Raw genomic sequence first — 72,089 nt, 5'->3', positions numbered from 1 at the left:
ATGATGTCAAGAAAAAAGTATGGAGAAGGCGTGGAACAGCTCATTATCCAAAGCATACCACATCATCTGTAAAACACGGTGGAGGCAGTGTGATGGCTTGGGCGTGCATGGCTGCCAGTGGCACTGGGACACTAGTGTTTATTGATGGTGACACACAGGACAGAAGCAGCCGAATGAATTCTGAGGTGTTCAGAGACATACTGTCTGCTCAAACCCAGCTAAATGCAGTCAAATTGATTGTCCATCTGTATCATGAAATGCCGCCCAATGACCCAAAACATACAGCCAAAGCAACCCAGGAGTTTATTAAATCAAAGAAGTGGAAAATTCTTGAATGGCCAAGTCAGTCACCTGATCTTAACCCAATTGAGCATGCATTTCACTTGTTGAAGACTAAACTTCGGACAGAAAGGCCCACAAACAAACAGTAACTGAAAGCCGCTGCAGTAAAGGCCTGGCAAAGCATTAAAAAGGAGGAAACCCAGCATCTGGTGATGTCCATGAGTTCAAGACTTCAGGCTGTCATTGCCAGCAAAGGGTTTTCAACCAAGTATTAGAAATTAACATTTTATTTCCAGTTATTTAATTTGTCCAATTACTTTTGAGCCCCTGAAATGAAGGGATTGTGTTAAAAAAAAAATGCTTTAGTTGCCTCACATTTTTATGCAATCGTTTTGTTCATCCCTCTGAATTAAAGCTGAAAGTCTGCACTTCAACTGCATCTGAGTTGTTTCATTTAAAATTCATTGTGGTAATGTACAGAACCAAAATTAGAAAAAAGTTGTCTCTGTCCAAATATCTATGGACCTAACTGTATATGCTACCCCTGGGTCACATCATCAGCAGGCATAGAGTTTCATTCCACAGCTCTACGTGAGACTGGATTCGACTTCTCTTACACCTCCATCAACCCATTCCTCCCGCTTGTATGAGATTGAGGCCTGGATGTCTAAGAACTTCCTTAAGCTGAACAGCACCAAAACTGAAGCTCTTTTAAGTGGTACCCCCCATCAACTTCGTTCCTCTGTAAATTGTATTTCCTTTTCTGACCGTACCATTACCCTCTCCCCTTCTGTTACAAATCTGGGTGTCAAGTTAGACTCCCATCTGTCATTTGATACACACGTCCATCACCTTTGCAAAATTGCATTCCTTCATCTCTGAAACATAGCCAAACTCCGTCCTTGCCTCTCCCTTTGTGATGCTGAAAAGCTGGTTCATGCCTTTGTCTCCTCCAGGCTGGACTATTGTAATGCACTCCTCATTGGGATACCCAACAAGAGCATTCAAAAGCTCCAACAAATTCAAAATAGTGCTGCTTCAAGGATCCTGATGAGGGTGCGGAAATAAACATATTTCACCAATCCTTTGGTCACTTCTTTGGCTCCCTATTCACCTATGTATTGAATACAAACTCTGTTTGCTCACTCATCAGTGTATTCATGGAAATGCTCCACCATATCTTAAGGAACTCCTTATATTACAATCCACTACAAGAAACCTCCATTTTGCAAATACCTACCGCCTTCGCCCCCCTATGACCAAACTTCATACAATGGGTGACTGAGCTTTGCAGTCTCTGCTCCACGGCTCTTGAATGCCCTACCAGAGAACCTGAGAACTCAGCAGAATGTTGGCTGTTTTAAAAAAACAGCTGAAGACTTTTCTATTTAGGAAAGCATATTAACTAGAATGCCACTAATTATTGTTTTATCTCTGTTTTTATCTTGTTTTGTCTTTGTTAATTTTTATGTAGCACTTTGAGATTTACTACAAATGTAAAGTGCCTTATAAATAAAATTAATTATTATTAAATATAAATAACTAACTATCTTTAAATTCTGCAAGAGTAAATACAGAAAGACATGAAAGAAGTTATCTGTTTTTCTGATCTTCTACATAATTTAGTAGACAGTTTTATTTGGTTTATTTTTATTATGCTACATGATTATAAAGAATACACTAAAATAATGTAAATGTTGAAACATAGAAATGCTAGATCCAAAGAGAAAAGAAAAATCACATGAAACCAATTTCATGCTTCTTGATTAAACATTAAAATTATAAAGATCTAAATTTTATGACAAAAATTAACTCTCGTTAACTTCCTCACGTGAACTAAGAAGAAAACAAACGTTTACATCCACCATCTCATGAGATTGTAACTTTTTTTTTAAATAAGCTAAATAAATGTTTTAAGGTCATTCCTGTTTTGTGGTTTGTCTGATACTTTCAAATTCTGTCACATATTACGTAAAAAAAATTAAAACTTACAACATGTACTAAAGAATAGCTTTGAAACAATGACAGTTACTTCAAATGATTTGTCTTAGCCCTTCCACTACCTTATATTGTAGTTACTTGCTCTACCTGTGTGCACAATGGATTTTTCTTCAGGTACCTCCTCCAATATTTCAATGAACCAAAAAGTATGGAAGTTCACTGATAAACTATGAGCATGTTGTGTTGTGTCAATGAGTAGACATAGCAATGGACTGGCATCAGGCCTAACTCCTATTCTGTATCCAATACAGACAAGTGGAATTAGATTAAGTAACTTCAGAAAATGGATGGATGTTCCCTAACACAGGGCACATGAAAAGGGGAGTAAAATACAGTATTGACAAGACCTATTAATGTAATGTTTATAGAAACTAGGGGGCTCTGCCCCCTGCTCACTTCGCTTGCCCACCCCCGGGTTTGGTTTACTGGATATACAATTTAAAGAGATTGTTAGTTTCATGGGAATTGTTACATATGCATTATTTTCACTTTTACTTTAAAACTTTAAAACAATACTTGTCCTTTATTTCCAGCCTCGGGTGTGGTTACATATCTTACTCGCAGGACATATATAACGCTGCTCGTGTTGTGAAGGGGGTGTGGCTGAACACATGCTAAGGAGGTGCCGTCGGATCATCTGCTGTCTATTCTGCTGCTGTTGTGCTGCCCGTCGATCATTTTAAAGCCTGTACAGCAGCTGTCCTATTGACACTTCGCATCTCTGCTGCTTGCGTTGTGAAGGGGGTGGGGGGGTTAGGGTGGCTGAACGCACGCAAGGAGAAGTGGTCGGATCATTTGCTGGGTTTCTGCTGCTGCGAGTTGCATGTTTTGCTTGTCGTTGTTTTAAGAGCTGGGAGCAAGTTAAAGTGTCTCTCGCGGGACTTCAAATTGTCTTCCAAGAAGATCACGTCTAGTCTCCCTCCCAAAGATTTTTTTTTTTTTTTAAATAGAGATAGTTTAACTATACTTAATGGCCTCATGACAAAGGGAGTGTTGTCCACAAGTTTAAAAATTAGTATAAGAATCTAACACAAAGATTGCAGGCATATACAAAGCTTCATACAGAGCATTCATCCTTATATTTTATAATTTTATACATATAAAGGTTTAAGAAAAATGGCAGCATATACCTTTATTACGAAAAACACCGTAAAGCAGCACAAATTTTAAAAAGTGGACAATTTACCTTGCCAATTTTACGATGATCCCGTTTTTTTGCCTCCTCTTGCTCATTTTCATAGTCTTTCAGTTGCCTAACACTTGGGAATGAAATTCCATACACACGGTGAAGGGTTTCCTTTTTAGAATTTCCTTGCCAGTACACAGAGGAGTTCTGAACAAAAGGGTAAAAAAATGGTGCTGGAACCTGAAATTTTATTTGAGCATTTCACAGTTTTACACATCAATGACAGATCTTACCTTAACCAATTTGAACGCCTTTAATTTGCCCGTATGAGGAATGTGCGGGCCATGACAAAGATCTACAAGAGTTCCACACCTTTTAATAAATAAAATTTTAAAAAATAAATAAAAAAAAACATCAAAAACATTCTATAATAATTTTCTTTCATGCTATAGATGTTGATATAGGTATTACCAATTTCAAAAATCTGTTACTTGTTAGACGGCACAGTGGCGCAGTGGTAGCGCTGCTGCCTCACAGTTAGGAGACCTGGGTTCGCTTCCCGGGTCCTCCCTGCGTGGAGTTTGCATGTTCTCCCCGTGTCTGCGTGGGTTTCCTCCCACAGTCCAAAGACATGCAGGTTAGGTGGATTGGCGATTCTAAATTGGCCCTAGTGTGTGCTTGGTGTGTGGGTGTGTTTGTGTGTGTCCTGTGGTGGGTTGGCACCCTGCCCGGGATTGGTTCCTGCCTTGTGCCCTGTGTTGGCTGGGACTGGCTCCAGCAGACCCCTGTGACCCTGTGTTTGGATTTAGCGGGTTGGAAAATGGATGGATGTTACTTGTTAGTACTACAAGCTCAAGCATAGTCTAATAAATACCTGTTTAATTAACAGTAATTAATACTGCAAAGATGATCTCTGATTTTCATATTAAAGGAAAAATGCAACAGATTTCAACCAAAATTGCAGATACTACCGCTCTAATCTGAAGACCAGCGACAGTGATACATAACAGTGCAGTACAAAGCTTCAGTTCATGATCTTACCTGTACACTGTGGCAGATGGCTCTCTAATCTTCTCCTCGATATAATGCAACTTAAATCTGTTATGCTGAAGAAGTAAAAACATTTGATATAATTAAAATAGTGCTAGCAGCAGGCTTTGATTTAAAACATTTTTCGCTCAGTAGCTGACACTAACTATACGCTGCTCACCTTTTTCAGAACATGTTTCTGAATGAATAGCATTTTTTCAAAAATGAAACGTTATAAATTCTACTTGTCTTGCATTGTAGATTATGAACTGGAGTAAAATATTTAAAATCAGGGAGTAACTCAACTGCTTCATTCAGACCAAAAGAGATATAATCCCTCCACCTGGGTCTTAAAAAGAACAGAAGAAAGTTGCAGAATGTAGGGTGGTCTGGGCAGTCAAGCTTAATATGCTGTAAAGACTATCCTCACCAAAGTAAAAATGAAATGAATCGATATAGACAAATGTTAAATATGCCATCAGACAGGTAAACACTTATAAAATCAAAGTATTTTAATGGACATTGAAAATTCTTTACAAGTTAGTTTCTGCCAACAAAAAGTGAACCTGATGCTGAGCTGCCAGTCCTCCAGCATTTTTCAGGCAAATAAATATGAAATATTTAATGAATATGAACTGATGAGAAGATACAAAATCTAGTAAATTTACTGTCTACAGCTCCAAAAACTAAACCATTGATTTATAAACATCTGCTCTCTTCCTGAACACACTTAAACCAATTGCAACTCATGAGAAGTAGAAATCTATACTAAGGGTAGGAATCAATAAAAAAAACATTAAAATATGTAATCATATAAGTACTTAAATCATGAATATACAAATCAAAAAATAATGTAGAATGAACACAAAGAAATTTAAAAAAAAAATGTAATGGCATAGCATAAAAAATTACCTTAAACCTGAATGTTTAACAAAATTCTACTTGAGAAAGTACAACCTGAATTTGAATGCCTTCCTAAAAGGGCAAGTTGAAAAGCAGGCAATAAGAAAACAAGGCCAATGTATTATAAGCACCTACAAAAATAATCTTGTGTTAATTATCAGATGTGTCAAAGTAAATCAAAATGATTAAAACAACTGCAGATTTTGAATGAACTGATAAGGACTGATTTAACTGAAAGTATAAGCATTTCCTAAATGGGCATACATTAAAATTGTGTTAAAACTGAGTAAATACCATCCTTAATTGTTCATCGTCAATGACTTGATAATTATATTCTACACAACGTTTTTCAACAGCTGTGCTTTTAAAATAACAGTGTAGTGCTACTGACATAAAAGCAGTTCCGCAATTACCGTTTTGCAGAAACAGTACTTAGAGTGCATTGTAACAGCCAGGAGATAGGTTGATTGTCCAGCTGCCTGAGTGCGTGTTTGCCAGCGACTCTCGCAGAGCTGAGGGACAGTGGGCATACGAATGCTGACTAAGTGCTATGTCTGCGAGCATCAATCTTCAAACCGATTTTTTCATGCCATCTCTGGCAGTCATGAGTCTTTAGACAGTTTAGCATGTTTATGACATTTGTTTGTAATTGGTAGAATCATGGTGTGGCTTTGGATGTTCTGGATTACAAAAGGTGTACCACCACAGAAAAAAGGGATTGGAAAACACTACTGTACATCTTTGCATCTGGCATGCAAAATGCTATCTCGCCTAAAATGAACACTAGTATGAGGCGATCACCTTGTTGCCTACCCTGGATGCAACAATATTTTTTAACGCGTTAAACTGGCCACATTAATCAGAAAAATTAATGCCTAATACGGCCTAATAATTATAATAAAAATGCATCTGAAAATTTGTACCTATAGTATCTAACTTTCTCTAACAGTGTTAATACCTAAGCTTAATTTTCACAAAAGAGAGTCACTTACCAAATGCAAATATTCTGATTGAATTTGAACACATACTTGTATAATATTGTGCTTCGCAATTATTACATTTAGCATTTTACTTGCATCCTGGAAATGTACTTGACACAATAAAAACATCTATACTGATCATGAACAACATCAATTCAGAATTCAAAGATGATACTGAATAAACACTACCTTAAACAGCTCACAAAGTTCCTCCCGAGGGACTTGCACTCTTTCAAAAAAGTGTTTCCTATTAATAATCTGAAGACATAACTCCTCCAAAGAATGAAGATCACTGCTGCATACTGAACTGTTTTATTAAAAGAGACAGTACAGAAAGAACTTTTAACATATAACACATACATTTCAAAACAAAAAGAACAAAGTAACTACATTTTGAAGAAACCATATAAATGTTTGAGATACACTGCACTGATGCTTCATTTACAAGTATAACATGGGTTTGGGAAGGCCATTTTTGTAAGTTACTGTTGAATTTATAGAAATACTCTTTAGTACTGCAGAAGATCAAATGTGGCCTTCAATAACTGACTGGTGACACTTCCAAACCTGTGATCACCATTTTTTCCACTACGCTTCTCCTGAAAATGACTTGCAGGAGAAACATGCTGGCTAAGCTAACCAGGCCATTCGTTTCTCTGGAACTTCAAATACTTTCTGGGAAATTTCCAGCTACTCCAAGGTCAGCAAAAAGTTACAGTAATTCTTCCTGCTTGTCCTGGACCTACTCCTGGGTCGCCTCTTAGTACGTTGTACCTTGTTTGGTTTTCATGGGCAGGGCATTCTAGGAAAATGCCTAAACCATCTTAACTGGCACTTGTCAATCTAGAGAAGCAGCAGTTCTACTCCAAAGTTCCACATCCCATCAAGGAGACATGGAGAGAATCCTGTTTAAGAACCTTGCTTCTAGCACATGTACTCTCAATTTCATTCATGCACTACACAGAACACATGACCATAGATGAAGCTGGGAATGCTGACTGACTAGTGAATCGAAAGATTAGTCTGAGATTTCTTCTCCCAACTCACTAGAAGTACACTAGTACATGATCACAAAAAGAAAAGATGAAATCCTTAAGTTTCCAAAATTGCTACCCTTCAGAGTTTTTCTGCACTGTAACAGAAATTATATGCCGCCTTTATGTGGTCAGACATCCACCCTGAATACACTCCGTTTAATACCAGGCATGCAACCACGACTTTAACTTCACAAATACCAAGACCAAATGATATAGAGCAGCTTCCTCAAAATTAAATATTCTTGAAGAATATTGAATATATTTGTATACATTCACATACAGTACTGACTGTAACTTTCCATGACCCCTGAAATCGCTATACAAGTAAAAAGAGATGGTCCACTGTCAGTTCAACTATCTGACAAACTCTCCACTCCATTATCCCAGTGCAGTCTTTCCCAGAAAGGAGGAAGAGTATGAGTCATCAAGAACTGGAAAACATTCTCATCCCTCTTTAATGATAACCACCTGGACGATGCCCTGTACTCCCCCCTAAGTCATCAAATAGTTGCAAGTACTGTACCTCTGACACTGCCCAAATGTAATTTTCCACCACCTCCATTCATACACTGGCTTCCTGTTTGGTTACTACTGTGGCTGATGCCTTTCAGGCTTGTCATTTAGTCAGGGGTCGCCAACTCTGGTCCTGGAAGACCACTATGGGTGCAAATTTTCATTCTAACCCTTTTTCTTAATGAGTGACCTTTTTTTACTGCTAATTCACTTCGTTTTAATTCATTTTAATTTACTTGCTCTTGAAGACTCACACCCCTTAATTGTTTCTTTTTCCTTAATTAGCAGCCAAATAATAATGAGATACAAAATGAGCCAAAACAACTGGTGTCCATAAAAATAAAGAAAGATGAATGTCTCAGGAATGCTGATCTGCTCAGGTCCACAAAACATTTGAACAGAAAAGAGAAAATCAGCAATTACAGAAATGTTTGCTATTGCACCACGAGAGCAGAAACAAGCCACGGAATTAAAGAACGGGTTTAATTAATAACAAGAATCAGCGGCAAATTAAGAAACTGGTTAGGATGTAATTGGTTGGAGTTTGAGGTCCTGACTTATTTTGCCTTCTGCTGGCTCACTCACTTCACATTTCATTTCTGTTTGGGTGCCACTTAAGGAAAGCAATGAAGCAACTCAGAGGAAAGATGAAGAAATTCAGGGGAACAAATCTTAAAAAAGCAATTCAATTAAAATGAATTCACAAGAAGTTAATTAGAAAAACAAACAGGGCACTCATTAAAAAGGGTTAGAATGAAAACCTGTAGCCATGGTGGTCCTCCAGGACCGGAGTTGGTGACCCCTGATTTAAATCAAACCTGTAGATGTACCTGCTAAAACTGTATAAAAGGCCTATTTCTTATATTTAGACCATATCTCCTTATACCTATCTCTATTACTTAGGTCTTGAATACAGTCCATTTAGACTCAATGTCATTGACCTTTTATGATAGGCAGTAGAAACTCTTCTGGAGGTAAGAGTTGAACTAATTCTGAACAGAGTCATTCACTAATCCTTAAAACCATTGAACTCACAGCCAAAGGAGTTTTGTGATCGGCAAAATTCACATCGACACAGGAAGTATTCCGTTTCTTCCACATACTCGTATTACCCCTAAAATTCCCACCCCATTAATCAATTTATATAGTTACAGATCTTTCAATAAAGTGTCAGCAAGGAATATCTCTCATCATTCAGTGCTTATCCCACCAGCTTTATTGCCTGTGGCCCTGCATAGGATTACTTTGTTCCATACTTTTAGGAAACTTAATTCTAAGAAAAGTAATACATTGTCACACTTAAAACAAATTCAGTTTGCAATATTCTGTAAATGTATTAAGAGATGCATATACAAGTATTTTATAGTTTCCAAAAAATCAATTATCTTATGATAACTGCAAAGAAATGACACACAGTTGTCCCAACTTGTAACTTCATCATGAAGAGGTCAGAGAAGACTGAACAGTCTACTATATACTACTGAGTAAAGAAAATTAACTGGGCGACATTTCACATTGGGGAAAGTATCAAAAACAAAAACATGTTTTGGTGCTGAGATTTGATCAATAACATATCAAAACAACACAAGCTAGAAACAGCATGACAAAAGGCTGTTATGAGATTTTGACAATTGACAGTTCTGCCATGTACAAAAGGGGTGAGAAAACTTTTTTGGTAATGTGTCAAAATGTCAACATAACTCATGCAGTGGGCCATACACAATCTAAGTGTACATCTATGAACCCAGGCAACCTACTAGGGCTGGGCCAACAATTAAGTCTTTAAATGTCATTAATTGTAAGAGAAATATCTGTAATTTTGATAATATCAAGTTAAAAAAAGACTTTGTCAACACACAATTATTACATTAAGAATGCATTTATGCTATTTCCAACTCTTATTTACATAAAATATGTGTGTGTGTGTATATATATATATATATATAAATTATTACAAAAAAAAAAGTGTGGTATTTCATGCTTTACACATAGACAGCTTGCTGATAAAACATGTTCGTTTATATCCTCGCTAATGGTCGCTTTATCATATATTATAAGCCCACTGAATCTAGAAAAAGTCCTTTAAATCTGGCCAGATGTGGCCCACTGACCATAGTTTGTCCACCCCTCTTAGTTGAAAAGCACAAAAACACAAAGGTACATTTTAAAAGTAAAAGCAAGTTTGTGCTCACCCCTTATCCAAATACATGTCATAAAAAAACCCATTTTCAGTGTTTGGACCATGGCAGAGTGATCCTCCATAGAACTGCTCCATGGCACAACCAAGAACATGTGCACTGGAGTGCCACAACACCTGTGAGAAAAGGACTTGTGTCAAATGGCTCTGATTATCAGGAAACCTTATTAATTCTTATTAACTTGGGTTTAGGTTTGTCAGTTCTTGAATTTTGGCCAAAATAACTCTTGCTGATTAAGTTGAAAGCAAAGCACTAAAGTATGCATTTAACTATAATACTACTACTACTACTTAATACATTTTAACACTGTGATCTTAAATTACCAACACAAATGAATTCTTATTCATTATGGGATAACCAGCTCACCAGTTACTTAACTGTGAAATCCACAGGCATTTTCAAAGAGTTTTAATCATGTTCTTTGACTCATGATAGACATGGGGTGCTTGGGAACAAACACCGTACCCAGAACAATCACCAGGTGGGACCAGACATCCAAATAGAAGAGTTTCATTAAAGTTTTATATTTTTCAAGTGACAGTTATTTTTACCACAGTCATGGTGAAACAGGAAACTAAGTTCTTAATTTAAGCATTTTTGTTTAAAGTGGGGCATATTGGGCATAGACACAAATATGACATAAAAGACCTTAAACTTACCTGATACACCAATTTTCAAGCCAAAAATGTTTGAATTCTGATCCATTCACTTTCCCTATAGTGACAAGTACTATCTACCTGTCTGCCTTCCTTCCTTCAGATGCATGCACAGTGTAAAACAGTGCATTCATTGTTGTTTTTCAGGGGAAAAAAATTAAAAGAAGTCAAGTTGTATTCTTCATCACCTTACCCATGTCCCTCCGAAGCAACCTTTCACCACTGTGGCGTGTTTTCCCATAGCTTGTTTCGTTAGTGTTGAAATTGTCATTTCTGCTGTTAGCAGAGAACTTAATTGAAAATTCTCCTTAACCCATGGGGCTGGAGTTCCAAAAACCAGTGATAAAATTCATTACTTGTAATTTCCTCAACATACCTCAAAAACCCAGATGGCATGTTTTCTGAAATTGAAAACTTTACTCCTTCAATGTGGACATATTCAGTAGGTTTCAAGGCTTATCTCCCTGCAACACCTACTGTCTGCTTTGCTGCTCCGTAGACCCCAATTCTACTGTTTTAGGTTTTATAAAAAAAAAATTGTCTCAAATAAGAACAGAATCTACCATAGCAAATTAATGTATACCATGATCATGAAAAATAACTTTGACTTGAAAAATATCTAACATATCCTTTGAAGTAAAGAGTTGCACCATATATTATTAGCAAGAAGTCTAACAAAAAAAGGAACACAACAAGATACAAAAAAATGTATGCCCCTTGGGCCTAACTCCACCCCAAGGTACCGTAAAGTGGATCTTATAATTCACCTTCTCTTTTATCTGTCATCTGTATATACCACGAGGTCAACCTTGTCTCACATTTCCAACTGACTCCAAGCTCCCCCATGAGTGTTCAGAAGCTCTCTTTGAAAGTTGGACCCAGGAGAATTCCCACTGCCAGTTATGCATCTGAGAACCACTTCAAGGTCACCTTGAACTTCACAAAAATAATGAGGTCCTTCCCCGGAGATCCCACAGATGACACCAAATATTGCTGCCAACAGGGTTCCCTATAGGGAACTACAATTCCGAGACAAGCTTGCAGGAGTCTATTATAGCAACGCAAAAATGTGGTTCCCCCTCTAATAAGATAGGCAATGACTTAGAACATAACTTGTCATTTTTTATTTTTTTTAATTTTATTCTCCTGTATAGTGGCTCTTAGACATGCCACCAGGCTGCAACACCCCTCCCATTTAACTCTGCAAACCCCATGTCTTCCACACAGCACAGATTATTAATTCCCTTTAGTCCTTAAAAACACTTTCATATAGGTTTATCGTTTTTTTGTACATTTTGTTACATCACAGAAAGAGGTTTCAAATCCATGATTTTGGTAAGATAAAGATCCACCAAAAAAAAAAAAAAGTGTTACTCGTAAAATGTTCATAGTACACTATATCAAAAACACCTACCGCTTTCCCCTCTGTACTGTCAAAACCAAACACCTGCAATTCTCCATTCTCTTCTAGAGGTCTTGTCAAGTCCCAAAATTCTCCATTTACTCTGGCAACCAAAGCAGTTTTTGCAAGGCTAGGTCTGCAAATAGAATATAACGAAGCAAACGTGACAAAAGATGGCCAAAAAATTTGAACTTTTCAAACAAGTCAGTGCCCAAAATCTTCAACCAATAGAGAGATACAAAAAGATTTGTCAGCTTCATTAAACACTACAGGTAATTAAAAAAAAAAAAAAATCAGTTAAATGCAAAAAAAAAAAAAAAAAAAAGTATTAAATACAAATCAGACCTACAGAAAGCATTTATTTTCTGGACTCCTTATATTACAGTGTACAAAAAAATAAATACTTAAATTACTGGTGGTAATCAATCATACTTTAGGTAACAAAAATCTTTCTATATATGCAACAATAAAGTACCTGAACTGAGTCACCAAATCTAAGGGACTTGTCTTCCATGACATTCCCTCCACTTTCTTTCCATCAGGAAGGGAGATCCAAATGGGACGACAATTGAACTCTCCTCTTTCCAACAGTTGTCTGCAATACTTTTCTTTGAGCTGTTCAAAACGTTCTAATCTCTCAGTGTGAAATGATGAGGTCACTGCCTACACAAGCATTGAGAAATGTTAATTTGTATAAAAGACAACCAAGATTAAAAAAAAAAAAAAAAACTACTATACAGGTTGGGAAACATCTCACGTATTGTGTGTTAGTAATATGTTCACTTTTACTAGACACATGAATAGTTCACCAATAAACAGGAAGATTTTTTTTTTTTTCCAACAAATCTAAAACTTGGTATTTTTTATATAAAAGCAACCTAATTCACAGTGATTTTTATATACTTATTGAAGTAAGCTTCAGAAACATAAAAATTAAACAAAATCATGCAGTGAAGTGCAGTCTAATGTGTGGCCTTCCAGTTTGGAATCAGCAAGACTTTCATAAGATTCTTTTTGACAGCTCAAACCCTGCGGTAAAAACGAGGTGAACATTGCACCAATCAACTTAAGTGCTAAGTAATTGAAGAAAATGGACAGCCTCATTTCTTCAGAATCATGATTGATGTTCAAGTTTGTCATGTACATAGCACACAATATGTGCTCACTGGTCCCCTTAAGACATGCCAAATTTTAAATTATATCACATGGACTGTAATAGAATGCTTATACAAACAAAATAAATGCTGGTTGGACATAATCAGAAATAATATCAGATATTAGCAGCCTCCTGAAGCATTTTAAAATAATAATGCCAATGCCCTAATGGAAATTAAGTTAACAAAACTGATGAAAAGCATTCAGCTACTTGGTCCTAAAACAGCATACCAAAACTGATTCGGGCAAAACATCGTATACCTGAATGGGAAACATATGAGCGCATGAAGTATTAAAACAGAAAACGACAATTTATTGAAATGGATAGTGTAACCGGTCGATTTTCTCCAAGGTAGGTAATGCTGTAACAACACACATAATAAAGCAACTGTTTACTTCAAGTTTATCGTGGTTTACTACTGAAAACACACTATTATTTCTGTTGATGTAATGCGAACAAATAAATGTCTTAAGATGAAAAGGTAGTAAACATTGTAGCAGTTCTAAATATTGACGTCGGAACTGATTATCAATTTTGTTTTGTGATGGGATGCTCTTAACTAAATTAAAAATGCCTACTTTTTACTGTTTCTAGAGCTATTCACTGTGGCAAAGTAAGCACAAACGGTACAAACTGCACGAACATTTTTAAAATAGGTGATGTCTCGAGCTACTGTGGAACGTGTGTAACAATGTAACAATATTCTTTCTAAAAAAGCGAAAAATACGTTCAGGTCCACTTTTATACAGATTTGAACTCTTAACATAATTTCAAAACTACTGTGAAACCGCCAACATGAAACACACCTTGCAATACGGTCGGATACAGGGACCACCGATCGCCCGTAATCTCTTTAACGCTGCCCACCACATGCTGCAGAGCCTCATTTAAACATGTCACAAACAGGACACCAAAGATCGCCCAGCACCTACAGGGCGGCCATGACACCGGAAATAAGCAACGCAAACTCTATAGCTGATAGGCAACACAGCAGTCAGAGGCGGGCTTTCACGTCAGATTATCGGGCTGCGTCCCTGCACCAAACCAGCAGGTGGTGCGCTGAAGACACACAGTACTCGAGGGACCAAATCGCATGAGAAGCAAGAACCAGCGCTTGCAAGGCAGTAGCATCAGCTCATTGCTTAACCTTTCAAGACTCCTTACAATCCTTCATTACATTTAAAGGCAAAATAATAATTCTGAGTACACACTTTATTTTTTCTAAAATCCTAATTCAACGTTTCCTGGTAATTCGTCAGTTTAATATTAAATATGACGTGATTCATGTAAGTAAACCTTTTGGCGCAGCAGGATCACCATTTTATCATTCATATTAAAATCAGCAACATATACTGCAGTTATTTCAAAACTTGTGCAAAAGTTCTTAAAAACACACTAAAACATGTACAGATTAAAATTATCCAACCACACAGGTAAAAGCAATGACACTCAAAATTTTAATACTTGAATGGATTTAATGGTCAATACTAAAGCCATACTCATGCATGAAAATAGTTTATATTGTTTACAAATAAACGTAATGCTCCTATGTTATATAGAACGCACACTAAACTGAATTTTGCCATATTGCTCATTTCTTTTACCAGTATTTTTCACCTTCATAAGTGTTTCTCACATTACTGTGCATAAAACATCGTTTTTACATAGTGAGTTAATGTTATGTGGACTTGGAAGTAAAACGTATCTTTCTCTAATTTAGAAATGGTATATCTATATGTTTAGAAGCATGCAAGTGCTAAGCACGTCATTTTTTTTTCTGTAGGATACCCATCAAGGTGCTGGGCAGCTGGAACCAGTCCTTAATGTAAAGACAATCTGTCTGAAACGAGAAGCCGGTATAATTCTGAGACATGAGTCAATTTTGACAGCATAAACTATGACAGTTTCAAAATGATGCAGGATAAAACACAACTTAAATTACAAGCAGTCATCCCAAAGAAGGGGTTCATCAATCTTTACCACATGCAAATCTATGAGATGACTAAGACCTTCTAATGGTAGTCTTTGGCTGGGCCAAAGCCTCACTACCAACTCTTGAACATTCATATAGTTTTAAGGCACATTTTCTATGCAACGCCCTATCAATTAAAAACGACAACATCAAAAGTCCAGACCTACTCTCTTGATTTGCAGAATTTTCCTGCATTAACATTAAGTGGATTCTACAGTTTGCTTTTGTTTGATCTGTTTTGACAATGTTGTTTTTTGGGGTCAGGTATTCTCCATCCTGTTCTAGTAAACATGAAAATGATATTGTAATCTTTAATATGTACCATGTCTTGTGATGACGCTTGATTGTTACAATATATAAAGGACTAACTGGCAACCATGTAGTCCAAATTGACCATTGAAACCAAACAAGCAGGAAAACTTTAAATATAAAGCGCCTCTGCTGGTCATTTAAATGAGGCTCAAGTCATGTGAAAAAGTGGAAGTATTACACCCTTCCAACTACTATGTTCAATTATCTTTAGTACGGAAATCTAACAATGCTCAGTTAAATGATTTAAAATTTTTAAACACTATGGAAAAGGTTAATTTATTTTCATAGCCCATTGCAAACCAATTATGTCAATTAAGTAAAATCTCACCCACTCTTTTTTAGAATGACAGGATTTTGTTTTTCTCACCAGATCATCAGTATTCTGTGGAAATTAAATGCTCTACATACGTTTGCTGGAAATATTAAGATCATCTAAATAAAAAATGTATTGGGATTGATACAATGAACTTCAGGGGCTGCACATTGCCTAATTATTGGATACATTTTTGAAGAATGGATGGTATAATTGAAATAAAAAGAATGACACATGCTCCATAAGCAACACAGCACATAAATGACTATATGTCTATATGCACAGTATACATTAGCAGACAAAGATCAGAAACTATAAATTATTATACAAAATGCCAAGTTTGGGTATTCTTAATTTGGTCACTTTTATAAATCTTACAGTAAGTAAATCTGTTGATCAAGAACTTGAACTGACACATTATCCAAAATATTTAAGTGAAACCTTTTTTTACACAGAGGAAAGATTTTAAAAGGTGCACCTAGAATTGAAAATGAGTAAGTAGTCAAGTTGTTGTTTTCTTTAAGATATTTCTTCAAGTAAGACGTCCTCCATTCTGTAGCAAAAAAATATATGAAGCAATGCACAGGTTTCTTAAAACCGACAACAGCAGACATTAACTAATGAGTTTTAAAACTAATCAACTTCAAAATAGTCTACACCTCTTCACAAAATAGAACTGAAAAATTAAAAAAGCAAGTATTTCTTCCTATTATTCTTCAAAGCTGCCACAAACAACATTTTTCAAGTATTTATTTTAATGTGCATGCCAATTAACTAATGCAGGGTGAATTCTAATCTTATCTGTTGTCAATGTAGACTTTTTATCTTCTCTATAATCAAACTATTCAGTATTTAATACAATGGTTAATAGATGGATTGCAATTTTCTAAACAGCTTATATCTGTATAAAATTGTAAAATCAACAAACTGGAATAGGTTAATCAATTTAGAGAGAAAATGACCATTTGTATCATTTAAGTGATTATCAGTTAACAGATGAGACACCTATATAATAAGTGTCTTTTTCTTAAAATAGCAAAAAAAAAAAAAAGCAATGAAATAAAATGCCTAGATAATTATTTTTACTGGCAAAAACACCACTTCAATTGAACTTGAATACCTAATAAACCTGAATAATGGTTAAGTTGAAAAAAGTACAGATACGGTTATTATTTTTTAAAACTTTGAATGAATTACAGAAGATTTTAATATAAAATCTCATTTAATAACTATTTTATTCATACTATTAAAATTACCAAGTACTTTGTTTCACATTTTAATATTTAATTTGCCTACATGCTAAAAATGTATAATTAAGCAATATCTTTGGTAAAAAAAAAAGTAGACTCCAAGTGTACAATGCATTTTTATTACTGATTTTGATGCTTCAGTTAACTAAGCTAACTTTCATTCACAACATTTATTTATTGCCTTACCAGTTTAGAACTGGGAGATGAATCACACACCTTTAAGAACTGTATAAAGTACAACCGATGTCATACAGCCAATTGTTTTCTTTTTAGACGCAGTAAAATTAAAAACCTTGTACAATCTCATCATTCTGAAAATTGGTTTATCCCCATGCAGTATGTAGTGAACATTGATTGGGGACTCACAATTTTAAAATGGCTTGTTTATTTTATTGTGCTAGTATCTGTTGATTTCCAAAATATGGATGATGGTCTAGAGTCCTGTGTGTGTTTGGGGGTTGTGTGTGCTTTTCATTTGTCTTCATTTCCACTGATATCCCATAGTGAATAATGCTGGTAAGATTAGCAGCAGTAATGGCTTTCCGTATAATGCATAAAAACCTATTAACTTAACCCAAAGATTCTGAATCTTTCAAACACTACCACTACTACACATATGGGCCTCCATCCACCTGGAAAGACATAATCATGGAATCATCAATGAAACATGTAGGACTAATTGAGTAACATTAATTTAACAACCTGGATAAGGCCAATATACTACAGAAAAAGTGACTTTCAAATATTTGCATAAGAGCTAGGTGCTAGCATTCTTTAGTTCTTCGTATATAGCTTCATATTTGGATGGCTTCCTTTCTTTTACACTGATACGGAAATCATCTCTTGGTTGTCCCCTTCTTTTTTTCTATTTAATCTGACTCTCTTCAAAAAATTTTCACAACACAGACCTTTTGCTGTTGGAACATTTTTTAAGGAAATCAAGTGATGAGCCAATGTCCTCCTTTAAATGCTTATCAATCCCTTGTTTCCCATGTTTTCAAAATATATTTCTCACTTGAATCATGCAATGCTCCACACTGTTTTACAATTTTTGTTTTCTTCTCAAGTTCAACATACTTTTTGTTCACTGCCATTTTTTAATCATCTTCAAAAACTAGTATAAAATGAGCATGATTAAAGTTACAAAAACTTTTCATTTTGTCATCTTTATTTTTAACTCCTCTCTTTCCCCCTTTTTTTAATGACCCTGTCAAGCTCCAATCGTTTGGATAACAAAGATTGTGGTGTATCTTTCCCGGAGGCTAATGCTCTCCTCACTGTTTTAGTTCACAAAAAGTTAAATTTGTAAACCCTGTCCTTCACCCACTCTGCTGCTAAACTGCCATAACATCAATGACCATTATTTTTTGAGAGGTATCAAAAATAATGAGTCAGGGGTATATCAGCATTTTCCAAAAAAATACATAATAGTGAGGAACTTTGCGTCTCTTCAGTCCCCTGTATTTTCTTCATTATTAGCTTGTTTTTATTTAATCACTTAATCTGTTCCGTTTTTCTTTTTTGTTTTTGTTATAGTCGAAATGCATACAAAATGTTCCCACAAAACCTATGTATTGAAACAAGCATTAATTAATGATGGTTTAGCTCATTATCAAAATGCATATTTTTCCATTGTGGGATTGCAGTGGCATTTGGATCTATCTGGGGTGCAACAGGTCCCAACTCTGGATAAGACATCAGTCTACTATAGAGAACACTCTTTTCTGGCAAAATGTATACTAATAATTAACCTAAATAGCACTTCTATAGGGTTTTAGATAAAGAATCCATAGAAAAAACCCATTTAAGCACAGGGAGAATGTGGAAACTACACAGATGTGGTGAATAGTTTGGGGACTGAACCAAATATTTTAAATCTGCTATTTCCAATCATTGAATCATTTTGATAAACTAAATTAATATACATTACAATTACCTTCCATGCACACTCTAGGGTGAAACAATGGTATTAACAGGTTTAAAACCTCAAGTAATGGGGTTATTTTATTAGGACACTCCCAAACACATTTTTAGTTTACAAATGTTCTACTACATACTTATGGATTTGTGTGTCTTACAAAGCAGGATGAAAGACTACTCATTTGAACGACGAGTTAAAATTTTAAAATACTGCACTATTTTAAGTATGTTCAACAAAAATACATTTTTGTTGATAGCAGAATAAACACATGAAATATTGTTTCTGAAGATTGTGTAGTTCTGTTTTCGGAAGCCACTTTATCAAAGATTACTGGAGCCTACTGCAACAGCATGAGGCATAAATTTGTAAGCATTCCTTGAAGGTATACTTAATCCAATACAGATCGCATATAAACCCATACAATTATTCAGGGTTTCTGCATCACACGACAATAAATTTCATCATCATTTAAATATTGTTTACATCGTGAGTGGACTTTTCCTGCGATTATTCCAAACACAGGAAGGCAGAGATAAAGGACATGACATGTTTTTCTATCATGAATAAATTTAGTCAATCGCCTAAACCGACACTGTTTCTAAGTTCTTAGTTATAATGGAAAACAATTGCATATCTCTGAAAGGAACTGTCACAAATCTGTTAGTATGAAAGCAGTCTTGGATCTGTTTTAAAACAAAAGATGCAACACACAATTCCCCCAACACAATTAGAGACAGAGTCCTGAAAACAAAAAGAAATGTAGCCTCCTTCAAAATCACAACAGCCAAGAAATTAAAATGTAATTATTTGAAAATTTTACATTAGGTGAGCAGCATGCTGGAGCTGCTGCCCGTTCCAGTTGACATGCCAACATGGATTCAAATCCACATTGTCACATTCTACTGATGCATATGAAGCATTTCTCTCTGAACAGCAGGTTCTTCCTTTAGTTAAACGAAGGGGCCAGCTTGATTGAAGAATCTGAATGGCCTTATTACTTTGGATGGATTTATATTAGCTTTTCAACAGATAAGCATGTTGGTTAGGGAAAGTTCCAGCCTTGTTCCTCTTCCTAGGACTTCTCCACAAGGTATGGGAAATGGATGCACAAAGTTAATGCCACACAGATTTGATAATGTCTTACAGCAAAGCTGAATCAATTAAGCCTTTACAGTACAGAAATTTAAGAAGTAGTACTTTTGTTTTACATACAATTTATTAAGGCCATGTTTTTTGTTAAAACTGCTACACAAGTTTAACTTAACAACAGTTTGACCTGTGGAGGATTTTTTGTTTCCCCAAAAGGTAAGACTTATGATGTGAACAATGAATACAATTTATTTCATATCTGTGCCTAAGCAGCATTATTACACACTTAAATAAGTGAAAGAAAATTATTAAGGACTAATTTTCACTTATCTGGCATACTGTTACATATAACAATACTTCCTTTATCTGTTGCCATTTAGTATACATAAGAGTTATACACTTTAAAGAAAAACTGAAGTATTAATGTTCCAAGTAGATGTAATACAACTACTTGAGATGCTGCAAAGTGTATGATCACTATGCATTTAAAAAATAACCTACACAACTGAGAACAGTTTACTGATCAATGTAACTTGTCAGCATCATAAATACCTCTTTAAAATATCAATTTCCTCCCTAAATATTGTTATTTAAGGAAACTTTTTTTTTTTTTTTTAAATAGGCTATTTGGATTTGAGAAGAAATAATGAATTTACAGGTAAAGAAAAAGTACAAAATTTCACCTTTAATTTTTGCCATTGGGGAAAAAAAAAAACAAAAAAACATTGTTAAATATTTTAAAGTATTACATGGTATGTTCTATGCTTATATTTCAAGTAAGGACAGCGGATGTTAAAATGATTATCATTTCCATATTATAACTGCTTCAATTAAGTGATTATGTCTTTGATACATTATCAATCATATTCTCTTAAAAGACATTTTGAAAAACATTTGCTGACCAACATTTTCAGTTGCCATTTGATTTGGGAGGCTGACTGCAGGATCCTTTTAAACAAGGGAATGATGATGGTGACACAAGCAAAGATGCCACAACTCCAGTGTCCTTGTTACAAATACTTGCTTGGTTACAAAGTAGAACATATATATTTTTCTAATTTTTCTGTAGGCACTTTCTTTTACTACATACATCACAAAGACATGCATGTAAGGTTAACTAGTAATTCTAAGCTGGCCATGTTTAAATGAGTATGAGTGCCCTTTAAAGGGCTGACATCCACATTAAGGCTTGGCTTCTGCTTATGTCCATAATATTTAGCATCAGAACTTTATTGGGTCACTGATGTATCTGGAAAACTCTTAACTGGTGTCTCACTAAATCTGGTGTTGATGAGAGTATTACACTTTGTGGTGAAGCCTCCTTGGATTAGTATATTGTGATAATTTTATCTCTGTCAATACAAAACACATAAGTGGCATTGCAAAACATACCATAAATGAAAGGTGTCACTTTATACTTCTCATATAATCTTTCTCAAATCCAAATTTTCATAATAAACTGCAAAATTAGCAACTATTGAAGGTATTTGTGTTATTTTTCAGGGCTTCTTTCCAATCTCACTGTTTTTCTAAAACATACTGGCCTAGTATTTCTAGAATAAGCAGATTTTATTAACTGAAAGGAGTTAACTCTAAATATTAAAGAGCTAAAGAAATTTAGTTTTGAGCCGTTTCGCTCTTCCTGGAATACTTCAACAAAATGACATTTCCAAGCCTATTGAAAACTAAATGTACAATATAAATGTATGATTAATATAATCATATGCAACTGGAATATATTCTGCATACACAGAATACACAATGGTCTTGAAACTACATACACCTTTGATAAAACCTTAACAAAACTTTTGTAATGCAAAGGAAGGAAGTGTACTGCACTCTTTGCGCATACATAAACAGGTAATCCTACCAACACTTCAAAGAGCAAAAAGAGTGCATTATTTATTTACATCTTAGCAGCATTTTCCTCCCGTTACTTTGTTTTAAAGCAGCATTCTTTGCCAGTTAAAATTTTCATTTTGCTTTTCTTTTTCAAAGATTTATACTTAACTCTCAGAAATTATTAGATTTTTAAAGCTTATGACAATTTCTTTAGTACTAGGGTGTTGTACCGTGTTAGCCATTATGAATGTAGAGAAAAGCCAAGCAAAATGACACCTTTTATTGGCTAACTAGAAAGATTACAATATGCAAGCTTTCGAGGCAACTCAGGCCCCTTCTTCAGGCTTGCCTGAAGAAGGGGCCTGAGTTGCCTCGAAAGCTTGCATATTGTAATCTTTCTAGTTAGCCAATAAAAGGTGACAATTTCTTTGAAAGCTTTGCATGAGATTTGTCACATATTCATACCAGATGTCAATATCTGACCATACCTAAACTCAGTAGGATAACTAATTACCAAAACGTAATTCCATACCTTCATCTATCCATTAGTACAACCACTAGCACAAAGAATTAAAATGGCAAAAAGAGGGGAAAAAAATCTAATGACAGATTGGCACTGTGACACAGACCTCCAGCATGGTAGTTTGAATCCAAAGACCATTTTGTGTGTGGGTCTGTGTATCTTCTCCCCAAGTCTGCATGACTTTTCCTACCACATTCCCAGAGATGTGCTTGTCAGATTGATTAGGGACTCCAAAATACCTCTAGGTGAGTGTGTGTGTGTGGTGCCCTATAAATGAATTTCTCCTGCTTTATATTCTTCAATTTGCCATGATCATGAAATGGATTAAATGGGTTAAGGAATTTTAATGTTAACAAAAGCTTTTCGTTTAAATGCTGCTACTCAATGTCCTTTTGGGTTTAACCTGTCCACCATATGCTTACAACTACAGTTAATGAACTCTGTTTTGTGTTTAGCTGAAAAGATACTGAGAATACCTTTAGCATCTAATAGAAAGTTTCACAAATATCTAAAATATGGGAGTTTTACTTCAAGATTCATAATATCTGTTGCCCTTCACTGCACATCTCCACTCCCCCCAATCAGCTTTTTGTCACATGTTCAGTTATTTCAGATTTAAATGTCTCGAATTTTATTTGAAAAAATGTCTCGAATTTTATTTGAAAAAATGTCTCGAATTTTATTTGAAAAAATGTCTCGAATTTTATTTGAAAGATATACTAAGCCAGTGAAGGTTACTGAACCCTTTTAGCACTTACTCAAAAGATTTCTAAATTTACCTAACAACGGCATGTTTATAATGGACTGCCTCCAAACATGACCTTTTATGACTACGTTAACTAACCAGTTACCAGAAAATTCCAACGGAAAATCCAACTACCATCTAACCATTCAAATTACCAGAGTTTTAATCTGTGATGCACAAAGAATGACCATTAGCCAAAACATACTATTGCTCAGTTTCATGATGGTAGAACTATACCTATATTTTAAAAACAGATTCACACTTGCACATTGTTAAATCAACTTTTATTCACAGCTTATGTGTCTGAAAAGATATGGAAACTAATGTATACAGTATATACACTCTGGATGTTAGATACAAAATTAACCTGTTGAACGCATCTACTGTGTTTTGAAAAGATGTATAAATTAAGATGTTTTTCCTTATAATGAAGGATTAAACACTTATATTTTAAAGGTCATATATTAATATGAAAAATATCTATTATAAAACTTCAAAACAGACTATGCTATTTGAAGAATTATTGTATTACTAGTTTATGATGACAATATGCTTTAGTTAAGACTTAAAACAGTGCACATACTGTATCCAGCAACAAAGTCTAACACATTAAAGAATATATAAGAAAATCACTACATGATGTATCTGAAAATCATAAGCTTGTGTTGTTTAAAGCATTCTATTGATTCACATTTTTAATTCTAACCGATGAATTTTTTTTGTTTAGTATGCCTATACATTAACTAATAATAATAATAATGCAATCACCAAAATATCAAAACTGGCCACGGTAAGCAGGCTTGATTGCTGAACAAAAACACTTAGGCAGATGTAATATTGCACACAATAACTGTCATATAAAAAACAAAACTGCAAGCTAGCTGTTAGGGAGCACTGTTTTCTAATGCATGTGGTGTCAGAGTGCAAATATACACACACATTGCGACTTTGCTGTAAGCACTGGCAAGATCAGATGCCAAGAAGATGCCACTAGCTTTGACATAAAGAGTACACTTTAAAATTAAAAAAAAATGCACATAGTTTATGAAAACTTGTTACCAAGCAGAAATATGTTTTTGAATAGTATTCGTCTATATTAAAAAGATAGCATTCGGTTTGAAGATAAAACTATGCAAAGGGTCTTGTACTATTACTAAACTAAGACCACTACCACCTAGTTGTATTAGTATACAAACAGGCAATATACAAATACTAGTGGTGTACACAAAATTAAGCTTGAATTTTAAATGCTGTATTCATTGTTGTGGAAGGGCGACATATTTTTGACCAAATATTTATGACCAGAATGCATACTGCTGTTGAATTATGCATCAAGTGTGTAAACAGAAATGTAGTAAATAAACGAAAATGGGTCAATTTTTAAAAGATTTTCCACGCCATAAATTAATAGGTTACTAAAGCATTAAGAAATAGCACTCAACACAATAAACTAATCTGTATGTGAATGGGACAAACTAACAAACCCTGTACCTGGTTCTAATGGCAAGACAGTAAATATTTGATTAATCATCAGAAGAAAAAAAAAAATTAAGATGTTTTGGTAGTAGCAAAGTCTGATCACAAGCACATTCCTGTCCTTTTGTCTGTATTTGAAGACTGAGACGGAAAGAGTCCTCTTCTTCAAGGAAAGAAAAAAAAAGTTTATTTTACAGGTACAAAGAAACTCACAAGGAAAACTGGTTCAGCAAATTCCTTATTTTTGAAATGTATCAAAAAAATTGCTTCTTGGTTTCCATCTCTTATTTTATTAAAGTAAATACAGGTGCAACTTTCAAAGAATGCTATGTAGTATTTTGTTGAACTGTAAAGTATACCTTGTTTCATTTCACATTAAACTTTTCTAGTAGCTATGTAACCAAAACATTTGTCTTGAACTTTCCAAGCATTTGACATATTTACAATAACCTGACAACCCCCCACCCAAAAAAGTCTTTTCTTCATATAAACTGATTTACAATAATGTTCAAGGCAAATCTTCTACTTTAGAACAGAAGAATCTTTGACATTTCAATTTTTGTCAACAACATTTTACTTTTGACTTTCTTGCTTAATAAGATTTATTTAAAGGCTTATTTAAAAATAAAAAAAAGTTTCTGGTGAGCAAATGTATCTGTGTTTTACATCTTGAAATCCATTCTGAAACAAGATTAAAAAGCTTCACATTATTCAAAATAACCTAAACAAATTACACACACATACATCACTTTTGGGCAAAAGAGCAAGAACAGTGCCATAATACCTCTTCAAAGTAATGGCTTTATAGTTACAAAAGACCCTCTAGACCATCACATTTCACAAATTGAACTTGACTTGTTAAAGATCCCATTCTCCTCCAAAGCTGGTGATTTTAAAAATGTGAAATCTGTGGCACTGCAGCCATACATTTTTCTCATGTTATCTGGGCCAGAAGCATATGGTTTACAGTATATGCTCTATGGAGAGCAAAATGCGTAAGGTAAAATTAGGTGAGATTTAGACTGCAGGTACAAGCCATGTTATGTCTGCGTAAATGAAAAGGAATACTAGTACAACAAATATGGAAACTGAAGTGATGACTTCACTTAACTGAAAACAGTATTACTGAATGTCTAATTTGCATGAATTATACCAAGTGTCAAGGAAACAAACACAACAGCTATGACCTAATTAATGAATGCATCAGAAATGTGTCTGTGTAGTACGAAACACCACCCCCTAGCTGCATCTTAAGAGGGACACTTTCATTCACCTTTACTCTCTATTCAAAAGCATTTGGAAGTTGATCATATTAAGTATAAGCAGCACAAATACTAAGCAATACTGGGATAAATGAAGGATTTATTCAGACCCTGGCATTCAGGGTTTGCATTCAGAATTATTCAACCTGCCAAGAATAACTACTTCCCATGGAACTATTTTAAAGTTTTCAGGATAAAATAATCATCAAATAATTACTTTTTGTGTTTACATGGAAATAATCTAACCTAAATCTAAAGGTTTTTCAAAAATAAATGCATTCTTCCAGCAGTGGATAATTCTATATAACTATTTTATAAGAAATACCCAAATTAAAAATATGTTTTCAAAAGAGAAGGCCATTCTATTTAAAAGCTAATATTGAGTATTAGTAAATTAATTATTTTAAGCAAACCGACAGACAAAACTAAGTAGCAGATGCAAGGGGTTGCCACATAGCATCATGCAAAGTTAATGAACTGTCATAGGTATGGGGTTCCGAGTTGTGAAAAATGCTGATGTGCTGCTAATAATGCTATTTAAAAATGCTTACCTTCCAACAACAGATTCTTCATGCACCATGCTTAATTCTGAATGTAACTATTACATTATCAGAGGCAAATGTTGTCAACTTCATACAATGGCTAAAAAGCCAGTAGTATATAAGTCAACTGTCAAGGCTCTTACACACTGACACAAAGTAAAGCTGAAATGCATTTCGGGTCAAACATTCTTTTTAAGTAAACCCCCCAAACCCCCCAATCAAGTGATTAAACTATGGAGTTTTATTTGACAAATAGTTTACATAACCAGACTTAGATAATCATTTGATTCAATGGCAATATGTCAAGTTTATTTTTATTGACAGATTTTAAAATAAGTGTAGAAAAAAAAAAGAAAAAATTATGATCACCTTTTTCCTCCAGATTCTTTTATATTCTTCTCTGCGTTGACATTGCTGCAAACTCTAAGTAAGTATGTATGCACAATCCCACAGGGAAGTAGCTAGTTAGTCTTTAACAATCAGCATGTGGAACATGAAACATTGTCAACTGAAGCACACACTTGTTTAGTAATCTAATTTTGCAGCACCATCACGGAGCCAAGAGGTAATTGTAGGGAGTCTTTTTCATGAACACACTATATTTAGCCTGGATGCGTACTTGTGTGTGTGTGTCTTTTTGTGTATCACATGTAACTTATTGTCAAGATTTGCGAAAATTAATACCGGGGAGGGAAAAAAGGGCGTCTGGGAGCAAAAAAAGGGTTTCCTCCTCCACCTCTGTCACCACTGCCATAAGACATTCGGGGCCTCTTTGCCCCACGAAAGGACTCTCGTGCATTAAAATGGTGCTCCCTGGGTCTGAAGTCTGGACGGGGAGGTCGGAAAAAGGGTCCCATTGGCATCTGTGGAGGATGAGGACTAGGGTACAGAGGAGCCATAGGTTTATGTGGTAAAGGTGGTAGCAAAGGCCGGATGCCATGATCTTGTTGCAACTGTGAAGGTGGAGGAGGAATTGGGTGTTGTCCAGGGCCCTGTGGTGGTGGTGGAAGATTGTGTGCAACACCATGGAGATCATGGCATAAAGATGTGGCATTTGATGTCTGCTTTTGAGAAGATGCAGAAACAGAATTAGAAGCAGGAGGTGAAAGAGGATTACTTAATGATGGCGGTCCTCCTCCACTAAGATTTTTTTGCACATGTCCTTGAATTGGTGTTGGGCCTCCACTTTGATGATGATGTGGTGGAAGGTCCTTATTAGGAGGGCCACTGCCTCCTGCAACAAGATCCCGAGCATCAGGTGGAGGGGGCAAGCCTGAAAGAGGTCCAAAATGTTCTTTTACTGTCCCAGGCTGGGGTGCCGGACCACAGTGGTCTTTGAAAGGAGGTAGGGTTGCAGATAATGGTCCATGATCTCCTAATAAAGGAGGCAACGACGGATTAAGTAGAGGAGGGGGAGGAAGAGAAGTAGGAGGCGGTAAACCATCCTGTGCTGCAGTGAGAGGAGGGGGAAATGAATTTGGTGAGGGTGGAACAACATTCACACCACCAATAGTAGCGGTGTTCCCACCAAGGGTCATAATTGGGTCCCTGGGAGGAAAAGACAAACTATGATCCACAATCCCCATTATTCCTCCAGGCCCTTTTGAATTAGGATTTCCTTGCTTTGAGACGACAAAATCTAAAGAGGAAGGAGGTGGTGGAGGCTGAGGAATGGGAGGTGGGGGGTGTGTTTTAGAAAAAAATGAAGGTACTGATGCTTCTGGGAAGGGAGGTGGCTGTAATGTTAAAGATCGACGGTCATCGTACTGGTTCCCAAAATTAGAGAGTGAGAGCGGTTGATTAGATGAGTGGGGCGCAGAAGGAAGTGAAGTGGCTGCAGATGAAAGAGGAGTAGGAGGAGCTGCTGGACTACCTAGACCAATAGTAGAGCCAGGCAGGTCTGAAGATATCCCAGATGTAAGAGAAGCTCCAGTGCCATCGTGATAATGATCTCCACCCTCAAACCAACCAGCTGTTCCTCGTGGTGGCGCTAATGCATCTCTACTGTGCCCACGAACTCCTTTACCAATCACACGAATTGATTCAACTGTCTGTATCCTCTCTCCTGACATTCGACGATTACTATAGCCCAGTGTTTCAATAGGAGCTCCTTTACCTACTGTACTATCAGGGAGATGGTCAGAAGATGATGAAGAAACCAAAGTCTCAATTCTATAATGTTCTTCTTCTATCTGCTGCTGATCAGAATTAAAGCCTGCACCAACATCTCCTTCAGTTACTGTAGTGCTGTTTCGATTCTCACGGTCTCTGTCAGGGGCTCCTAAATGATGGTGCCCTGGAAAATCTCCATCTGAAGATTTCCGAGAACTGGATGCATTCTTTAGCATGTTTTTGAATTCAATGGTTGATGTAGCAGATACAGGAGCACTCAAAGTTATTTGTTGTGTAAGATCAGTACGCGATGAGCTTGACCCAACTCCAACTCCTGACACCATATGACTTCCAGATGCCGAAAGAGGAGAAGAATCCACATATTGTTGTAATTTAGAGGCACTTCCAAAATGTTTGTTGTGATTAGCACTAGAAGTAAAGAAATTGCTCTCACCAGGTTTAGGAGATGGGGTTTCCTCAGATGCCACAACTTCACTGCTACGGCCAAAGCCATGACTGTGCACTACCCTTGGGGGACTGGGACGACTGTTCATAGTATTACTATTGTAATTCCCTAGTTCCTGATGCTGACTAAACTTTCCTTCTGTGTCTCTGTTAAAGTTATCACCGACCAATGCAGGCGGTGGCTTCTTTGTATAATCTTTAACTTCAGAAAATGTCTGCTGTGTCTTGTTTGACAATTTCAAAATCGATTTGGATGGTTTTTTGTCCAAATTGAATAAAGCTGAAGGAGGAGGGCCTCCGTATGCATAGCCACTAGTGTGATAGTCATCATCATCTTGAAAAGATGTATCTGGATAAAACTTCTCTGATGGTGAACTGTCAGGGTTTGTTAGGGATGAAGGCTTTTCCCAGCCATCTGACTGACCTCGGTAAGAGGTTGGTGAAAGTTCACCCTGTTTAAAGGGTCTGTAAGAAGACGCAGTGGTGGTAGTGCTGGCAGCAGATGAGGAATTCTGCTTCATATCTGCAAGGTAAGAAGATTCTCGACCTTGGAGTGGGGAGCGTGTGCTGCTTGGTGTAGATGATGATCCTGGGCTTAAGATTTTTGACAAAAGAGACATAGGATCTACCATACTTCCAGAAGCAGATGGTTTGTCCATGATCTCATCTTGAGTGGGAGTACTTCCCCTCTCATCACGAACTGGGGTGCCATCAACATTGTCTACAGATGTACTGGTAGGGATACGATGTTGGCTATGGTGATAGTCTGAATTAGAGGACTGTGACTCTGACACTGGGTTATTTATAGAACTTCCAAGAATAGGGATATTAAGGTTGAGAGCATTGAAACTAGGGTTCACCTGGAGAAATTTATGAATTTTCAACTCTAAGCTGGTTGGAGAAGATGCCGAAGACAATGAAGATTCCTGCTCTTGCTCCGCAGGCTGCTCCTTTCCCTCCTTACCAAGGTAAGAACTGCTGCAGTTTGCTTGCTGAGTATGTTTGGAACCAGACCCAGACACTCCAAGGCTTTGTGCTGCAGGGAGTTTATTGGCGGAGGTTGAAGAGACTTCAGAAGCTGGAGAGTTGGAATGGAAACCTTCTAGATTCCTGGATGCAGTCAAAGACTGGGCTGGGCCCAGAGCTGAAGTTGAGGGAACACAGCTTTCTTTTGTACTGCTAGGAGTCACAGTGTGAGTGTTAGACTGAAAGCTGCTATTTCCGGCAACACTCTGAAGAAGAGAAGACAGGCCTACAAAAAATAAAATGTTAAATTACTTTTGGCATTAACTTGAATCATTCACTTTATGCAATATACCTGTATTACTGAATATTAGAAAAAACAACATTCAAGACATCACATGTCTCTTAAGAAGTTAATTATTAACCATGTTTTCACACTGGGAACAACTTGGAAGATACTGTAGCAAAAATGTTAGAATTGAGGAACATACAGTGATCCCTCGCTATATCGCACTTCGCCTTTCGCGGCTTCACTCCATCGCGGATTTTATATGTAAGCATATTTAAATATATATCGCGGATTTTTTGCTGGTTCGCGGATTTCTGCGGACAATGGGTCTTTTAATTTCTGGTACATGCTTCCTCAGTTGGTTTGCCCAGTTGATTTCATACAAGGGACGCTATTGGCAGATGGCTGAGAAGCTAGATTGCTTACTTTTCTCTCTCTTTTGCGCTGACTTTCTCTGATCCTGACGTATGGGGATTGAGCAGGGGGGCTGTTCGCACACCTAGACGATACTATCTTCACGTTGCTATCTTTTGTGCAGCTGCTTCCTGAAACGACATGCTGCACGGTGCTTCGCATACTTAAAAGCTCGAAGGGCACGTATTGATTTTTGACTGAAAAACAAACTGTCTCTCTCTATCTCTCTCTCTCTCTCCCTGCTCCTGACAGAGGGGGTGTGAGCTGCCGCCTTCAACAGCTTTGTGCCTCCGGTGCTTCGCATACTTAAAAGCCAAACAGCCCTATTGATTTGTTTGCTAGAGATTGTTTTCTCTATCTATGTGACATTCTGTGCCCCTGACACGCACTCCTTTGAAGAGGAAGATATGTTTGCATTCTTTTAATTGTAAGACAGAACTGTCATCTCTGTCTTGTCATGGAGCACAGTTTAAACTTTTGAAAAAGAGACAAATGTTTGTTTGCAGTGTTTGAATAACGTTCCTGTCTCTCTACAACCTCCTGTGTTTCTGCGCAAATCTGTGACCCAAGCATGACAATATAAAAATAACCATATAAACATATGGTTTCTACTTCGTGGATTTTCTTATTTTGCGGGTGGCTCTGGAACGCAACCCCCGCGATGGAGGAGGGATTACTGTAATTCAGAAAGAGTGTTATATTTATTCAGTCACTGACTGTACTGGCAATCTGGCTGTACAATTTAGAACACAAGACAAATATATCCTCAAGTTCACCCAAGAGTTCTACAAAGAAACTGCTGTTAAAAAGGGTAACATTTAGCCATTATGAGGATGACCTAGAGCACAGAGTGAACCAAATACATTACAGCCTCTAGATTCCACCTTAGGTCCTTGATTTGTTACAGAGAGGGCCAAAGACTCTCATGATCGGTAGAAAGCATGTATGCTATTTAGATTCACTGCTGTAATGGAACTTTCACAGTGCACAGATGGTCACAGAATCGTCACGATCAGTACAAAGCATGTAAACCATTTAGATACAGTACTGTGAAATTACTTTTTCAAATCTTTAAAGTCACATGATGATACTTATTACTGACCAAATCAGACTACAACTTAATACATTGCTATTAAACATTTTTCTGTTTAATAGACAGATAGATAGAAGGACAGTGACAGCAGTCTGTTGCTGAAGCTGCTCTTCTGTCTGGAGATGATCCTGTTTAGTGGATGCAGTGGATTCTCCATAATTGATAGGAGCCTGCTGCGCGCCCATCAATACAAAGAGGTTCAAACAAAATCAAAAAAAGGAAACGTGGGAATAGCATAAAAACTGAAAAGTGCCATGACACAATTATCAGTACTCTTTTGAATGACTCAAACAAGTTTGATTAGAAGAACTAAAGTCTTATTGCTGTGAAATTAGGCTCACGTGTGCTAAATTGCCAGTTTCAATGTGACATGAATAATGATTAAGCAATGAGAGACGGTTTTAATGCTCAAAAAGTCACTTTCATTCCAGTTTCCTTATTAACAACACAAAAATAAGAGAAAAAGCTTAAATCACCACACAAAATTATTAGCAGCAAACATTAAAATTCAGAAGTGTACAAAGCCATCTCCAGAGACTTTGGTATTCCTCAGTCCAAAGTTTGCAATATGTGCTTTATTACCACTTTTAGAAACTCGGGAACCTCTGTAGCATTCCCAGTGCAAGAACTTGGACTATTGGTAGTTCCTGGTACTTTTCTATGTACTTTTTGTTCAACCAGGAATATTGTGGGAGGGTTTCATGTCATGAATTGTGCCGACATGTTGACCAAAAAACATTTGCACTTTCTTAAAAATCTGTTAATAGTTTGGACTTTAGAGTGTTATCAAAGCAATAATCTCCCCTGTGAAGTCAGGATCTCTTCAAAGCAATAAATTGGGGATTCTCCCACATACTCCTGATCACGCAGCAGTTTGCACCATATCCCTCCTTTGCACGTGACATATTTTGCATAAAGGTTACAGTTACTGTTGTGCAGTGGGAAGTCACATGTAATTAAAAATATTGAGAATGTAATTTGCTGTGTGATGTAATCTTAAATGTCTTATCCCATTGGTAGCACCAAACGTCTTTGCTTTACTTCTATCACAGCTGATTTTTTTTTCCTGCATCTATTCTATTTAGTATATCTTTCCCTTCACACACTTCAATGGGATTCACACACAACAGACATATTGTAGCAGTCATAGGTTCTGCAGGATTGGTCAGCCACTTCATATTAATCCCTTAAAGCTAAAGAAGTCTTTTAACATTCCTGTTACATGTACACCTGGCTTGTTCTCACACACGCATTACACTCCCCCTCCCTGTTACATTATAACAGGCAACTACAGTGCATCCGGAAAGTATTCACTGCGCATCCCTTTTTCCACATTTTGTTATGTTACAGCCTTATTCCAAAATGGATTAAATTCATTTTTTTCCTCAGAATTCTACACACAACACCCCATAATGACAACGTGAAAAAAGTTTACTTGAGACTTTTGCAGATTTATTAAAAATAATAATAAAAAAAAAAATCAAGAAAGCACATGTACAAAAGTATTCACAGCCTTTGCCATGAAGCTCAAAATTGAGCTCAGGTGCATCCTGTTTCCCCTGATCATCCTTGAGATGTTTCTGCAGCTTAATTGGAGTCCACCTGTGGTAAATTCAGTTGATTGGACATGATTTGGAAAGGCACACACCTGTCTATATAAGGTCCCACAGTTGACAGTTCATGTCAGAGCACAAACCAAGCATGAAGTCAAAGGAATTGTCTGTAGACCTCCGAGACAGGACTGTCTCGAGGCACAAATCTGGGGAAGGTTACAGAAAAATTTCTCCTGCTTTGAATGTCCCAATGAGCACAGTGGCCTCCATCATCCGTAAGTGGAAGAAGTTCGAAACCACCAGGACTCTTCCTAGAGCTGGCCGGCCATCTAAACTAAACGATTGGGGGAGAAGGGCCTTAGTCAGGGAGGTGACCAAGAACCCGATGGTCACTCTGTCAGAGCTCCAGAGTCCTCTGTGGAGGGAGGAGAAGCTTCCAGAAGGACAACCATCTCTGCAGCAATCCACCAATCAGGCCTGTATGGTAGAGTGGCCAGACGGAAGCCACTCCTTAGTAAAAGGCACATGGCAGCCCGCCTGGAGTTTGCCAAAAGGCACCTGAAGGACTCTCAGACCATGAGAAAGAAAATTCTCTGGTCTGATGAGACAAAGATTGAACTCTTTGGTGTGAATGCCAGGCGTCACGTTTGGAGGAAACCAGGCACCGCTCATCGCCAGGCCAATACCATCCCTACAGTGAAGCATGGTGGTGGCAGCATCATGCTGTGGGGGATGTTTTTCAGTGGCAGGGACTGGGAGACTAGTCAGGATAAAGGGAAAGATGACTGCAGCAATGTACAGAGACATCCTGAATGAAAACCTGCTCCAGAGCGCTCTTGACCTCAGGCTGGGGCGACGGATCATCTTTCAGCAGGACAACGATCCTAAGCACACAGCCAAGATATCAAAGGAGTGGCTTCAGGACAACTCTGTGAATGTCCTTGAGTGGCTCAGCCAGAGCCCAGACTTGAATCTGATTGAACATTTCTGGAGAGATCTTAAAATGGCTGTGCAACGACGCTTCCCATCCAACCTAATGGAGCTTGAGAGGTGCTGCAAAGAGGAATGGGCAAAACTGGCCAAGGATAGGTGTGCAAAGCTTGTGGCATTATATTCAAAAAGACTTGAGGCTGTAATTGCTGCCAAAGGTGCATCGACAAAGTATTGAGCAAAGGCTGTGAATACTTATGTACATGTGATTTCTCAGTTTTTTTTATTTTTAATAAATTTGCAAAACCCTCAGGTAAACTTTTTTCACGTTGTCATTATGGGGTGTTGTATGTAGAATTCTGAGGAAAAAAATGAATTTAATCCATTTTGGAATAAGGCTGTAACCTTAGAAAATGTGGAAAAAGTTAATACTGTGAATACTTTCCGGATACACAGTACTTTGTCTGCTTCTTAGCAATGCTATCCACTGTATATCTGGCTATAAAATAAAGTCTCTGTAGAATCACTGATTTCATCTGTCAGTCTAATCTATGTAGTATCATGGTATTAAGACATAACACTTGGTTGTTAGCATTGTTCAAGTCAGATATGAGCTTATCAGATGAAGTTATCTGACTTTTCAGGCTTGGAGTCTTCTTGGTAAAATGTTTTTCTATATAGCTGATGATTGTGCTTCAAGATTGAATTTGTTACACTGGCTCAAGAATTGCTGCCAAAAGCCATTTTTGGGAATAATGTTGATTGCTTTATCATTATACGCAGGCTTGGTGTGATCCCCCTAACCATTCATTATTAATTTCAATGAGGATTGTTTATGCAGTTATTCAAGCAACCAAGCCAAGCTATGTTTAGCATGTGCCATTTACGCTAACAGTGTCTATTTTGTTTCCAGATGCAATCCAGGAAGACTTAAAATTGCCAGCACATATTAACTCAAAAGAACAATAAGATGATTTCAATCAAGGTTAAGAATTTTAACCATTGCTTGATTAGCTTATGTGAAGTCAATAATATCTCTCATTCATATAAAAACAATTCTTTCATACACAAGTATTTTTGCAAACAACATACTGGAAACAAGGAAGGAAAAAATTCTGGAGCACTTGTTATACGATAAACCCAAAAGGAAATCATACCACTGGTTACAGGAAATTTGACTAAAACACTACTTTCACAAGCTAAGGATTTTTGCAGATTGTTGACTAAACTAAAGTCCTAGTGCTAATAAATACATGAGAATTGCAGAGTAACAGTTGTAGTACATTGACCGAACATGAATCTAAGAATTTCTCTGTACTCAATACTTCTAATAGTCTTACTTTCCCTTAGGGTTGCCATAGTAGTATTTGAACTTAATAAATTCTAATGTGGTTTACATTCAAAAGTGAACATTTGGAGAGTTTTGAAATGTTATGGATTATGATACTCTGAATCGTGGTGTGTAAAATTGCAGGATTTTCTACACTACTATTCCCAAATGTGTATATCAACAACAACTATGGTCGTCCATGAAGTGAACAATCTTCTGTCAAATTAAAAGTGCAAGGTGGCCTGCTGAGGCTCTCATTCAACCAAAAGAGGTAATTGGTAAGCAGAGACTAATTTTGTACTCTTCACAAGCTGAGGCAACTACCAAAGTGAATATGGAGAAGCACATAATCTGCTTTATGTTTGTGTCATTCAACCTGTCACACTTATTGGAGCTGTGGAAATTTTGTGCAGAGGGTGGGGGAAAGAATTATGATTGGTTAAATGCCATTATTTTTTTTTCCATGTTGCTGCCAGTGGCTAGAACAATGCAACTACAAAGCCATCCATCAATTATAGAGCTTACTTACATCCACAGTTTAGATTTCAAAATCTCCCACTGAAAAGCTTAATAAATCTGCAAACTCATCTATCTTAAGATAGAGAAACACTGTATGCGACTTCAACTATGAATTAGTTTACTGTTTCAATAGTACCTTCATGGTGGTGAACTGATCCCCAATACAATTTAATTGAAATACTAGCAGACTGCATGCTGGGGAAGGAAGTTGTGCCAGAAGCTGCTTGCATGTGCTGTGCTGGCAATCTTCCACCACCGAGTCCAGTCATGCATGTGCGAAGAAACCTCTGCATTAGAAAATTATTTCTGCTTTATGAAGTCTTCCTAACTGCTTGAGTACAATACTAAAAGACCCAGGACATTAGCATCTCACTCCTCCCGATGCTTTAAGTCATAAAAGGCAACTCAAATCATTCTTCCTAACCATAAAAGTATAAAATGTTAGTAAGCAAACAAAAGGTTTCCTAGATAAAGTATGAATGAAGAACCCTGTGGCATGTAAACCGTTATGCACAGAGTAACATTACCTTACACAAAATAAGCCTCACAGCTGCCATTATATACAGATGACTTGCTGTTTTACTGACACTATAATTTACCATCAGAGTGCCACATTTACCTAGTATCCAAAATAGTCAGTTGCTGTAATAAAATTCGCCTTTTACTTATGTTATTTCCTAACATACATTATAAATGATCAGCTTCGCATGTCACATTTCATTAAAATTACAATGGCCAACAATGTTCAAGAAAAGAAGGAATTATATATTTTTTTCTTTTTTCAATTGAAGTTATTTTAATTGGTTATTGCCAATTGTCACTGTGTGTGATTATAGTGGGTATGTATGCGCATGTGAGTGAGAATGGTGACTGTGATGGACAAGTTCTGACCAGGCCTGTTTTTCAGCCCTTTCCCAATCTTGATGGAAAAGCCTGTGGCCCCTAAAACCATAAAAAAGACTGAAAAGATTTTTGAACCTAGCTATTGATCTAAGACCACTGATGGCTACAGTGCCTGGATAGTCCTTGAACACATTTGAATGTCACACCATGCTTACACTTCCTAACTTGTTTATGAGCTGGATCAGTCAGAGTCTTTACTTAATATGCATACTCAAAAACGGAGTGTACTACAGTAATCCCTCGCTATATCGCGCTTCGCCTTTCGCGGATTTTATATGTAAGCATATTTAAATATATATCGCGGATTTTTTGCTGGTTCGCGGATTTCTGAGGACAATGGGTCTTTTAATTTCTGGTACATGCTTCCTCAGTTGGTTTGCCCAGTTGATTTCATACAAGGGACAATATTGGCAGATGGCTGAGAAGCTACCCAACTTACTTTTCTCTCTCTCTTGCGCTGACATTCTCTGATCCTGACGTAGGGGGATTGAGAAGGGGAGCTGTTCGCACACCTAGACGATACGGACGCTCGTCTAAAAATGCTGAAAGATTATCTTCATGTTGCTCCCTTCTGTGCAGCTGCTTCGTGAAGCGACATGCTGCACGGTGCTTCGCATACTTAAAAGCTCGAAGGGCACTATTGATTTTTGATTGTTTGTTTTTCTCTGTGTCTCTCTCTTTCTCTGCTCCTGACGGAGGGGGTGTGAGCTGCCGCCTTCAACAGCTTTGTGCCGTGCTTCGCATACTTAAAAGCCAAATAGCCCTATTGATTTGTTTGCTTTTCTCTCTCTTTCTGACATTCTGTGCTCCTGACATGCACTTTTTTGAAGAGGAAGATATGTTTGCATTCTTTTAATTGTGAGACGGAACTGTCATCTCTGTCTTGTCATGGAGCACAGTTTAAACTTTTGAAAGAGACAAATGTTTGTTTGCAGTGTTTGAATAAAGCTCCTGTCTCTCTATAACCTCCTGTGTTTCTGTGCAAATCTGTGACCCAAGCATGACAATATAAAAATAACCATATAAACATATGGTTTCTACTTCGCGGATTTTCACCTTTTGCGGGGGGTTCTGGAACGCAACCCCCGCGATGGAGGAGGGATTACTGTATTGTATAATAATGCAAAGTGAATTGTTCATAATTTTTATGTGTAGTTGAGTTTATCCGAAAAGTGATTCAAAATGTGCTACATAAAGCATATTTGAGTAATTAGCAGAAAAATGAAACAGTAACAAATGATGAGCAAAATTAAAAGTAAAGCGTAATAACTTTCATTGTATTTAGGCCTACGGGTAAATGAAAACAAGCAGCACAACAAAATGTCACCTGAAATAGTACCTGAAGGTTGATACAGTCTGTACAGGCGTATATGCAGGGCTTGAATTTCAGCAGAAAATAGTGGAATAATTAAAAATGTGGTTTTCAGTTAGCTCTTTGTAGGCAAAAAAAAAAAAACCTTTTGTAATTACAATTTTAATTCCATTAGTGAATTCAGTGAAGTAAAAACATGTGACTCCAGCATGTGTGGAGAGCACAATAATGTGACTAAACAACTGAGTATTACAAACATTTTAATAAATTTGTTCTCATCTTGTCAATGTTGTGAGCATGGATACAGCTGTCCAGATCAGGATTTCACTTAGCACATGCCTTAACAGTGCACGATAGAGGAATTAATCTGGGACCTTCAGCAGTTCTACACACAATTACATATGCTCATATGATGTCATTAGATAATGTAATCAGCATTGTCTTAGGAATATGCAAATAACGCTAGCGTGTCCAGAAGTATCTCTACACGTGCAGTGCCAACTATAGCTGAAGGAAGTAAAAACTGGGGAAGTTCCAAATGCCCATTTCTTTACTTGCGACTAGTCAATAATGGGGATAATATCAGCTGCTTCATATACTTATTCTAAAGTAAAACGTTTTTAGTTTAACAAAACTTCTAGTTTTAGTCAGAACTGAAGCACATGGCAAACGTCTTTATTCATAAAACACTTACTGTGCATCTCATTAATTATGCACTTCTATTAACACAGTTGGCAGGGCTGCCAAAACATTATACTTCATTGCTAAAAACACAAAATTTGAGTCGCTGGTTGGATATTTTTAAGCCAATAATAGCTAAAATGTGATAAACTTAGTAAAAGCACAATCAACAAAACTATAATTAGCACGGGAGAAGTCTCCAATTAAAGTAATTATAAGTACTGCAGCTGAGGTCAGTTCTACTCAAATGAAATTCTAAAATAATGAATTACTCCTCAAATGACTAGTTTCATTACAAAAAGGTTGTCTTAATGTTGGAACAAGCTTATTACATTTAAGCTAGATTAAAACAAGTACTATAACTAAAGGACAGGAGGCTGAAACTTGATTGTCTTTACATTATTATTTTAATGAGGACTGTTAGCAGAAGTGTATGTTAAATTCAATCATGTTTATATACATTTAAGAAAGGTTGTAAAAACAAAGCTCATAATAGTTTGCCAGTGTTATATATTTCTCTGCCAAGCAAGAGAAGTTCAACACGCAAAAAAAAAAAAAAAAAAAGACAGGTAAGATGCAGAAGGTGACAGGATTTTTTGCCTTTAATTAACATAGAACTTTTATTATTGTTAAAGGGATGCAACATCCAAAAACAATATATTTTATATTTTGCTTACCCAAGCCAAGAGAAATGTTTTTCTCATGTATTAAGGCATAAGGGGAAGAGAAAATTTTATGATGTAATAAAACCCAATGATGACCAATGTTTTACATCGGTAAACAATGTGAAAAACATTCATGGTAAAAAGAAATAAAAATTTACTGTTTTCTATGTTCCATAATCAATAACTCAGTTATCCAGTCATATGCTCAAAACATGTAAAACAGAGCTGACAGAAATTATTAACTTGGAAACGTTAGACTATTTTATCAATCTAATGACTTTGTCTAAATAATTCAAATAAGCACATGAATTTTGGGCTGTTTTTGAATATTTGAGTAATATGAAATGTAGATTTTGAAAACATCAGGATATGAAAAAACGCAAGTAAAATGACTAAAAAATGAAGATAAAGATGACAAAACAGTTGTTAATAAAATATTTAAGTAAAAAAAAAAAAAAAAAAATACAGTCCTGATTAATAACGGACATGATAACATAACTTGGTGTCAGCAGTTGAACTTGAAAGAAGATCAAATAATTAGTTCATGTTTGCACTGCAGACTTGGTACAGTTTCTCGCTTTGTTCTGAAGGGCCACTGATTATACAATGCACATTTTTAATGAATTCCCTTTGCCTGTTATTGCCATCATCATACATAAGCATGTATTTATTATAAAAAAATAATAGTGGCAAACTGGGCTTTATCTGCATAAATCCATTCATTTTAAATGCTTTCAGCATGGGAAAAGTACTAAAAAAAAAAAATAAGATTTATTAATATTACTATTATGTTCATCTGCAATTTTTCCTCTTTTTCAAAAGCTACCTACTAGATGTCTTAATCAGTAGTTTACCATGCAACTCTATATTAATAGTCCTTCAAAAATGACATGCAAAAGGGTCTCTGCAACACACAAATTAATTCACTCAAAACTACTTACTTTGGTACAGTTGTCCATCACGTCATCCAATTCACTCCAGACATCATCTTTCTCATGAATCACACACCCAACTTGTGGAGCATATGTACTAACAACATTCACCATCACACCTCCAATTTCCAGCTTCACAATCATTGAGAAATACAGTAAAAGTTTGCATCTTGGAGTCACCAAGTCTCCAAAACTACCATCAGAAGTTCCCTCCATGCCAAAAGATTATTTGGAAGGCATACCAGAAAAAGCCTTTCATGTAATTTAACCACAAATGGAAGCTCCTGGAGTTTGGTAAATGCTAATGGAACTTTTATTCCACCCATATTCTATGGTCAGAAGAAGTGAAAATTGAGTTTTTTGGAAATAAATATACAAGGTGGGTTTGGGTAAATGGAATCAGGAAACAATACCATGAGATTTTAAATTTAAACCTGGCTGTCTTTGCCATGAAATAAAAATTGGGTTGTCACTGGATCTTCCAGGAAGACAATGTCCAAAACATATGTCCAAATCAAAACAAAAAATACGGTTATAAAGTAATACAAAATCAAGTTTCTGCCATGGCCATCTCAGTCCCTAGACCTAAACCCTATTGAAAGCCTGTGGGGACAGCTAAACAGAAATGGGAGCAAGAGAGGACCTAGGATGATTCTGTAAAGAGTAAATATTCTCAGATTGCCTGCTCTGTATTCTCCATCCTTATAGGAGAAGATTAAACTACATTAGCTGCTAATAATAATAACAACATTCACAAAAGCAGAAGAAAACAAAATTCTACCTCAAATATTTCATCAAGCATTAATTGCCATTTTTCCAAAGAAAAACCGGACTTACTACAATATGCATCACACAGCCCAATTTCACTTCTGAATGATGCGAAGTTACTCCCCAAAGCTTTAGCAAGAAGGACTAAGAAAGTGCTAGCTTCAAACCCTCAGCATTTGTTTAACGTAAAATACTCCCCCACAAAATCTAACACACCAGAGATTCTATTATCTTTAGATGCAGGGAAAAAGCCTTTGACAGAGGTGAATGTGATTATTGATTTACCCCTAATTCACACATTTGGGTTTGCACTAACATAACTGCATGAATAATATTACTTTATACTGATCCAGAAGCTTCAGTTCATATTAACAACATGAACTCAAGACTACTTCAAACTAGAATATGGTATTCGAAAAGGGCACTCTTTTTCAACACTGCTTTTTGCATCAGCTGATATGGTACTTTTTATATCAGACCCACAAATATCTTTTTCATTAGTCCTTAACACATTAACAGAATTTAAAAAGACATCTGGACTCTGAATTAATTTGAATGAAAGTGTGTTTTTTCCAGTAAACTCTAGCATCTATATACATATTTATATACATACCTACCTATCTATCCATCCATCCATCTCTACTCTAGAGAGAGAGTGAGAGTGAGAGATCTAAAATCCTAAGCCTAAAAGAGCAACGATTTTGTGTGACATTTTTATGTCACTTTTTTGGCACACTTTAATTCGGGCGTATTTTAAAACCTACATATATATGTTTGGTATCATTCTTTTCAGAATGTATCGAACTTTAATGTGATGTTGTTAGATTTTCAGATTCTTATTCTGTTTTTAAAATATAAACTGAAATATCAAGAAAGTCGTGGTTTATAAGAATGTCAGTTAAAACAAATGGATTGTTTATTTAGTCTCTTATAAAAACTCATCAAGCATAGTGGACCTCAGTTTAACGGGAATACTCAAATCGGTAAGAGAATATTTTATTCTCATTTCATGATTTTTTACTCCGTTAAATAATTTTTCTTTTACATATTTATATAATTTTGAGATTTTTGACTCTGATAAATAATTTTTCTTTTCTACATTTACAGATTTTACTAATATTTTGGCTGCAACTAGGGGTTGGGCACCGGGGAGCTTGCCACCCTAGTATAAACTTATATTAAACTTGCCACCCTAGTATAAAATTATATATACTTCACAAAGAGAGGAGATAAATCCCCGTATCATAAGTAGTTTTTATTCCTGAGCTACATGATTTCATCTTCTTCCTTTGTGGATCTCTAGCTGCAAATATGCAAACCGTATCACAGAGATTATATATTATATATATATATATATATTATATACACACACATACATACTAGTCATTTAGCCCGTTACAATAACGGGCGCTAGAACAGTAGTGCATAAACATTAGTAGGAACAGTCTATATTAAATGACAAGGGACTTTGACCTCATTCTTTTTGTTGGTCGTATTTTTCTTTCTTTCAGCCTTTCTTTTGTTGATGTTTACTTGCTGAGCTGACCGTTCTTCGTGGGCTGCCGCCGTGTATTGTGTGTCTTTAATTTTCTGTGACAGTAATACTGTCTTGTACGTCCGTAATATACCTTTAATTTTCTCTGGCAGTAATACTGGCTTGTATGTGGCTGTAATATGCGTCACTGTATTGTGTACCTTTAATGTCCTCTCACAGTAATGCTGGTTTGTATTTCCGTAAAATGCCTCTAACTTTCTCTGGCAGTAATATCGCGCATCGCACCGTGCCCCGCGCATGCGCACTTTACCAGAAGCCACATACACAGTGGACACACAAAGGGATTTTGTTAAAGAGGATGTATGTGTGTGTGTATGTATATATATATATATTATATATATTATATATATATCTATCTATCTAATATATAATATATATATATATATATATATATAATATATATACAGTCCTGATCAAAAGTTTAAGACCACTTGAAAAATGACAAAAAATCATATTTTGCATGGTTGGATCTTAACAAGGTTCCAAGTAGAGCTTCAACATGCAACAAGAAGAAATGGGAGTGAGACAAAACATTTGTTGAGCATGCAATTTAATGAAAACAACGATTAAACTGAAACAGGCTGTTTTACAGCTGATCAAAATTTTAGGACCACATGCCTTTAAAAGGCCAAATATGTGCAAAGATGTGGATTCATTGTCATTTTCTGTCAGGTAGTCACACGTTCTGATGGCAAAGGCAAAAAAAACTCTCCCTTTTTGAATGTGGTCGGGTTGTTGAACTGCATAAGCAGGGTCTCTCACAGCACGCCATCGCTGCTGAGGTGGGACGCAGTAAGACAGTCATTTGGAATTTCTTAAATGATCCTGAGGGTTATGGAACAAAAAAAGTCAAGTGGAAGACCCAAAAAAATTTCACCAGCACTGAGCCGGAGGATCCAATTGGCTGTCCGTCAAGACACTGGACGATCCTTGACCCAAATTAAGGCTATTACTGGTGCTGACTGCAGCCCCATAACCATCAGACAGCATCTGAGACTGAAGGGCTTCAAAAACCAAAAATGTCTTCAAAGACCTTGTCTCCTTGAACGCCACAGAACTGCTCGTTTGCACTTTGCAAGAGAGCACCAAACATGGGACATTCAACGGTGGAAGAAAGTTTTATTCTCTGATGAGAAAAAATTTAACCTTGATGGTCCTGATGGTTTCCAATGTTACTGGCATGACAAGCAGATCCCACCTGAGATGTTTTCTACGCGCCACAGTGGAGGGGGCGCCATAATGGTCTGGGGTGCTTTTTCCTTCAGTGGAACAATGGAGCTTCAGGAAGTGCAGGGGCGTCAAACGGCCGCTGGCTATGTCCAGATGTTGCAGAGAGCATTCCTCATGACTGAGGGCCCTCGTCTGTGTGGTAACGACTGGGTTTTTCAACAGGACAACGCTACAGTACACAATGCCCGCAGGACAAGGGACTTCTTCCAGGAGAATAACATCACTCTTTTGGCCCATCCTGCTTTTTCAAGTGGTCTTAAACTTTTGATCAGGACTGTATAAATGATGCCCATATGCTTAGGTCTGAAATGTGTCGTTTTGAACTTTCTGCGAGTGGTTCTTACCACTTGGGAGAAATGTTCCCACTCACCTCATGGAAACGCTTGCATCAAGCATGCCGCAACGAATTTTTGAAGTGATCAACAATAACGGTGGAGCTACTCAGTACTGAGTTCATGTTTGGAAGTTTGATTTCTGTTTTGGGGGGGTTTACGGGTTTTTTTGGAGGTGTGGTCTTAAACTTTTGATCAGCTGTAAAACAGCCTGTTTCAGTTTAATCGTTGTTTTCATTAAATTGCATGCTCAACAAATGTTTTGTCTCACTCCCATTTCTTCTTGTTGCATGTTGAAGCTCTACTTGGAACCTTGTTAAGATCCAACCATGCAAAATATGATTTTTTGCCATTTTTCAAGTGGTCTTAAACTTTTGATCAGGACTGTATATATATATATATATATATATATATATATATTATATTATATTATATATATATATATATATATATATTATATATATTATATTATATATATTATATATATATATATATATATTATATTATATTATATATATTATATATATATATATATTGTATATATTATATTATATATATTATATATATATATATATATATATATATATATATATTATATATATTATATATATATATATATATTATATATATTATATATATATAATATATATATTATATATTATATATATTATATATATATATATATATATATATATATATATATATATATATATATATATATAAATTATAGATAAATTATATAACATACACATATAAAAACCTGATTAAGTTTACAGAAGTGTAAACTGCTTTTTCAATTTCTTTCAATTTAATCTCATCACTTCATTTCTCCCAACAATCCCATTTTTGTCAATGGCTGTGTTCAAGTGTTACATTCATTTTAAATGTTGAAATTAGGCCCTACTTATTTGAACCAAAATAACTCTGTCAAAAGCATGTTAACAACATACAAAAACACATGGCATATATAACAGTATCTAGAATATTCCACCTGCTTTTAATCTGTATAAATACATTTAAAAAGACTACTTTTTCCTTGTAACATTGTCAGCTGCACTGGTGAAGTCTTCCCACTGTTGTTAAAACATGGTTATGAATACCTGAACATACCTTGTAGACCAGTTCCTGTCTGAGCCTGAGTTTTAGACAAGACTGAAAGAATGCTCTCTGGACTGATGTCTACTTTAGAGAGTATGCTGGCTAAAGAGTTGGCACTGCTAGTTGCAGGTGCCTGAGTGGATGTCTTCAGTCCACTTGTCAAATCTTTGGGTGTTGTGGGAGTTCCAGGTGATGGACGAGAAACAGGGCTAACGCCTAGAGGAAAAAAAAAAAATGATGATGAACATTACTCACAAGAACAAATGCTTATTTCTACACTTCATCGTTGGACAAAAAAAAAGTGCATTACAATCCTCCTTCAGAAAAATGTTCACATCCTTGAAAGCATATAAATGAAGCATGTCAAAAAATTCATATTTCTCTCACGGTGAAGATGTAAACGGAATGTGACTAATCAATTTTTATCTTACATAGCTCTACTATAGTAAATTCTAACTCAATGTATTTCATTAAAAAAGGAATACTAACAACATTTCATGACAAAATTTAAGCATGATGGGCATTAGACTTGAGCTCAACTTGCATTTATGGGAGGCAGGCAGCTAAAATAACCGACAGTAATAAGATCAGAGGTCGACAAATATTCTAAAAACTATGTTCAATGAAAAATATACTAATACTAGTACTAATACTAATATACAAGTCTTTTTAAAAAAATTTCCCCCAAACATTTATTTCTATAGAAAGAGGAATTTTTAAAATCAGTAATGTGAAAAGTGTGAAAGCTATCTTTAGTAGGCTATATTGTAAGGCTTAAGATTGATGGCGTCTGCTAAAGCAATGTCAATGAAGATCTAAAATTATCTGGTTTGTCTTTATGTTATAAAGATGTTTTAGAGGAAGTATTAAAGACTAGTTAGACTTACTTGTTTTAGTTCAGTGGGGAACCAAAGGAACTGGGAAGATTTGCCTTTCCTGTATGCATCTTTTAGTGTGTGTATTTGATTATTTTCTGTCTTTTCCCAGTTATTCATTCTGGAATTCTGTGAAGCACTTTCAGCATGAGAAAGGTGCTATAAAAATATTATTATTACTTTAGTTGACTTAAATGGTCCTTAGGAAATGAAACATCACAGCAGAAATACCCACTGTTAATTTATAAAACTGGGCCAACAGAAACACCTTTACTGGTTTCAGTCTGAAAGGTATATGCACATAGATTATACCATGATATAAACCATATCCGTGATAATTTTTATACCAAGATACACATTTTTGGCCTTCCATCCACCCTTAACTGGCAGAGATATTTAATATTTAGCAGGCTTTATAAATAACCTGCCTGCATAAGTCAGAAGTACTTGAATCAAAGTTTAATATTCCCAGGGCTGCCAAACAAAAGCCTGCTCCTTGAACTGATGGATACTGCAACACCATGAGTGATACACTTTTCAAAAATATTCAGAAGATACGTCTCTCTATAGTTCTCTCTATAACAAAAATAACAGTAGAAAAGGTTAGAAGTTTATAAAACTAAATTAGAAACTGACCTGACCTCCTGAATTATAAAAATAGCACACACATAAAAAACTAATTTAAAAAACTGAACAAAAAATAACATTTGTCAATACATACAGTGGAGGGGGATTTAAGAGTGCAGTGGAATGCACTTGAATTAAGTAAAGCTCTAGCAACATGAAACTGATGTTGGTTCGAGAGCTTAGTTTTGTTCAGATGAATTCTTATAGTTTGATATGTTTTCCAATATTTTTTGCTTCTTAGATTGTTTTCAATGTCAAATTAAAGAGCCCCAAACAGACCAATAGAAACCAAAAGAAAAATAAACATCTATTATTGTCAACAGCACAAAAAGTGAAATTATTCCAGAGAACTGATTGTGGTGTGTCCGTGCAGCCTCTAACTAAAGAACAAAAATACTCGTACAGAATGTCTTCTTTACATTTTTGAATGCATTAATTTATCACACTAATTGCTTGTTTGTGTTCATTTTTATTTTGGGTCTATGAGAATTTTCAGCATGGGTGCTGTTTATTCTGAGACATAATTTCTGCTAGATGTATATATTTCATTAAAGGTTTTCCATTTTTCTATAGCAGTCTCAAGCTATTTACTAACTGACTTAATTGGACAAACTCATAAACCATGTGCATAAACTTAGTGTGCCTGTAACTAGTACGCAAAGCCAGAGCAAACTTAACTTTGGCTATCAAAGGAACACAACTGTTGCACTGTAAAAATGAAAAACCAATGACATCAAATAAACTGTAAAATTTTTAACAGGATGTGTTATTAACAATGAATTAAAATCTGTACAGATGAGTAATATCAAATTATCAGAAACACAGAGAAAGTATTTAAATCAATTATATTGCAGTAAAATGTAACATACATGATCATAATAAATGAAATACTTAATTTCTCTGTAAAATCAAGATGTCCAAATGTATGGAAACATTGTGAATGGTTTGCAAATAATTCCTCCAATTCAGGGGCTGAGCTAAGAAAACCCTGAATAACTCATATTGCTGCTTTAATTCTTATAAAAACAACACTACATTTAATGGTTAAAGAACATACATGACATGCAAACCATAACGCTAAGTTTATTGAGCAATTAGAAGGTGATGACTTAGAATGAATATAACTTCACTAACCTGATGCACAAATGTTGGAATAAATTTTAAAATTATAGAAGGGGGGGGTCAATAAAGAGAAAGACTGTAATCTTGAGAGAGTAATGTTGAGAAGTGCTAGCTAGAAGGAATTGGAGGCAATGAGATTACTTGAAAATAATGGAGAACAATATTGCAGTGAAAATGCTAACAGTATATAAAGTGAGTAGAGGCCTAAAGTACAGTATAAAACTTGCTTACTCTAAGAAGCCATTTCTTACGCAAAAGTCGAGATTTATAAAACAAGAACTTTGCATGGGAATTGGCTTAAATTAACAAAGTTTTGACTATCAAGCACTACGGAAACTTTTTTAGTGTTGGCATTTTAGCAAATCCAGTTTGCAAGAAAATGAACAAAAAAGTCCTGTTTCATTGTGTATTTCAATGATGCATCAGGCACATTCTAATGTCTGTCAACCTATTCATCTATCCTTTTTCTAAACACAGTTGTTCCAAACCTGTAATAGAAAAGGGACCATATGATTTCTGCATGATAATCTCCGTAATGTAGGCTGCAATTCAACGCATCCCAAAAGGTTGGCTCTAGGGCATCTAAATTGGCTAAATCAGTCATCATCATGGAAATGAACAACAACAATATCATTAATGATATTTAAATGACAGAAAACTGTGTTTTTCTGTTCTTCTGTGTATTTTAGTTGTGGCAAAATAAGCACTTATTTAAGAAGTCTGAAAATGTACAAACATCATAATATTCTGGTGCAGTTTAGTTAATTTGAAAGTTGGAGCATTCTTTCATTTATTTGGTTCATCAAAGAAACGCAACATTTTTGATTTTTTAAATATTTTGCCGCAGGGCAAGCATCATGTGCTATGGAGAGTTGCTCAGACCACCAGGCTGCTATTTGAACAGGGAGCCATAAGATTCATCCACGTTTTTAATTGCTCATGACGACTACTGATTTTTTTGCTGACAGCATGTGTAAAAGTTATTCAAGTTGAAATAACTTCTCTCAAGTTAAATCTGAAAACAGTGAACCTAGCTGTATTTAAACTGAGTACTTCTCTATCTGTTTTATGAATTCAAGACATACAAGTGACAGTTGCTTTGGTCAGGACTGATTATAGTATTCATTGATCCATGTATCCTCTTAACATGTAGCTGGAGCTTACCCTAGCAAAGAAATAAGCAGACACAGGCAGGTGTAACACCCAGATAAGGTTTCAGCTCACTGCATGCAACAACACATAAATCGGGATGATTGAGCACTGGCAATTCACCTAACCTGCATGCATTTGGACTGTGGAAGGAAACCAGAGCACACATTCAGGCCCACATGCATAATTCAAAGAGGGAGCACTTGGGTTGCAATCCCCAGAGTCCTTGCTACAAGTCAGCAGCACTACAGCTGCATCGCTGTGCACCTAATTTATTGATTAACATTTATATTAACTGTGGCCTTAAAAATGGAGGAAAAATGTTTAGACTTATTTCAGTAACATAGTGCATCTGTTGTGGGGGCCAGGCCTCCAAAACCACCTTACAAAGTCCACCAAATGTGAGTAATATTTCAAGCGCACATTTACTTAAGTTTCATCTCTGTTTGTTTTCTCATAATTTGAAAGATGTCATGCTGGAACATGAGCAAAGGTTATATGGTTAGATGATGAATATTCAAAAAAAGACTTTTTAAGCTATACATGGTTACAGGCTGGAAGTGATGGCAAGTAGCAAAAGGCAGGTACACAAATGCATAGTATTAAGCTGATTTGAGATTTATAAAAACTTGATGTGAAACCTGGTCAAGTCTAGGTATGGTTTAATAATCTGTTTTTGTGTGTGTGAACACTATGTTTGCCTTTCTAGCCTAAGCACAATTTTAGTATGGAAGCAAGATTTTACACATGAAGCCCCAGTTCTTTAACGAAGACGTTTGTTCTGAAGGGATAAACAAGTGCAACTAGCTTTCTCAAGGCAATATTTTCCTTTTTTCATTTATGTTAACGGCTATAACAGGATCAAGCAGGCAACAAGTATGTCTTATAGCAGATCTCTTTAACCTTAAAATTAACAAACCTGTGTTAAAAAAACTGCCCACCTTTTGTCAACACCTTAAGCAGTGATGCAATTTCTTTCCTAAAAAAAGGCTCCTCATCTTTATCACTTTACAGTATCTATCAACATTTAGTTCTACCAGTTTTAGATTAACTGTGATCTGAGAAGTAACTGGGGGTGGGGGACACAACCGGGCTTAGTTTGGATGGCTTAAAACAGGGGTCCCCAACCCCCGGTTCGCAGCCCACTACCGGGCCACAGCCGTCTGACAGCCGGGCTGCGAGAGAACTGCCGACAACAGACACTCACTCAGACTTTTCAGAACGCTTGGCGGGCAGGGCTTTGCAGCGGCGCAGAGAGACCGAGGTGAGAGAGTATTACAACAAAGTATTTTTATGGTCCCGACAGTTTCCCCATATGACACGAGTCTTTAGAAATTTCATTACTACGAAGTACATTCAGCAGATACTTTCATTACAACGAAGTGATCCTGAAATGCCTGAATGAATCATCCGCAGAGCAGTCAGATCTGTGGTCGCAGTTCAGTTGTGCACATTTGCACAATGATCCCCAAACAGAAACATTGTAAAAAAAATGTCTTTCTTCGAACTTTCCTCTTACTGTTTTTTTTTTTTTGCTGTTTTTGTTTTCTGTGGTTTTCAGTGATACCTTTTGCTTATTGCTTGTCAACATTTGAAAAACATCCATTGGAATTTAACTCATTGTCACCTTCCTATAGAAATGGCACACACGAAAAAACAATAACAGTGTTAATGTTTGTGATGTGCAATCTGTTGGAATGACAAATGCAATGCAAATGTCTTTGTTATATGCAAAAAAAGAAGAAAAATCTCGGGCTGCAAACGTATGCGAACTGCTTAATAACTTAATAATAGAAATGTAAATTATGTATAAAGCTGCCCTATGAACCCGCCCCAAATCATCATACCCCCACCGGTCCCTGGAAAAATTTGTTTCTAGTAAAGTGGTCCTTGCTGTCAAAAAGGTTGGGGATCACTGGCTTAAAATACCACCACACTTGACCTAGAATGAGAACTGAAAGTAGAAAACAGGATTTCTATACAGGTGTTCTATTGGGATTCTTACAGAAATTATCAGCAATTACTGGTTTTGATCAAAATTACATAATGAGTTCAATTTTCTTACAACACAAAAAAACATTTCTTCAATAACATCATAAATGGGTGTATGAGTGTCCTGTACTTCATGCAAAACAGAGTAGGATCAAGTCAGAAGGGGTACCACAGCAGAAGTAGAATAGGATAGGAGTGGATGACTTAATCAACAAACTGAGAAAGGGATTGTCAGTGAATGTTAACTGCCACATACACGAAAAAGCTGAAACCTACTCCAGTTAATCACGTCAAATTTGTTCACTCTCATTCCACTCATAGGATGTGCTTTTTTAACTGATGCTACCAGGCAATGTGCAACAAGTAAACGCCAAAATTACAACACCTAAGCTTAGATACACATGAGTAGCTGAGCCTATAGTAGTTATCCCTTACCAGTATTCTTCATTACAGAAGTGAGACTGCTCAGGATAGAGCTGATTTTTCCTAGGTCCACATTGGCAAGGTTTGGTAGTGGGTTGAAGGCAAATGGTAGAGGATTGCCAGGTGTCTTAGCTGGAGACTGAACTGCAGGTTGAGCAGCAGACTTTGAGATGGTTTCCACTGGCTTCACCACAGGAGATCCAGTAGTCACACAGGTACTCTCTGACTTCTCCTTTCGAGCTTCTACTGAAAAGTGTTGGGGGTGAGGGAAATTGATGTGGTATTACAATATTAAGATTTCATGCAACAAGCTTTTTATAACTACAAGATACAGTGATTTGCTACAGTCAACATCAATCTCACCAATTATATGAGAGGATTCATTTCCTTCATCATCAGATAGTTCCATGTCCTCAACATCACAATTGTCTTCAGTTGGCTTTGGACTGGAAGATTTTGAGCCGAGATCTCCAGCAGCTGCTTCATCGACTTCTTTTTCTTCTGCCCTTACACTAGGCTCACTATCATCCATTCCATGGAACGGGGATTCTGAACCAGTAGGTGAAGGTGCATCCATACTAGGAGAAGGTATTGGAGATTCTTCTGGGTCCGGAAGACTTGTCTTAAGCTGGTCAAGTTTCTTTTTTAGGTTGTTAACTCTATTTGCAAATGTTTTATATGCCTGCAAAATAAGATATTTAAACAAGGATTCCAATATACACTTTTTTCAAATATTCAATATTTATACTGGCAAAGCATATTTTAAGAAAAAAACAGGTACAAAATCAACAGAGTAACTTACATTAGCAACTATCTTGACCTCCTTGTACTGTGCTTCATAGAAAATATCTGCATTCTCCAACGCCTCTATTATCCTAGGCCCATGTTTAACTTGCTTATCCAAAAATGAGACAAATTCCTCAAGTTTTGCACTGCCATCTTCAAAATCCTTGGAGAATTTCTTCCCTCCAGCTTTATCTAATTGTAGAAAAGACGTAATAAAATACACATTTTTTAAATAGACTTGCCAAAAAACGAGATAAAATGACTAAAAAAGGGTCACTTCACGTTGTAAATTACGTACTACAGAAAGAACTACAAACTGAAGATTAGTAATTCTATACTTATATAAATATTCACAATTAAATCTATATAAAAAGAAAAATATCAGAAACTTTTTTGATTTAACGTTTTTTTCTTCTAAATAATTCCTGATTATTTTTTTTGGTTTGTTTTTTGTAAATAGACTTCAACAGTTGGAAACTAACCTTTCAGTCTTTTAAGGGTTTCTGTGCTGCACACATCCACTCTCATTGAAGACAGCTGTTTCTCCTTCAACTCTATATCTTCTACTGAACGTTTGTATGCAGCCAGCTGATCAATGAAGGTCTGTGGCTGAACAAACACAGGTTGAGATATTAAAACTGGAAGAATACATTAACTTTCTCTGTCCATAGTACGTTATCTAAAAAGCATACATGATTCTATATGAAACTATTCTGGACAAATAATCACTTAGGTATTTGTGATGTGTGTGTATTTAATTCATTGCACTTAGCAAAAAAAAAATGGTTTAAAAAACATTCAGTCATGAAATGTATGTAAGAATTACCATCTACCTACTCCATTGCCCTTATGTTCGACCATAATCCTTTCCTTACTCTAATTCTAATGCTTGCAAAAGAATCAGCTGTGCTCAACTACCACTGTTGTGAACACCCTACTGCTGTCACTCAAGGTACAAATAAAGGTGGCACTGGTAACTGCCGTCACTTTCTATGGCAATGTTTAGGTACTAATGGTCAAAATATGGAACTTCCAGCAGGTTTTCCATTAAGGATATGTCTGCACGGTGCTCCACTCAGCACTCTCTAGATCCTGACTAGTCTCCCAATTCCTGCCGCTCAAAAACAATCCCATAGCTTGAGGCTGATGCCACCACCTTGCTTTACCATTGGAATGGCACTACCCAGGTGTTGAGTGGTGCCTGGTTTACTGCAGACATGACACTTAGAATCGAGGCCAAACAGTTAATTCTTTCATCAGACCAGATAATCTTGTTTCTCACAGCCTGAGAGTTCTTAAGGTGGCTTTTTGCAAACTCCAACTGGGCTTTCATGTGTCTTTTACGGAGGAGATGCTTCTGTCTAGCCACTTTGTCACGAAACCCAGATTGGTAGAGTGTTGCAGAGATGGTTGCCCTTCTGGAAGTTTCTCCTATTTCCACATAGGGTTTCTAAAGCTCAGCTAGCATGACAATCGGGTTCTCAGCCATCTCTACTACCAAGGCCCTTTTCTATGATTGTTCAGTTTGGCCATGGAGCCAGTGCTTTTAGGAACCTTCAATGCTGCATACATTTTTTTGTAGCTTCTACAAATCTGTGCAGACACAATCGATTATCTAAGCTCTGCAAGCAATTCCTTCAACCTCAAGGCTAGGTTTTGTAGGACTATACAGAGGCAGATGTGTTTCATTCATGTAAAATCAATTGAATTGACCACAGGTGGACTGCAAACAAGGTGTATGAATATATTAATGATTAATATAATAAGATGTACCTGAGCCAAACTATAAATGTCATAGCAAAGGATATGAATACTTCTGTCAATGTGGTACTTCAAGGTTTTATTGATAATAAACTAGTATTAATAAAATAGTTTTTGCTTTGTCATTCTGGGTTATTGCATGTTGCTTGATGAGGTAATTAGCATTAGGCTGTAATGTAATAAAATGTTAAAAATTGAAGGGGTCTGAATATTTTTTTGAAGGCACTATAGTCAGATAAGGGAAAAGTGCCAAAATACTGCCATTTAAAGCTTCAGCATCTTACTTAACAGCTTAGTAAAAATCTAGCAACATTTCTATTTTGGACAATACTTAAATATCACCACAGTTGGCCTGGGAGTCTAAGCAATCCAAAAAAACTGCCAAAACAAATGGCTTTATGTTTGGACATGCCATGCACAAAAGAAACTGGAAATCTAGGATAGTTCTGTTAAGAAAAATAATACACTAATCTGTGGAAACTGGAAGACTCAACCTAAGAGTCATTATTAGTGAATTATTCCTCCATTGTATCTAGCTAAACAGTCACTATTTGAAATATTAAGATTAAAAAAATCCAACAAATCGTATAATCTCTACACAGAAAACAAAATCTTCAACTTACTGCAAATTCAGCAACAATTTTAGATTTCAGCACTGCCTTTGGGTTGACTGCAACTGTGAAGAAAAAAAATAATATACATTAAAGTTTAACGACACAATAGGGGGAAAAAAATTCAGCAGTAATTCCACCAGTACCTCTTTATAATTTAGGGTATGAAAACAGACTAACAACAGTTGAGTATTAGTGAACTGAAAAATCGGAAAAAAAAAAAAAAAAAAAAAAAAAAAAAACACATTAAAATAATCAAGCAAAAAACATAGCTAGGGCATTTCTTTCACTTGATTTTATAAAAAAATTGTATTACAGAAAATGCATCTTAAACAGTATGATTTGAACAATTAAATTATCTACAAGATGAAACTTAATTAATATTGGTCAAGTAGAGAGAAAATGAAAAGTAAATCCCTAGATTTAATACATAATTCTTATATATATATATTTTTAAAATAAAAACTTAAAATATGTACAGACATACATACATACATATACACACACACACATATATATATATATATATATATATATATATATACACACATACACATATACAGTGGGCACAGAAAGTATTCAGACCCCCTTCAATTTTTCACTCTTTGTCATATCGCAGCCATTTGCTAAAATCATTTAAATTAATTTTTTCCCTCATTAATGTACACACAGCACCCCATATTGACAGACAAAAAAAAGAATTTTTGAAATTGTTGCAGATTTATTAAAAAAGAAAAACTGAAATATCACATGGTCCTAAGTATTCAGACCCTTTGCTCAGTATTTAGTAGAAGCACCCTTTTGAGCTAATATAGCCATGAGTCTTCTTGGGAAAGATGCAACAAGTTTTTCACACCTGGATTTGGGGATCCTCTGCCATTCCTCCTTGCAGATCCTCTCCAGTTCTGTCAGGTTGGATGGTAAACGTTGGTGGACAGCCATTTTTAGGTCTCTCCAGAGATGCTCAATTGGGTTTAAGTCAGGGCTCTGGCTGGGCCATTCAAGAACAGTCACAGAGTTGTTGTGAAGCCACTCCTTCGTTATTTTAGCTGTGTGCTTAGGGTCATTGTCTTGTTGGAAGGTAAACCTTCGGCCCAGTCTGAGGTCCTTAGCACTCTGGAGAAGGTTTTTGTCCAGGATATCCCTGTACTTGGCCACATTCATCTTTCCCTCGATTGCAACCAGTCGTCCTGTCCCTGCAGCTGAAAAACACCCCCACAGCATGATGCAGTCACCACCATGCTTCACTGTGGGGACTGTATTGGACAAGTGATGAGCAGTGACTGGTTGTCACTTTTTTTTGTCTGTCAGTATGGGGTGCTGTGTGTACATTAATGAGGGAAAAAATTTATTTAAATGATTTTAGCAAATGGCTGCAATATGACAGTGAAAAATTGAAGGGGGTCTGAATACTTTCCGTACCCACTGTATATCCATATACACATACATACATATACATACACATATATACATATATATATACATATACATATGAGGGTTGTCTGGGTTCCGCGCGGAATTTTATCGTTTGTCGAGTGTCAGCCTGTCGAAACCTGTTCTGCTGTGTAGAGGGATTATTCAAGTGGTTGCATGTTTTTATTCAAATGTTTTGCTCCCTCTCTTACTTCAGAATGAACACAAGAAGCAAACGAACTGAGAGCGCGCAGCCGGCGAAGCTCCTGACTCCGTACATGTGCGACTTTCGAGTGATGATTTTTTACGACTTTTCTGATGGTTTAATCTGCTCGGTGGAATGCACCATGTTTGCCATCTTTTTCAACATCGATGGCATTGTCGCATCAGTTCCGCTGATGGAGGGGACAACTGTGACATCTGAGTGGTACACCACTCAGTGCCTGCCTGACGTTTTTTCTGCGATGGCTAGAGGCCGGTCCAAGAACTTGCGAAGGCACTTTTTGCATCATGACAATGCACCAGCCCACACGGCTAATGCGACGAAGCATTTCATTGAAGACAGTGGTGTCAACGTTTTGAACCCGCCACCCTACTCGCCTGATCTTGCACCATGTGACTTTTGGCTCATCCCAAAGGTGACAGAACCCCTGCGAGGCCACAACTTGGAAACTCGAGAAGAACTGATTGCAGCTGTCAAAGAACAGCTGGACAACCTCCCAAAGACAGCCTTTCACGAGTGTTTTGTGACGTGGGTCAGAAGACCCAAAAAGTGCATTGATGTTGGCGGTGAACACTTGGAAAAAGTTTAAAAAGGATCGAAGTACATGAGAAAAATAGAAAAAAAAATCCTTGGCTACTTATTTCGAGTGATTCCACGCGGAACCCAGACAACCCTCGTACATACATACATATATTATATATATACATATACACACATATATACATATGTACCCGACAAATACGGACCATGTACAAGATGTATAAAAATGTCAGTCTTTTCTAACCAGCTAATACAAAATTTAGTTTAAACCCCTTGAATTAAAGCTTAAAGTCTATACTTCAATCACATCTTGATTGCTATATTTTTAATTCTGCTGTGGTGGTGTACTGAGCCAAAATTATGAAAATTGTGTCACTGTCCAAATACTTGACTACATTTATGCATATACATGTGTGTATAAATATACACACACACACACACATATAAAGTACATACACAGACAGACATATATACAGTATACACATACATACAAACATATACAATTTTTTTTTTTAATATGTATTCTATGGTTAAAAGATTAATTACAGAATGCCAGCTTTTACTTCTGGGTGATATTTTATATTCTGCTCAAAAAAAATTAAGGGAACACAAAATCATCACAGGCTAACACCAAGCATCACAGTCTGTATATAACAGACCATACTGGAAAAATTAACATTTGTGTTTAGTCTCCCAACTCCAACTGTGTAACTATATTGCGACAAATGAATCTGAAGCAAAATAAAGCTGGTTATGGTTAGCATTTGGTCACATACCCTTATCATACAATAAATGCCCAAACCCTTATCATACAATAAATGCCCAAAGCCAGCAACCAACCGAAATCATCAGACTCTTTATAACTTCCTTTGGCAGGCTCTTTCAAGCCTTTAATGGCAGGCTCTTGGTGCGTGTCATGTGGCTTTTCTGACTTTAGTTTCCTCGTCAGTAAGTGAAATAAATTCTCAATTTGGGATTAATCAGGTGACTGACTTTGTCAGTTCATAATTTTCCATTTTTTCCTTTCTGATGAACTCCTTGATATGTATGTTTCAGGTCATTACCTTACTGTATTATGAACACCTGTTCAATGAGCATGGAGGGATTTGTTGGAACTGAAAAGACAAGATATTTCTGTACACTTTAAAATCCATACTGCTACTATCACTATCATTTAAATCATAACAAATGATCAGTGAACCAGTTCCAGAAGCTGCCGTGCATGCCGAAGTCATAATGCTTCTTCCTTCATGCTTTATATATGAATTGGTGTCCTTAGGATTATTTGCAGTCCATCCTTTTCTCCACCCCTCTCCCTTCCCATCACTATTATAAAAGTTAAACATCTATATCATCTGCCCATAAAACTTTGCTCAGCCTTGTACATCTTTGTAATTTCCAGTCTGGCCTTTCTGTTCTTGGTGCTGATGATAGATATGCATCTTGTAGTATAGGTTCAATGACTACACCCAACCCTACACTCTCCAAGCACGTTTAATGTTTGCGTGGATATTTAAGGGAAAATGGAATACCTCAGCTATCAGAATCACCTGTTATTCATTTGCCCCAAAACTACTGCTTTTTCCAGTATTATTCATGTTACGTGTAGAACATTGCCCAGAATGTTAAAATTCCCTATTTTTGTCTCACACCTTTTCACTTATAATACATAATGAATACACAGCAAAAACAACCAAATAACCTGTTTGTCAAAGTACAGATATAGTAAATAATATCAATAGATGAAAAGTATAAGCAAGAGAAAAAAAAAACAGAAAAAGTGATATCTAAATTGTAATTTGATCTACAAATTGGGAAAAAAAGTGAGATTTACTTGTTTAAATGTTTTGTCATACTGCCAAGCCCTAATACAACCATGTGTGGCACTTGGCACTTTATTACTGTTTTGGTGGAAAGACATGAGAATACCCGAATCCAGAGTAATTTGTATGAAAAAATATTTTGAAATAGTCTGCAGGAAAATGTAGACAATGTCCTAGAGAAAATGCACATTTAGAACTTTTCTTGTTGTATTATATGAACGCAAAAGCTATTCTCAACCGCAAGGTTTAGCCATATCTCAATTTAAAAAAATACATATATACACACACACACATTACATACATACATAACATATATCTCAAATTAAAAAGAAAAAAAGATTAGAAAACAAATATTCTCTTACTCTGTGCTTCTTTCTTACCAAGACCAACTTTTAGCTCTGATATAAGTTCCTCTGGGTAAACATTCCTTTCTTCCCAAATTGTGAAAATACGCTCCACAGATTTACGTACAGATGGGTCCCTATTTAAAAATATTTAAATGAATAGCAGCAGTTAATATCACATTAAAAATTTAAAATGTAACTTGTTAAAAAAATAAGCAACAGCAGCATAGCAAGATTCCATTAACAGATGTACACAAACAAATGAGAAATTCTTAATTTAAATTTTATTAAAATTGTCTTAAAGATAAACTAAAAATAAACTATTTTCACACAGGCTAAAAAATGTACTGTCAGTGAATGCCAAGAACGACAAGCTATTAAGCTGGTCACATTCAACATTAAAAAGTATATATTCTTTAACATTTATATTAATATGATTTTTTTTTTTGCTTAAAGACATGACAACTGGTCAAGAATCTATATTGGCACTTAGTGTCAGCACTGGGTGAAGTATTTAAGCAATCACAAGTTTTGGCTCAAGCAGACAGAAAAATCATTTTGGTGGCAACAAACAGTTAGAAATGACTAAGACAAGTTAAAGCTGTAAACTGAATAATATACCCATCCTAACCTTTTCAACCAATATAAATGCCACTTCTAAATACATCTCAAACAATGTAATTCAAGACCTACAAATTTATTTTTATAAATAACTTCAACTAACCCTTTGTATGGATATTAGAAAACAAAAAAAGAGAAAATATCTGAGCAAGTTCTCCATAGAAATGTTGCTAACAATTTTACGAAATATCTTCAAATAATTCACTGATGATAAAAAAAGGGTCCTTACTATAATTTACTTATACCATGTTGCCTGGCAAATGATGTTCATCTAAAAGAATGATTAATTTATGGTTTATTCAAAATTAAATCAGACCCTTTCAATAGGCTATAATAAATGCTCAAGCAAAATCTTGTGCATGGAATGCATGTATTAGTGTTTGTCCTATAATACATTAGGAAAATGGTAGCTAAATAGATTTTACTAGGACTGCACAAACTAAAACTCTCTAATATTGTATTTTAAGAATTATATAATTTAATAATATGTAGCAGTTTCATAAACCTATTTGTTAACTGCAATTTTGAAAAAATATTTTTTAAATCCGATATACAGCTTTCACATTTATGTCTACATTCAAACTTGAAATTACCAATATGAATGTCTCTGTTCATAGGGGCAATATGCCACAAAGTACATTTACCCATGACTTCTTAAACACATTTGTTCACATTTTTGACTGGATATATTATGTTGTCATGACACAGGTAGCATTCTGCTCCTTTTGCAAAAGCAACTGCTGTTTGTGGCTCCAAAGCACTTTCACTTCATCCTAGGTTTCCAGTTGTATCCAGAGGAAAAGCAGAGCACCTTATATTCTAGGGTTTGGGTCTTGTTCTTGTTGCAGACAGAAGCAAAATTAATTTGGTATAGAAAAAAATCCAAATACTCATGGTTGGTCGAAAAAATTTACTCTCAACTTTGCTTCTCTGCGTTCTACCCAGAGATGTGGAGGCAGGCCTCCGTCATTGCAGACTTTATTTTTTAATGTAAATATTGTCAATTCCAGGGCTTGATTTAGGTCACTGTTTGTAGCCTCAGAAATAATAATAATCGGACTCTTAGTTTTCTTTGTAGTGCAGAAAGATTCACTACCACAATGACTCCTGTGCACAGATATTTCTTTTGATTCATTAGGGTTTTCAGGAATTTTAAATTATTTATTGTTCCTACCTATTCTTCACAAGCCAACTAGGTGTAGTTGTAAATCACAAAGTAACAAATGTAAACAAAAAAAAATTGTGCAACTTATTCTATCTGATACATAGTATCATTTATAAATTTGTAGTAGAGGAACTAATCTGTCAGTCTTTCAAATGCCTTGCTTTTTCCACTATAAACTTCCAGTAGTGGACTTCACATTTTAATTTTGCTGCTCTCAAGCAGAACAAGAAAATTCCACAGCCAAGACAAAGGGTACTGTAATCTACATTTATTCAGGTTAAATGTAATGAAAGAGGCAAGCACAGAAAGGTTGAGAAAGAATGAGAGAGTTTGCTGCTACACAGAATGCACGCTCATAATTAGAAGCCTAGAAAATTAGCTGGGTTGAAAGGGTTATTACTGTAATCCCCAGGCCCACAATCCCAAAACTTCGGCTTCAAGGAGAACATACTGTTGATAGGGGGACATCATCCTGTATAAAATTCCCCAGAAGAAACATTAGGACTGAAAAAAAAAACCAAATGAACCAATTCACTGCATCTTTTATATGATTTACTGTAAATTCTGACATTGTCAGGAAAGAAAGTTATGAAGAAGCAAAATAATAAACTTGAACCACTTGATCACTTGAATACTGGCTTTACTGTTAACAGAAATTTATTAGAATCAAATAAAGCAATCAATAAAATGACAAATGGAAGGCTTCTTAAGGAATAAAAAAAATGAATAAGGAAGCACTGAAAATTTTATTTTTGACATGGTCTGTTCTAAGATACTGAGTTTCTACTGGATTATTCTTTGAGCAAATTTTCCAATTCATCATTAGAAAGTTTTTTATAACTAGTTATGTAAAGAAGAACATAACTCATTTCTGAACTTCAATGAAAAATTCTGCCTTTGTGAGCAAGAGAGTGAGAAATAAAACCTCTAGCCATTTACAGCATATTAAAAAAGAAAACAGTTCCAACTGATCTAAACATAAAAAACAGCATCATTATGGTAAAAAAATGCATTTGCTTACACAAAGTGCATATACCCAATTTAAAGCTGAAGAGTAACTCAGTATTTAGTTTATTTAGTTATGATGAAAAAACCAAGTTTATTCTGCACATCATGGGAAATTTGAAAATTTTGTCCTCATGTTAAGTATACATCTTTGAAGTATTTAGCGAGAATATTTTAAATGTAGGATTGTCAAATTGCCAAGTAACATAATGACCATAGTGATATTTAAATTTCAAGACAAAATGTGTATTACAGTCTGTAACTGAAAACTTAATTTCTCCAATCAGCTTTGTGCTAATCCAGACATCATTATTTAACACTGCATTTTTTTTCTCAGATAACCATTATGTTCATACATACAGTATCACTTCTAAGAACAACATATTTGTATTTTTGATTTGAGAGCTAGGCTATGCAAAGTCTAAAATATACAGGGTGGTGTTTGAAGGCAGATGTACACTTCATATAGAGGCAAATTTCAAATTCTCCATGTACATTGCAGTTTGAGTCCCTCTCTTTGTGTTCAGGAATTTTGAACAGAAGTACAAGTGCAATGTGAGCTTTCAGTGAAAACCTACAAAACAACTAATTTTGCATGAAAGACTCAACTGATGATAGAGAACATATAACCTCTGGAGACAATTTTTGGCTTGCAGAAATAAGAACCCACAGTGGATTCAGACACTAATTAAATCTATTCACTTTATGCACACTACTCTATTGTTGTAGATTTAATTTTAAATGGATAAATTTGCCAGTTACGCCCTTCAATCAAGACACAAAATAACCCATAATGACAAAGTGACATCGTGCAAATTTATAAAAAATCAAAAACTGACTAAAAACTATTCAGACCATTTGCTATGGCACTCCAAACTGTGGTCAGGTACATCCTACACCCTATTTGCATTAATTACCCATACTTATACAATAAAAAAATTTTAATATTGATGTGAATTTTAATACATTTTCGGGTGTTGAATTTGCAAATGAAAAACAATTTTCTCCTTTACATTAATTTGTTTTTTCCACAAAACAATATTTTTTGCTCTCAAAGAGTTTTTCTTTTAAACTGATTTTGCAATATATTTACCAATATTATATTTTAATGATGCTGTTTGAACTTAACCATTTCTAGTATTAAAATTTATGATTAAAGTAAAACTATTATTTTTACAGTTGTTAACTACAATGAGCACCACTGGTTCATATGTTAGGATCTAAAAATTCTTACTGGGTCAGTAGTCAGGGCATACAAAATTGCCATGTTTTCTCTGTTAGTGGGACAGCAGACCAAGAGCTTGAAAATGATGCAGATAAGTGCCAAAAACATCATCAGACCTAGCTTGGTAGATCCTGATAAAGTGCTGCTACCGCTGCTTCATATTAAGCTTGGTTTAACAAGTTATTTTGGCAAAGCCCTATAAAAAACGGAGGCAATTTCATGTACTTAGATATACCCAGAAATGTTCAGTACAAGTCTATATTAAAATAGAGCATTTTTTGCTGGACATATTAGAAAATGAATTTCTGATGCAGAATTTGATGGTGCAATGAATGACCTGGATTGAGAGCCTTGGTTAATATAAGAAGTAATTTCTAAGTTTTTAGGTAACAGTAAATACCCAAATTATAAAGAAACTGTAAAAAATGTATTAGTCAAGTTTAAAGAATTCAAAGTTCAATTTTTGGATTTGCGTGTACTTTTCCCTGAACATCTTTAAGATTCCATCAGGAGACATGGAAAGATGGTACCAGAGATGTTAGAATCCATTACTACTGGTAACTACTGCTGGAAAATACATAGAGATGCAGCAGAAAAAGTGTAGAGAAGACAGACCAAACAAAATTTTGTATGAAAAAAGAAAGAAGCGACAAAAAACAGATGTTATATGCAAGTCAATAAATATGTATTATTGTTTTAGTTACTTAAGTTTAAAAATATTAGATTGACTAAATACTTTCATGTTAAATTGATTACAAACAATATTGTATGCAATAATAGGGCAATCTGTTCCATTTTAATTAAATCTTTTCAATTTTGTACTTAAATGTGATGAAAATTTTCCAATTATATGTTTTTTACTGAGCTCTTGAATTGAAATAAAAATATTCACAATTAAAAAAATTTTTATGAGTTTGATTTTGCAGACCTTTGTTATCCCCGAGATGTGTCTAGATATTTATGTAAGTCCACAGTTCCGAAAAATACAGCCAAGACAATGCTAGAGTGGCTTTGGGAGAAGTCTCTGTCCTTCAGTGGCCCAGACAAAGCTCACACTTAAACCCAATAAAATATCTGTGGAGAGACTGGAACATTGCAGTTTACAGATGCATCCCATAGAATCTAGCAGAGCTTGAGAGCACCTACCAGGAAGAATGGAATGAACTGGTGAAATCCATCTATGCAAAGCTTGTAGAGACAAGAGTATGCAGAAAGTGAAGGGTTCTGAATACCCGTTTAATCCACTGTATTTAATAAAATACTACTCACAAAGTGTTTACATTTTTTGTGAAAATGAACCCCTAAAATAAATTACAATATACACTAAAGAATTCAGGCTTGCTCATCATAGTTAAGCATGTGCCATTTTTAGATCTAATGACTGCCCATCAAAACCGATTAATCACACATTTTCAAATGTTTTACTAAAACTGAAAATTTCTTTTCACGGACAGAAAAAACTACTGTAAAGTGAGAAGCACACATTCTTTACACTTACTGCTGAATAGTTAAAACATTAAGAAAACAGATATATTTAAAATGATGCTTCCTGTTAATATTGTACTTGGACACACAATTGTAAAGTGTAAATAGAACCTACCGAACAAGTAAGGCTGCCTCAGGAAGGACATCTGCAAAAGAACTTCGGTAAATAATAGCATTTTTCCTTTTGCAATTCTGTATAACATCATTCGCCAAGTAGAAAAGGTTCAATCGATGAGAAGCTTCAGCTGAAAAGGAAAGACATAAACGTATAATAAAGTCAATAGTAAATACTATATTTTATATTAACAACCCATTCCAACAAGTTTAAACATCATATGTGTAAGGATTAAAATTGATAAACCCACTGAACAGGGTACTAACAGTTTTGTTTAAAAGTTCACATACACTCATCATGGACATGAATGTCATGGTAATTGTGGGCTTTCACTGATTTCTTTGGACTGCTCATTTTCTGGGGTGGAATGATTGTACAACATGCATAGATAATGACTAAAAACGAACTTGGTGCACAAGTTTTAATTTATTTTGGATTTTCTGTGTATGTAAACTTATTACAACAATTGTACTTGTATTATAAATTTAGACGATATATGAGTTGCAGCTGAATCACAAATATGTACTTTTTTCAAAACATCCAAAAATAATATGAAACTATTAGTAAATAATAAAATGTGTGAAAATATATATCAGGGAAAAAAGAATCAGGAAAGAGGCTCTGCTGAAGAATTCATTTTAATTGTTAGAAGGAAAAATAAGGTTTGATTTCTTTTTGGGAAAACAAGAGTGTAAAACAAAAAAAAGCGCTAATTTTCAATAAAATTAATCTAATGATTATCTCTCAATGTTCACACATTGTGCATTATTACATGTACTGTTTCATTTCAATCTTTCTAACACTTTTTAAAAAGCACATGCATAAAAAATAAAACTACCATGCAGTTTTCAGTGGACAAACACTCTGCTACTAAAATGCACTGATAAAAGTGCAGCAGGTTTCTCGTTTATGCTGCCACCAAGCAAACATAGGACCAAAGACATGGGTTTTCCTGTCCTCTCTTCCTTTATTAAACCCAATGGCTTTAACTCTTTTAGGGCTAATTTTTTTTTTTTTGTTTCTTTTCTCCCAGGGATGAATATTTTTCCAAAAACTAACTTTTTTAAAAAAAAGAACATGAAGCAATGGTTTAACATATCAAATCAACAAAAAATATTTACTTTTGACAAATGTTACTGTCTTGCATGTTGTATGAGCCTGCATACTATATGATTTCACATACATGTCACACAGCAAAGTCCTACAAAGTATGATATCGTTCAAAGCAGCAATTTGCATGCATTGCCGTATTGCACTGCTTACCATGTGTGTTGCACTGGTGCTTCCTTTTGCCATGTACACAGCATGACCCAAATGTTCATAGCCCTGAAGCAGCTCCAGCACAACCTGACTTGTCAAGGGACAGTTCTCTCTTTGAAAGAAATACTTTCCTGTATATGCAATTACTTTCAGGCAGAAACCAGTGCTGGCTTCTGCCAGTACAAAATCCTTTATGCCATACTTTGTGGGCTTGTCTGGCATATATTGGAAGAAAAAAAAGGCGTCCCTTGTATTTTATCATAGATTCATGCACAGACAAATCACGGCCAGGCTGATAAAATTGATAAAAATGTCAAGCAGGGTCTGAACTTTATACATGGGGTTATAGGGGACATGCACCCTCAACCCCTCCTGTCGACAAAAGTCGACTTCGGCCCTAAAAGTTAATACAGGTAAAATTCCGTTACAACAACCTTCCAGGGATCTAAAAAATATTTTGTTGTAATGAGATTCTGTATTTGTAGTTATAGTGCTTTCTTTAACTTGCATCCAGGCATCTGCAATCATTTCAATAGCTTCTTTCGCGTTAATTTTAACCTTCTCCTGTCTACAAGTTATGCTGACGAGAATTTTTCTCAGTATTTCCTTGCAATAATATACTTTCAGGGTGCGAATGATGCCCAAATCCAATGGCTGAAGCACTGCTGTGCAATTGGTTGGGAGGAATTAAATGCGGAAGCATGTTTTGGGCAGCACAGTTATCAATCAGAAGCCAAATCACCTTTTTCTTCTTCTTCATATTGTGAGGTTTCTGTACTCTTTTGGGATCTCCACCCATCCAACGGGAACATCACACTGAAGTTGGTCCCGAAGTGTGACTGCCACGTCTGTGGAAAATTGTTTGTCCATTGCCGGGGCAGGGCAACAGCAGACTCACAACGGTGCAGTGAGGTGCCACAGAAGTGAATCCTAAAAGATCGGGGTCGCGCTATAAGTCCCTGTCTTACACCCCAAAACATGAGGCTGACTCTAAGTACTTTAGCAAAACCAGTATTATTCAGCTTGAAACAAGAACAGCACGGTTATTTATTGTAGCAGGATCTGCCACTCTACTATAAACAGACACAGCAGTCAGGCAGGGTCATGGCCAGGTTATTGGCCAAGTAATCCTGTTCCCTGCATTTACAATGTTCCTTGCATCACCCATCGAGTTTGCTTTGGTGGAGAGACGCAGCAGAGCTGTGAGCCTGCTGTTGCCCCGGCAACATATAAACAGTCTTCCACAGACGAGGTGATCTCACTTCGGGACTCTCTTCGGGGTTTTGTCCAGTTGCAGGAGGACCCAAGAGAGTTTAGAAACATCACATTTTCTTGAATGAGTGCCGCATTAATAGGAATGTTTCTTGAACGAGCATCACTGAACCACATAAAAGCTGCTTTTTCTACGTCTTCAAATGCAGCAGTTTGCATACATTTGCAACCAGAGATTTTTCTTCTTTTTTTGCTCAGTCTCTCAAGAAAGTTGACAGTGTCAATGGCAAAATTCTAAATTCACGGACAATGAGGTGCAAAAATGTAAAGTTTTTTTTTGTAATATGAACCGTTATCATTATTTCGTGTCTACCGTTTCTACAGGAGGGTGACAATGAGTTAAATTCCAATGTATGTTTTTCAAATGTTGACGAGCAATAAGCAAAAGGTATCACTGAAAACCACCGAAAACAAAAACAGCAAAAAAGTTCAAAGAAAGAAATTTTTTTTTACAATGTTTCTGTTTGGGGATCGTTGTACACAAATGAGCTGCGACAACAGAAAAAACTGCTCTGTGGAGGATTCATTCAGGCATTTCAAGGTCTTTTGGGCACTTCGGTGTAATGAAACTATCTGCTGAATGTACTTCAAAGTAATGAGATTTCTATAGACTCGTGTCATATGGGGAAACTGTTGGGACAATAAAAATACTTCGTTGTAATGAAAATGTTGTTGTAAAGATATTCATTGTAACGGAATTTTACCTGTATTTAAATAAAAACATTTAAAATATTTTAACTTACCAATCAGGCAGAAATACACATCACTCTGGGCACTATTATTTAAGGGGTAAGCACACATTACAGACAACTCATATAATGTCTTTGTATATGGACTTGAAACTTAAGACAATAACATAGTACCACATTTGCCATATTCTTTTGAATAAGCAAATTTGATGCAGATGAGTGCATTAACTTTAGGTTTGCTAATTCTTTTTTTAGCAGTGAAGCATCTAGGCTGCTTAAACAGCCATCTGAAAGTATACCACTGCAGTTCTGCTCTGCCACTAATGCATTAGATATTATATTATTAGAACTGTCAGCCTCATGCTTAAATGAAGCATTTTGATCAGAGTTCTTTTACTGTCTGGTTAGTGTGGAACTGCATACATATTTATTTTTAAAACTAACATCATATATACAGTAAATCATTATCACCACTGAGGCAGATTACAAATTACAGAAATACTGGATAACAGGACTAAAACAAAGAAGAGAAGGTTTTGAAAATGCAGTAGAAGTGAAACTGTGGGAGCTTTAAAGTACAATAAAGCATTTCACAAAATGAAACCTTGCAACATAATATGAAATCAGTTATGTTAAACTGTACTAAAATGCTACTACAAGTTCAGAAGGATGATAATAACTGGTCTAAAGGGCCTGTCTAAATGTGCTACAAGCTCACTGTCCAAATAGCTTCTTAACACTAGAGGAGATTTAGTCATGCATTCTTTAATCCTTAAAAGCATACAGGGCAGAGTCCTGGCATCCTTACTTTAGAATTATATTGTCAAATTCCTGCTAAATTTTGAAAAAAATCTAGATTAAAAAAAAATAGATCCTCATAAAAATTTGATTGTTTTTAATCAGAGATAATACAAAATATACTTCACCAGCGAGTTATAAAACTGGACTGCAATTGCTTCTGCTAAGAAAATAATTTTGTGCAAGTGGTGTGCCAAGGAATATTACATGCAATTTTTCATATACTTTTATCCTATTATTAAAGACTTCAGATACAAGCCATGGAACAAAACAACAATACCTTAAATTACAATTCATTAAATACAAATAAATGTGTGCATATAATGGTTTGTGGTCTTTCCAAAAATGCATAAACACTTTTAGAAAGCCATATGCAAACTCAAAAGACTTCATTAACTAAATAAAACATAACTTTAGTTATAATGGAAATTATCAATTCACAAGAAAAAAATCTCACAGAAAAGATCTTGGCAGTTTACATTTTATAGTTAGTAATATTAAAGGAAAATAGTTATGCGTTTACAGTACAGGTAGTACAGGTATATTGTCTTAAAGAATACACTCATGTGCAATTCATATAGTGAAAAGTCCATAGACCCCAATTTTCTGTGGGGGTATACATTTTCTAACCAAACACATCCCAAGCCACGCAACTATTTTACTAATCACAAACATATGGTATGTCATAAATGTGCTCAACTATCTAAAGGTGAAGGACTACCGGAAAAGCCATAAAATGGCAGCCCCAAGATCAGCATTCACAGACACTCCACTTAGGGAGCACCTTGGTGGCATCCAACAGCTGCTTCGTCCCTTTCCCCACGCCCCTCTGCCTCAGAGACAACTCATACATATACCCATTATCTACCAGCTCTGTGAGAAATGCTGGCAACCACACATTCAGGCAGATGGACTCTAGCAGCCAGGAGACATGTTCAAAGTGCACAAACTGCTATGTGGAGGCGGGGCCCTCCTCACTCACGTGCCAACCTCGGGGATTTAGATCGGGCTTAATTCTAGAATTTGCTTGAAAATTCCAGTTGATTTTACGACTTCTCTCATCACGATAAAAATCATAACTCGCTTGCAGGAGCAAGATACTGTATTTGCACTAATCAGAGACAGAGGCTGTAGGCCGAGGGGAAGAGGAAGTGTGACATCAGGAGTTGGGAGCTAGGCAGTGGCCTCCTCACTGTCCTGTTTCACTACAATGCAGGCGGAGACACGAGGGATAGCTAGTGCATGTGTGTGTGTGTGTGTGTATATATACAGTGGTGTGAAAAACTATTTGCCCCCTTCCTGATTTCTTATTCTTTTGCATGTTTGTCACACAAAATGTTTCTGATCATCAAACACATTTAACCATTAGTCAAATATAACACAAGTAAACACAAAATGCAGTTTTTAAATGATGGTTTTTATTATTTAGGGAGAAAAAAAATCCAAACCTACATGGCCCTGTGTGAAAAAGTAATTGCCCCCTTGTTAAAAAATAACCTAACTGTGGTGTATCACACCTGAGTTCAATTTCCGTAGCCACCCCCAGGCCTGATTACTGCCACACCTGTTTCAATCAAGAAATCACTTAAATAGGAGCTGCCTGACACAGAGAAGTAGACCAAAAGCACCTCAAAAGCTAGACATCATGCCAAGATCCAAAGAAATTCAGGAACAAATGAGAACAGAAGTAATTGAGATCTATCAGTCTGGTAAAGGTTATAAAGCCATTTCTAAAGCTTTGGGACTCCAGCGAACCACAGTGAGAGCCATTATCCACAAATGGCAAAAACATGGAACAGTGGTGAACCTTCCCAGGAGTGGCCGGCCGACCAAAATTACCCCAAGAGCGCAGAGACGACTCATCCGAGAGGTCACAAAAGACCCCAGGACAACGTCTAAAGAACTGCAGGCCTCACTTGCCTCAATTAAGGTCAGTGTTCATGACTCCACCATAAGAAAGAGACTGGGCAAAAACGGCCTGCATGGCAGATTTCCAAGACACAAACCACTGTTAAGCAAAAAGAACATTAGGGCTCGTCTCAATTTTGCTAAGAAACATCTCAATGATTGCCAAGACTTTTGGGAAAATACCTTGTGGACTGATGAGTCAAAAGTTGAACTTTTTGGAAGGCAAATGTCCCGTTACATCTGGCGTAAAAGGAACACAGCATTTCAGAAAAAGAACATCATACCAACAGTAAAATATGGTGGTGGTAGTGTGATGGTCTGGGGTTGTTTTGCTGCTTCAGGACCTGGAAGGCTTGCTGTGATAGATGGAACCATGAATTCTACTGTCTACCAAAAAATCCTGAAGGAGAATGTCCGGCCATCTGTTTGTCAACTCAAGCTGAAGCGATCTTGGGTGCTGCAACAGGACAATGACCCAAAACACACCAGCAAATCCACCTCTGAATGGCTGAAGAAAAACAAAATGAAGACTTTGGAGTGGCCTAGTCAAAGTCCTGACCTGAATCCAATTGAGATGCTATGGCATGACCTTAAAAAGGCGGTTCATGCTAGAAAACCCTCAAATAAAGCTGAATTACAACAATTTTGCAAAGATGAGTGGGCCAAAATTCCTCCAGAGCGCTGTAAAAGACTCATTGCAAGTTATCGCAAACGCTTGATTGCAGTTATTGCTGCTAAGGGTGGCCCAACCAGTTATTAGGTTCAGGGGGCAATTACCTTTTCACACGGGGCCATGTAGGTTTGGATTTTTTTTTCTCCCTAAATAATAAAAACCACCATTTACAAACTGCATTTTGTGTTTACTTGTGTTATATTTGACTAATGGTTAAATGTGTTTGATGATCAGAAACATTTTGTGTGACAAACATGCAAAAGAATAAGAAATCAGGAAGGGGGCAAATAGTTTTTCACACCACTGTGTGTGTGTATATGTGTATATATATATATATATATATATATATATATATTATATACACACACACACACACACACACACACACAGTACTGTGCAAAAGTTTTAGGCAGGTGTGAAAAAATGATGTAAACAAAGAATGCTTTCAGAAATATAAATAATGATTGTTTATTGTTATCAATTTACAAAATGCAAAGTGAGAGAACAAAA

General features: G+C 36.0%; 2 protein-coding genes across 4 annotated transcripts in view; both read right to left on the bottom strand.

Annotated features, from left to right (window-relative positions):
• The window catches only part of LOC127526463 (threonine--tRNA ligase 1, cytoplasmic-like), a gene marked incomplete at its 3' end in the record, with an annotated part of 15,892 nt that extends 1,629 nt beyond the window's left edge, over nt 1–14,263 (bottom strand). The window contains exons 1-8 of the mRNA XM_051922014.1: nt 14,090–14,263; nt 12,603–12,790; nt 12,140–12,263; nt 10,064–10,185; nt 6,511–6,628; nt 4,451–4,515; nt 3,703–3,781; nt 3,470–3,616 (exon numbers count right to left, since the gene is read on the bottom strand). Coding sequence (XP_051777974.1) covers nt 3,470–3,616; nt 3,703–3,781; nt 4,451–4,515; nt 6,511–6,628; nt 10,064–10,185; nt 12,140–12,263; nt 12,603–12,790; nt 14,090–14,170 — 924 coding nt within the window. The remainder of the gene's footprint in view (nt 1–3,469; nt 3,617–3,702; nt 3,782–4,450; nt 4,516–6,510; nt 6,629–10,063; nt 10,186–12,139; nt 12,264–12,602; nt 12,791–14,089) is intronic.
• Nucleotides 14,264–23,517: 9,254 nt separating this feature from the next.
• On the bottom strand, nt 23,518–65,126 carry rprd2a (regulation of nuclear pre-mRNA domain containing 2a). Of its 3 annotated transcripts, none has more exons than XR_007933993.1 (9): nt 59,382–59,467; nt 55,033–55,085; nt 53,131–53,257; nt 52,665–52,840; nt 52,226–52,544; nt 51,875–52,108; nt 45,687–45,890; nt 26,900–30,359; nt 23,518–24,889 (listed from the first exon to the last, which is right to left on the bottom strand). XR_007933993.1 is itself a non-coding variant. In XM_051922013.1 (9 exons), exons 4-9 carry the CDS (start codon nt 53,174–53,176, stop codon nt 27,208–27,210), a joined length of 4,131 nt encoding a protein of 1,376 aa, XP_051777973.1. In that variant the 5' UTR covers nt 53,177–53,257; nt 55,033–55,085; nt 59,382–59,500; nt 64,980–65,126; the 3' UTR covers nt 25,599–27,207. The 3 variants fall into 3 exon arrangements, 2 of the variants coding, with proteins under 2 accessions (XP_051777973.1, XP_051777972.1); XM_051922013.1 differs by lacking the exon at nt 23,518–24,889 and adding an exon at nt 64,980–65,126 and having other exon boundaries at nt 25,599–30,359; nt 59,382–59,500; XM_051922012.1 differs by lacking the exon at nt 23,518–24,889 and having other exon boundaries at nt 25,599–30,359; nt 51,875–52,105.
• Nucleotides 65,127–72,089: the final 6,963 nt, after the last annotated feature.

Source organism: Erpetoichthys calabaricus, unplaced genomic scaffold (genome assembly GCF_900747795.2).
Source record: "Erpetoichthys calabaricus unplaced genomic scaffold, fErpCal1.3, whole genome shotgun sequence".
In the NCBI taxonomy this organism is placed as follows: Eukaryota; Metazoa; Chordata; class Cladistia; order Polypteriformes; family Polypteridae; genus Erpetoichthys; species Erpetoichthys calabaricus.
Note: the sequence above shows the minus strand (reverse complement) of the source record. Positions and strands in the feature narration are given on the sequence as shown.

What these genes read in the sequence shown, in the direction of transcription:
- rprd2a (XM_051922013.1), bottom strand. Translation starts at nt 53,176, where the DNA reads ATGAGAGTGGATGTGTGCAGCACAGAAACCCTTAAAAGACTGAAAG. An exon ending in AACCCTTAAAAGACTGAAAG is followed by an intron (nt 52,841 to 53,130) that starts GTTAGTTTCCAA and finishes TTCTACAATTAG; the next exon opens with ATAAAGCTGGAGGGAAGAAA. An exon ending in TGAATCCTCTCATATAATTG is followed by an intron (nt 52,109 to 52,225) that starts GTGAGATTGATG and finishes AACACTTTTCAG; the next exon opens with TAGAAGCTCGAAAGGAGAAG.